Here is a 71,774-nt window from a genome sequence, read left to right on the forward strand (position 1 = left end):
AAATTCATTTACAGGAGTATTTAGTTGAAACTGGACCCCTAAAACTTTATATTTGAGATTTGACGTCTTAACTTACTATAATACCCAGGTTGGTTAAAACTATATATTATTCCATGAGAATATTGATATTTTTATTAAATGAATGTGGCACCGACTGTCGGTTTTGTTTGGTTAGCAGGAAAATGGAAAGGGGAATTTGGGTAACACAGGATGCCTTAACGATAACATGCCTTTTGCTCTGATAAGAGACATGTCCGTATGTATGGCAAATACAATTTATCTGGATCTCAAACTTTGTCTCCTTCAAGAGAATCAGGATGTGTTTCTTATTGTACATTTTTTAAATAATAAATCAGTACAATTATAATGTCAAGATTCAAATGGATTCAACTGAAATTTTTTAAAAACTTATTTGATTTCGAAACTTGTCTAGATCGCTGGTTATCATGCATTCATAGATGTTTGGAAGGTGGGAAAATTCTATTACGGGCAAAATCGAGTAGACAATGTAAATCTTCAAGTTTTAGATGAACATCAGTTGCATAAAATTTTGAGTTGAACTCATATTCGAATCTAAAATGACTTGTCCGAGCTGGTAAATAGTAACACTAAAGAAAGAGATGAATCACTATTGTTAGATTGTGAACCAAGGAAATAAAAAAATTATCATGAAACAAAAAACTTTACTTGGTACTTGACCTAGATCATATGCCGCTTAATTCAATTGAGCCGATTCATATGGCGTTGGGAGAGGAACATTTGAAAACTCAAAATGGATTCTCTATAGGGTATTTGATTCACTGATTGTTGTGATTGATGATGAAATTTGTACCAACAAGAGGTATATTGAATCACTGGGGCCTGGGGGATTTCAATGCAAGGAGACACTTAAAAATAGACAATCGATTTTTAACATGGTTCAATCGAAAATACCAAGAGTCTATGTCCAGAGTAGTAATATTATCTAAGTAACGTAAATATTAAGTTGTATTATAATGCTAGAGTGCTAATTGAATGCTAGAGGTGCCTTTCCCCTAGCCTTTCCACTGTCAATAATTTATATTAGTGGACGCTAGAGTTACATGTATAATTGTACAGATAAATTGTAGAATTATGTCGCTTGATAGGAGTTGACGTGATTCAGATATTGTAGGAGAGTAATTGCACTAGCTTTTCAATTTTCGCTTGAGAAAAGCTTATACAATCCCACATTCAATGTTATAAAAAATTTGATTGATGGGTAGATGTTTGAATAAGTCTCTTTATAATAAAATAAGGACACATTTGAACTAAACTAAACCCAAATAAAGACTGATTCACATTTGACTCAAATCTGTTATTTTCAAGTCAGGTGAATAGTATCATTGGAACATTATTGAAAGAATAAATAATATCTCTAAAAGGATAAATCGTGTCACAAAAAAGATAAATAATGTCATTGGAAGGATGAATATTATCACTGATAGAGTAAATAGTATAATCGGAGAGGTATATAATATCAAACTTAAGTCGAATTATACGTTTGTTCGAATCAAATATGGATTCAAACCCAAACTCAGTTAGTGATTACCTGTGCTACGATTCACAAACACCCATCAATCAATCACAGAGCACTCTCCAAACCAAACCACATTGATGAAAAAATCAAAATTCCTTCAACAAAAACCCCTAGAGATTCGTTTTTGCTTGATAAATCCCACAAAGAAGATCCTTTTCTCTGCAAAGAAATTAAAAAAAAAAAAAAGTAAGATACAGAAGGGCATCAGAAAAAGCAAAGAATAGTAAACAACCACAAAACAAAACCCCATAAAGCAAAAAAGAGAAAAGATTACATCTTTACAAGAACCAAGATCTGAAAGAAGCTGAATTTCAAAAGGGTATTGTTTAATTGCACATAAAACGCTTAAATCATGAAACTGGAGTTGAAAAAGACAGTTTCTCAGAGAATGGAGAGAAAACATGAACAAAAGTGACCACATTTGGGGCAAATAATGGGGTCACAGAAATTTGCGGAACGTGCATTAACGGTTGAGTTTTTGGTTATGGATTTTGGGTTAAAACTTCACAGCCCCACAACAACCAAAAATTATGCATTTCAGCACAGGTCCCCTAGGAAAAAGGGGAGACTAGAAAATCAAAATTCAACCACTGCTCTTGATGTTGGGAGGTTGAAGGTTGTAGTGTAGGATAAGGTATCAGTTGTATGCTAGGATGATAAAATTCAGAGACCTGTTCTTTGTATGGCCGATCTGTGCATCACACATATTTGTGGTGATGAATCGTCCACTGACTTCTGATTAGCCAATAATTCATCTTCTTCCGTGAGATGGAAGGGAGCACTGGTATGGTGGTTGGCCGACCTCGATCGTTAGATAAGCAAAGGAGAAAAAAGCAAACTTTAAGGGAGAAAAGATAAATTTTCAAAATTTAGATAAGAGAAATTGTTAGTTTTTTAAATTATGAGAAAAATGTGAGAAAATTTTAGTTTTTTTTAAATAGTTTTAGTTAAATAACACTTTTACCCTTATCCCTATCAAAAAATTTTAATAAAAATATAGATATTTAAATTTTTAAAACTTTACCAGTGGAAATTTGGGTTTATACTAAACCTTGGTGAGAGTTTGGGTTTATACTGAACCTTAGCTTAGGAATAAGTCTATTGGCCAAAAAAAAGGGACCTTGGGTTCTGAAAATTTACCCTAATTAGAGAGGAAATTACCAAAATTTCCTTAAGAATTGACCTTTTCCTTTACAAATCGGTGGCCTTTTCTCAGCTTTAGGCCGAAAGCCAGCTGGCCCATTTCCAGCTATTGAGCTCACTTTTTGGCCCACAAAAAGTGATTAGAAGCCTTTAAGCCAGTGATTAAAGAGTACTTAAAAGTTAAATCCAATCTAATCTAGGTTAAAACAAAAGCATGTGCTTTGTACTTTAAAAATTTTTCGATGTTACATTTTGGACCACAATTATAATTTTATTTGTAACATGACATTTGATAATATCATATTGTCTAAGGAGACAATGCGAAGTTGATTAATCACAAGACATGTCATTACCTTTATATGTGGAATAATTAATCACAAGTCATCGTATTAGTGTCATGATAAGTCCAATTAACAAGTAAAGCTATTTACACTAAGATGATGACGATTACCTTAAGTGTCCTGATAAGTGCAAGACGTGTCATCACCTTTATATTTGGGAGACAATGACGATTCGTATTCTTCATTTAGAAATAAAGTCATGTCTTTGTCAACCAGTTTTATCGATCATTGATGGTCGGGAATGGAACGACATTGAAAGAGAGATCATGCAGTCGTCACCATCTTCGACCACGACAATGGTGGCTGAAAAAATTCTAGGGGAAAATCTTCATTTTTCAAACTTTGTGTGGGAAAATTGTTAGTTTTTAAACTTAGGGGAGAAAATGTAATAAATTTTTAGTTTTTAAAATATTTTTACTAAATAACAATTTTACCTTTGATGATAACAACAAAATTTAACAAACAGATAAGTATTTAGGTTTTCAAAAATTAACGGGTGTGAGTTTGGGTTTACACTAAACCTTGGGCAAGAATAACTCTTTTGGCCATAAAAATATTTAGATGTTGCTTTTTGGACCACAATTATAATTATATTCATATTATGATACTTGATAATATCATATTGTCCATGGGGATAATAAAAAATTATTAATCACAAGATGTCTTGTCATTACCTTTTTATGTGTAATCGTTAATCACAAGCTGATATATTAGTGCTATGATAGGTCCTATCATTTTTAATAAGTAAAATTATACATACTAATAATAAGTATTAGTTTTTATACTGAAAATGAATAAAGATGTAATTAAGTTCAACTCAGCTGAATAGTATTTGACTTGAGTTCAGTTTGATGATAAAAACGAAGTTTAAGCTCGAATTAAAAAGTTTTTTGATGGAGCTTGAGCTAGAATTTGGCTCGAGCTTTAGATCAAGACATGAATGATTGAATCGAGCTCAACTCAAAAAATTTATTTAAACCCCATAATTTGCAAAAATTGTATTTAAACTTTGTAATTTATATATTTATTAATTATCTCATATGTTTAAAGTCAAAGGGAAAGACTTAAAGAGTTTAGGTGCAAAATTTGAAACTTTTTGGAATTTATTGATAGTTTATTCAAACATGAGCTATGAGCTAGCAAACTCACTTAGTCAATCAAAAGCAAGTTCGAGTTCGAGTTTGACAATATCGAGTTAAGCCCTGATTATTTTATACTTCTAATGATGACATGTTGTTATGTGATTGAAATATTCTGAAATAAAAATTAAAGGTAATACTTAATCACAAGGTTTTTAAAACCGGACCGGGATAAAAACCGTTTTAAGTACTGGTTTCGATCGGACCAGTTGAACCGTTTGGATCGGTCGATTGGACCGTTTGGACCGGTTTTATGTAAAAACTAAAAAAATTATGTTTAATTAGTAATTACATATGTTTTACACAGTAAATTTTATATTGTGTATACTTTTCAATTTTCACAATTAACAAAATATATGTATTATTGAACATAAATATAATAAGTAATAACAATTAACTTTGCATCAAAACAAAACATATACATAAAACAAATCCAATTATACAAACACATGTACTATTAATTATTGAACACTAAAACAAATCAGAAATCTAATATATGGATTAAATAAAATATAAAATCAACCATTTTAAAGTTTTATCAAGAGATTTCTTATTTTAACTAATCAAACTATCCCTTAGAGATTAGTTGCTATTAGCTCAGTTTACCTAGTCAAGATCCAAAAGACTTTTGAATTGCTTTGTAGAATTTAAGCACATTGAGATGCCTTTCGTCGTGGTGGTTGTTAGAAATGGTTTTCAAATAGTGAAACAAAAAGCACTATATTTGGTTTTTGTTTTCAAATAATATTTTATTTATAAATAATTGACATTAATAGAAACAAACAATCACGATTATTTTAAATTAAAAATAAATTAATTAATTTGATTATTGTGATGACATCTCTTTTTATTTTCATCAATGGGGTTTGTTGGATTGAAATGAACAATGAACACTTTGCTCAATTGAAAGATTTTTTTTTTTCAAATGATGGTGAACAATGTCAGATTGAATCGAAACTAGTATTATCAATCAAACAGGTTCTTGTCATGGTCGGTTTTAGTTTTAGTTCCAATTTCTTAACAATTGGTTGGTTTTGATTTTTTTGTGTTTAATAGAGTACCTAAATCTGCTTATCCCTAAATTAAACTGTCTAAACACCCATGAATTACAAATTACATTGCTTTAAAAAGTGCACATGGGAGAAAGTCCTACCAAGGTAAAAACAAAAATTGTCAAACCCACCTTACTCAAACCTTTTTTTTTTTTAATAACTTTGACCAATAAAGTTAAATGCTTGAAAATTAGAAAAGAAAAAAGAGAGGCATGGTCAAGATTAATTTTTCAAAGACCAAATGATGGCACTCATGTGCTCTATAATATACAACACAATTATAGTAATCTAAGTCCATACATATGCCATTCCCTCTAAAAATTTTTAATGTCCTAATGATGTTAGAATCAATGATTTAGAATTTTGAATGAGACTCGAGCTTAGGATTAGGGAGTTATAGGAGTTGTTGGGTCGGAAACATTTATCACTTAATATTATCTAATAAATATATTTAAATTTAAATATATTATATTAACATCATCGGATTGATTGATTAGTCAAACTAATCAACCTACCCTTTGATTAAGTCAAGAAAATTTTTAACATTTAGAAGTGATTTGGATTAACTTTGATTCAAAATTTAAATTTGTTTTAGGCAAATACAAAAATAATAGATAATCTTTATAATAATGTTATCATATCAGGATGGAGCCTTGACTTGATAGGGGCTGATCAGGGTCTTACCTATCTTACCATATTGCTAAATAGATGATAGATTAAATTAATATTTGAACAATATTCAAGCAAGTAGAATTGTGGTAGGGTGGTATATAGTGTAAATTTCTTATTAGACAAACTCATTTGAATCACAACAGTAGAATTGTGGCCTCATGGTATGGTACACACTCTCGACAATTGTTGAGACCTGATTCGAGCCCTAAAAATTGTAAAATTTTATACGTTAACATATGAATATCAGCATAATGGTTTGACCAAATTGACTTGATGGTTGAACGACAACCTACTGTGATTCGCTTGGTTCAACAATCAATCAATTCTCTCCTATGGCTAATATGATTTTAAAAAATTGACTTAGATTAGACTGATTCCCATATCTCAATTGAATTGATTCGATCCGATTTTTAAAATGATGCGTTATTCAACTAGCTTTGAGCTTTACAATGTCAAAACCAAGTGAAAAAATAAATAAATCTCCCTTTATCCAATTTATGTATCTTTCTAAATATATTATTTTGTAGGAACCCACTTTGATAAAGATAGACCACCAAGCCGGTAAAACTCTAGGGAAGCCCAAAAATCAATCGCTAAGTTGTCAAATTTCAACATGAGTTTATAGAAGACACTAGTATATGTATTCAAATTCATTTACAGGAGTATTTAGTTGAAACTGGACCCTTAAACTTTATACTTGAGATTTGACGTCTTAACTTACTATAATACCCAGGTTGGTTAAAACTATATATTATTCCATGAGAATATTGATATTTTTATTAAATGAATGTGGCACCGACTGTCGGTTTTGTCTGGTTAGCAGGAAAATGGAAAGGGGAATTTGGGTAACACAGGATGCCGTAGCGATAACATGCCTTTTGCTCTGATAAGAGACATGTCCGTATGTATGGCAAATACAATTTATCTGGATCTCAAACTTTGTCTCCTTCAAGAGAATCAGGATGTGTTTCTTATTGTACATTTTTTAAATAATAAATCAGTACAATTATAATGTCAAGATTCAAATGGATTCAACTGAAATTTTTTAAAAACTTATTTGATTTCGAAACTTGTCTAGATCGCTGGTTATCATGCATTCATAGATGTTTGGAAGGTGGGAAAATTCTATTACGGGCAAAATCGAGTAGACAATGTAAATCTTCAAGTTTTAGATGAACATCAGTTGCATAAAATTTTGAGTTGAACTCATATTCGAATCTAAAATGACTTGTCCGAGCTGGTAAATAGTAACACTAAAGAAAGAGATGAATCACTATTGTTAGATTGTGAACCAAGGAAATAAAAAAATTATCATGAAACAAAAAACTTTACTTGGTACTTGACCTAGATCATATGCCGCTTAATTCAATTGAGCCGATTCATATGGCGTTGGGAGAGGAACATTTGAAAACTCAAAATGGATTCTCTATAGGGTATTTGATTCACTGATTGTTGTGATTGATGATGAAATTTGTACCAACAAGAGGTATATTGAATCACTGGGGCCTGGGGGATTTCAATGCAAGGAGACACTTAAAAATGGATCTATTTTTAACATGGTTCAATCGAAAATACCAAGAGTCTATGTCCAGAGTAGTAATATTATCTAAGTAATGTAAATATTAAGTTATAGTATAATGCTAGAGTGCTAATTGAATGCCAGAGGTGTCATTCCTCTAGCCTTTCCACTGTCAATAATTTGTATTAGTAGACGCTAGAGTTACATGTATAATTGTACAGATAAATTGTAGAATTATGTCCCTTGATAGGAGTTGACGTGATTGAGATAAATCCCACAAAGAAGATCCTTTTCTCTGCAAAGAAATTTAAAAAAAAAAAAAAAAAAGTAAGATACAGAAGGGCATCAGAAAAAGCAAAGAATAGTAAACAACCACAAAACAAAACCCCATAAAGCAAAAAAGAGAAAAGATTACATCTTTACAAGAACCAAGATCTGAAAGAAGCTGAATTTCAAAGGGGCATTGTTTAATTGCACATAAAACGCTTAAATCATGAGCCTGGAGTTGAAAAAAGACAGTTTCTCAGAGAATAGAGAGAAAACATGAACAAAAGTGACCACATTTGGTGCAAATAATGGGGTCACAGAAATTTGCGGAACGTGCATTAACGGTTGAGTTTTTGGTTATGGATTTCGGGTTAAAACTTCACAGCCCCACAACAACCAAAAATTATGCATTTCAGCAGAGGTCCCCTAGGAAAAAAGGGAGACTAGAAAATCAAAATTCAACAACTGCTCTTAATGTTGGGAGGTTGAAGGTTGTAGTGTAGGATAAGGTATCAGTTGTATGCTAGGATGATAAAATTCAGAGACCTGTTCTTTGTATGGCCGATCTGTGTGTCACACATATTTGTGCTGATGAATTATCCACCGACTTCCGATTAGCCAATAATTCTTCTTCTTCCGTGAGATGGAAGGGAACGCTGGTATGGTGGTTGACTGACTTCGATCGCTAGAGAAGCAGGGGAGAAAAAAGCAAACCCTAAGGGAGAAAAGATAAATTTTCAAAATTTAGGTAAGAGAAATTATTAGTTTTTTAAATTATGAGAGAAATGTGAGAAAATTTTAGTTTTTTTTTAATAATTTTAGCTAAAAAACACTTTTACCATTAACCTTATCAAACAATAGAAAGGTAGATATTTGAATTTTTGAAACCTTATCAATGAAAATTTGGGTTTATACTAAACCTTGGGTGAGAGTTTGAGTTTATACTAAACCTTAGCTTGGGAATAAGTCTTTTGGCCAAAAAAATAAAAAACCTTGGGTTACGAAAATTTACCCTAATTAGAGAGGAAATTACCAAAATTTCCTTAAGAATTGAACTTTTCTTTTACAAATCGGTGGCCTTCTCTCAGCTTTAGGCCGAAAGCCAGCTGGCCCATTTCCAGCTATTGAGCTCACTTTTTGGCCCACAAAAAGTGATTAGAAGCCTTTAAGCCAGTGATTTAAGAGTACTTAAAAGTTAAATCCAGTCTAATCTAGGTTAAAACAAAAGCATGTGCTTTGTACTTCAAAAATTTTTCGATGTCCATGGAGGCAATGCGAAGTTGATTAATTACAAGATGTGTCATTACTTTTATATGTGGAATAATTAATCACAAGCCATCGTATTAGTGTCATGATAAGTCCAATTAACGAGTAAAACCATTTACACTAAGATGATGACAATTACCTTCATCACCTTTATATCTGAGAGACAATGACAATTCGTTCTCTTTGTCTGGAGATAAAGTCATGTCTTTTTTGACCACTTTCATCGGTCGTTAATGGCTAGAAATGGAATGACATTGAGAGATAGGGGTGTGCACGGTCCAATTTGATGCAGTGTGAAAGATTTTTCAAATTAAACTGAAAAAAACAGTTTGAAAATTTTTCAAACCAAACTAAACTGAAAAAATACGATTTGATCTGGTTTGGATTATGGTTTGAACCATAATTATCAGTATCCTATGATATACGATATAATACGATACAAATAGAAAACGATACGTATTATAAGATGTATCAAATTAATATGATATAGTAAATGTATCATATGATACAATACGATACATATTTTTTATATGAATTAATACACTTTTTTAGAGAAAATAAATGCATTAGAGGTGTATATGAAAAATATTAAAATATTAAAGGTGTTTGTGATGTTTTTCAAAATGATAACGTCTCAATTATAATATTTTATTAGTAATTTATTATTTTAATTTTTAAAAAGTGTATTATACAATATGATATACGATATGATAAATTGAGTTTTTGATACATTATATGATACGCAATTCGACTATTATAGTTTAAATATTTTAAAATTATATATATATATTATTTAATAAAATTAGCTGAATTATAGTTTTATAAAATAAAATATATACATGCAAAATAAATATAAAATATATATACAATATACATGTACAGAAAATAACAAAATAAATATGAAAAAAACAAGTTGTACACCTAATTATTTATTAGAAAATTTTGTCAAACATAGTTTTATATATATATATATATATATATATATATATATATATATATATATATATATATATATATATATATATATATATATATATATATATATATATATATATATATATACGATTTACGGTTTGGTTCGATTTGAAAATTTCTCAAACCACAAGCGGAATTGAAAAAAAATGGTTTGGAAAATTTCAACCCAAACCAAACTAAATAATAATTTTTAAGCGGTTTGATTCAATTTTATGGTTTAAACCGAATTATGCACACCTCTATTATTGAGAGAGAGATAATGCGGTTGTCACTATCTCTAGCTACCGACAGTGGTGGCTGGAAAAATCCTAAGGGAAAATCTTCAGTTTTCAAACTTTGAGTGAAAAGAATTTGTTAGTTTTTAAACCTAAGGGAGAAAATATGATAAATTTTTAGTTTTTTTTAAATATTTTTGCTAAATTATAATTTTGCTTTTGATAGTAACAACAAAATTTAACAAACGAGTGAGTATTTAAGTTTTAAAAAATTAACAGCTATGAATTTGGTTTTACACTAAACCTTGGGTGGGAATAACTCTTTTGGCCATAAAAATGTTTAGATGTTGTTTTTGGCCCACAATTATAATTTTATTCATATTATGATATTGGATAATATCATATTATCCATGGAGACTATTAGAAATTATTAATCACAAGACCCCGTGTCATTACCTTTTTAAGTGTAACAGTTAATCACAAAATGCCATATTAGTGTTGTAATAGGTCTTACTATTTTTAATAAATAAAATTATATATATTAATAATAAATATTAATTTTTATACTGAAAATGAATAAGGATGTAATCAAGTTCAACTCAGTTAAATAGTATTTGACTTGAGTTCAGTTTAATGATATAAAACAAAGTCTAAGCTCAAATTAAAAAGTTTTTTTGTTGGAGCTTGAGCTAGAAAGTTTTTGGCTTGAGCTTCAGCTCGAGACATGAATAATTGAATTGAGCTCAACTCAAAAAATTTATTTTAACCCCATAATTTTCAAAAATTTTGTTTAAACTTTGTAATCTTTAAGAGTTTAGGTGCAAGATTTGAAATTTTTTTGAGTTTATTAATATTTTATTCAAACTTGAGCTATGAGCTAGTAAACTCACTTAGTCAATCAAAAGCAAGTTCAAACAAGTTCAAGTTTGAGTTCGACAATATCGAGTTGAGCCTAGATTATTTTATACTTCTAATAATGATATGTTGTTATATGATTGAAAGATTTTGAAATATAAATTAAAGGTAATACTTAATCATATTGTCACAAATCACTTCAACAACTAATATTTAGATGAAAATTTATGAAATTTCAATCTTATATTGAGTAATATTGTGTGTGTACGAATTTGGGTATTATTACTATATGGTTAGTTATTATTTTATTTTTAATTCAAAATCATGAAATCATTTAATGATATATTATCATTAATTAGTATCCAAATTAATACGTTTATTGAAAATGAAATAACTAACATAATTGGTTAAATTGTTGCCCTATTATCTTATCTCGATCAGGGTTAAAATTCGTTTTAACCATCGAGTCAAACCGACCCAATTGTTATGCTGACATTATTCTGGAGTCATGATGATTGGGTGTGTGTGGGGGGGAGGGGGTGAGGGTGGTCAAAGTGTTAAGTTTTACAAATAAATAGAATTGTGTATAATTCAGTTCAAATCATAAAACCAAACTGAACCATTTAAAAAATACGGTTTGATTTGTAGAATGCTCTGATTTAAGTTATAAATTTTTTAAACATTTTTTTTTCAAGTTTGGGTTGCAGTTTGGATGATTTTTAAATTGAACTGAACCGTAAACTGTCTTTTTTTAAAATACATATATATAACTATATTTAACATAATTTTTCAATAAGCAATTAGGTGTACAAACTTGTTTTTTCATATTTATTTTATCATTTTCTTTACATATATATTATTTATATTTCATATCTATTTTAAATATTTATATTATGTTTTAGAAAATTATAATTCAATTAATTTTATTAAATAATATATATTAGAAGTTAAAGATTTTAATTGGTTCAAATTATAATCTAAACTAGATTGAACCGTATTTTTACACTTTGGATTGATTTGGTTTGAAAGCTAAAATGATTTGGCTTGGTTTGGTTTGGTTTGAAAAATTTTCAAATCATTATTTTCAGTTTGATTTGAAAAAAACTCTCAAACTGCACCAAACCAAATCCTACACACCCCTACAAATGAGGGGTGAAAATTATTTCAATTCAAGTCAGCTTGACTCGAATCTACTTTACCAGAAAGTGTTGGCTCAAATAATGTTCATTACAAATCTCATATTCAGTGTTATCAATCTTCATATCTATATCTAGTTGAGGGATCTCAAATAAAACTATATATTTTGTTCACAAAATGAGATAATATTGGTCTTTCCTATTTGTGATTTATCAAAAAGTTGAAGATTAGTGACATTGGCCTTTGGGTGGGTAAATAAGTTTTTCAAAATTAACAGATAATAACTTGAGAAATCAATAATCTTTGGGTAGGAGTAAGTCCTTTGGGCTTAGTAAAATACAAAACTTCCTGTTAAGTGTACTAAAATTGATGCATTGAATTTCATACAAGATGGTTCCAAAATTTGAGAGAAGAATTTGGCTTCTGGAGTTTCCTTCGAATTGTTGCCACATGACAGGATTTAGACATACCATATATATATGTCATGTAGCTTTCACCTTTAACTTTGTGGTCCTTCTGTTACCTCTCTTTAGGTCCTACTAGGTTTCAGTTTTACATTAATATTGTTAGAGTTAGATTCAAATGACATCACCATCTCGAATTTATTTGAATTGGTTAAAGATGTTATCGGAAGATTGTCAAGGAAATAAATAATATCACTAATAGGATAATTAGTATTATCGAAAGTGGATTCACATTCAATTTAAAATTTATTTGATGACACATAAAATATATATATATTTTTTATGCATTCCAAATGAATACGAATAGTTTTATTATCTGTTAAAATAAGGGTGAACAATATCGAGTGAAACCAAAACCATAATCGATCGAATATGTTCCTTTAATGGCCCGTTGTGCTAGACTATAGAACACAATTATAGTAGTCAAGTCCATTCATCTGCCATTCCTTCTAAAATTCTTTAATGTCATGAAGACGTTAGTATCATTTATTTTGAGACTCAAACTAAGGATTTGGAAGGTACAGGTATGAAAATATTTATCGTTTAATATTATCTTATAATTAAATTTAATAAATTTATTTAAAATTTTAATTATGTTATATTGATATCGTCAACCTGCAGTTAAACCTTTTGATAGAGTCAAAAAATTCTATTATTAATAGATGATTTAGGATCAACTTTGGTTCAAAATTTATACTTGTTTAAGGCAATTATAAATGTATTAGAGAATCTTTATAATAATATTTTTATATCAAAGCAAGCCTTGACTCAAAAAAGGCTAATCAGGGTCTTACCTATCCAACCATCGGTTAGATTGGTGAAAAATTAAATCAATATTAAAATAATATTCAATAAAATAGAATTATACTGTACATATTCCTTGTTAGATTTAACTCAATTGAATCCCAATAACACAGTTTGAGTCCTAAAAATTGCAAAAGTTTATATAATAACGTATTGATATCAGTATGACAGTTTGATCAGACTGACTCAATAGTTAAACTTTGACATGACATGAATCGCTTATTTCAATAGTGTATTGATTCATTCCATGGCTAATGAGTTTAAAAATTGACTCGGACCAAACTAACCTCCAAATCTCAGTCGAATTGATTTGATTAATCAATCTGATCTGGTTTTTAAGACACTAATTTATACCACTAGTTTTAAGCTTTACAATTTCAAGACAAAGTAAAAAGAATAAGTCTTCCTTAACATATTATTCTATAGGAACCGCTTTGACAAAGATCAACCACTAAGTTAGTAAAACTCATGCTAGTAGAGATTAGCTCAACAATCAATTGTTAGGTGTTTCATTTTAATACCAGTTTATTAGAAAACGCTAGTATATGCATAAGTCCATTTATAATAAGAGTGTAAAGTCGAAATTGGATCCTTCGACTTCGCATTTGAAATTTCACATCTTGACTAATTGTTCTACCCGTAGTTTGTAAAAACTATCTATCAATCCACAAGAATATTGAGATTTTTTATTATATGAATGTGGCACCGACTCTCAGTTTTGTTTGGTTAGCAGGAAAATGGAAGGGGGAATTCGGTTGACATAGGATGCCTTAACGATAACATGAAGGCTTCCATTCCGATGATAGCCATGTCAGTATGTATGGCAAATGCAAGTTCTGGATCTGAAACTTTGTCTCTTTTAGGAAAATCAGGATGAGTTTCTATTATACATTTTCTAATGATAAACATCTGTACAATAATAATTTCAAATGGATTGTTTTAAAATTATAAAAAAATAATAATGTCAATATTATGTGTATCTATTTTGAGTACACAAATAAATATACTTTTATGTATGTCATCATATAATTGAGTGTTACTTCATCCTTAATTCAAAATCAACCAATCACATGATAACACATTTAAGTGTGTACCTATTTATGTATTCATAGTGGATACAAATAGTTTTATTGGAAACGAGCGATATTATGTATACTATTTTAAGTACACAGATGGACGTACTTTTATGTGTGTCATCACATGATTAGGTGTTACTTCAATTTTAATTCAAAATCAATTAATTATATAATAATTCATTTAAATGTGTATCTATTTATGTATTCAAAATGGATACATATAGTTTTATTGTTTCAAAACTTGTCTAAATGTTTTGTTATCATATCTTCACATACGTTTGGGAGGTGGGAAAAGCTCATTTTCGAGCATAATCAAGTAGATAAATGTAAATCTTCAAGTTTTATATATATGAACATAAATTACCTAAAATTTTATGCCAAGCTTGAGTTGAATCTAGAATGGCCAACTTGATTAATGAATATTAACACCAAACAAGGAGATGAGTCAGCGAAGAAAAATAAGAATGGTTAGAGAAGAAAAAATATATCCGAAAATAATGGTGTTGTTAGAGTACAAACCAATGACATACAATGCTTAATTCAACTTAGGTGATTCGTTTGACACCAGGGGAGGAATATCTAAAGACTCAAATGCATTCTCTACAAGGTATTTGATTCACTAGTTATTGATGATGAGAATTGCACCAACTAGAAGAATACTAAATTGTTGAGGGAATTCAATACAGGGAGAATTAAAGACGGACAATCAAACTTTAACATAGTTTGACCAAAAATACTAGGAGTTTATATCTATTAGGATTAGACTCGAACTGAGCCCGAAACAAGCCTACCCTATACGGGCTCGGTTGAGTTCGAGTTACTCGCCAAATTTTTCAATTAAAAATTTTGATACAAAACAACATCATTTTGACTAATATGTATTAAAACGACGTCGTTTTAATAACGAAAAATGAATCGAACCGAATTTGAGTCGAGTTCGAGCTCAGCTCGAATCAGCCCTAATATCCACAATAATAATATCATCTAAGTAATGTAAGCAGAAAGTAGTATTACAATGCTAGAGTGCTTATTGAATGTTAAAACTACCATTCCCTTAGTTCTTTTGCTGTCAAAGATTTATATTAGTGGATACTAGGGTTACATATATAACGGTTTAGGTAAACTGCAAAAAATATGTGACTTGATGAAAGACATCAAAATCTCGATATAGTGAAAGGGTAATTACACATTGATTGTGAATATAGAAAATGATTATAAGACAATATGAAAATATTTTATATTGTTAGGGTGATTGCAAAAATTGCGGTGGATAATGACTCTTGTTTCCTATTTATAGTTTCTTGATGAGAACATTTCTAATTTGAGTCTTCTTCTTAACTTGGGGACTGATATAGAGTCAGTCTGCTAATTTAATTGACTGAATTAGAGTATTGATTATCTCTTTACTCTACCATGCCATGCACATAATTGAAGTTACATATTTTGATTCTTATTTAGTCACATGTAATTTTTATCAAGGAAGATAAGCTTTTCAGTTATTGTTTGAGACAAGCTTACACAATCTCACATTTGATTTTATAAACGATTATACCGATGGGTAGACTTTTTGGGAGCTAGCCTCTCCACGTTGAACTTTTTGGAAGACCAGTTCGCACTCGGCACAGATACATAATGTTAAGCTTAAACTCAATCTTGCTCAAGTTGGGAGAACAATATCATCAAAAAATTACTAACAAGATAAATAGTATCTCCGAAAGGGTAAACTGTAACATGAGAAAGGTAAACATTATCATTGAAGAGATAGACAGTGTCATCAATAGAGTAAACAGTATCGCCAGAATGATAAACAGTATCAAAATTCAAGCTTAACTAGAGTTTATTCAAACCAAACATGGATTCGAACCCAAAACCGCTTGGCTAGAACCCACCCCTTGAGGGATGAAAACGTCACTTTTTGAAAGTAGTGGGGCTGACTGTAGTCACTGTACTTTTTAGTCTAATCCTAGTGTATTTTTTTGTAAAAATCTTCCCCATCGAAGTTTTATAAGCTACAAATCCCATTCTCGATATACCCTTTACTAAATCATTATACTTTCCTCTACACACCCATTTGAATACAAAATTTATTGAAAAAGACGCAAAATGTCAGTAGATTTGAGGGTTCATATCCCTTGAGAGTTTTGTGCTCCATCCTGTTGAGTTAAATGAAACAGGCGGAGCTTATGTAATTACACCTCACCGTGCCTGTTTAATCCATCAGTATAAAATGAAATGAAACTTCAGATTTCATACATCATAACCCAGTTTCAACCAAAATGTAACACTAGTTATAGCCATAATCCAGTCAAGTTTTTTTCTGAACAGCACCCTAGAATCACCAGTTGCCTCCTTCCGCATCACGAGACGGGTAGAAATCTTTCGGCTGAACAATGTTGACATCTTCAAACTCATTGTCATCTGAAGGAATGAAAGAAAAGTTTTAGAAATAATTATCACAATAGTACAAAATAGAACTAAGAAAAAGGTTTACAAACTATTGATAGCCCATTAGCCATCTTAAACTTTCGGTATTTGGGAACTCTATGATGTATCATGGCCTTAAATGAAAAGTCCAGAAACTTTCCCCAACTGTGTTCTCATATTTGTATGTCTGTGCTAGTTTTGGAGAATGCATAATAATATACCGCATTGAAAGGCAAGCTTAACATGTCAAGAATGAAGAATATACAATTTTCAAACCGGTAAGCATGATGATCCTAGTGCAATTTATTTAACCAAACAAAGACGCAGCTGCAGCTTCTGAACAATTTCAGCAACATGATTTCTAGTTTTTTTCTTGCATAAGACTATGTACACTAAATAAAAATTCTAATTTGTGTACTAACGACACCATATGATTGAGTGTTATTTTATTTTTAATTCAAAATCATCTAATCACATGGTGAAACAACATCATTAATACACAAATTAGCAGTCATTGTTAATGCACATAGTTTTATTGTTCTTTCTTTCTTGCCACTAGTATACTTCTAGCATATCAAATATTAACGTGCATCTAAATTACATGCTAATCAAAAGCAAAGATCATATGGCACAGTGTATACATCAATCCATACAACTCAAAAGGAAAGCTTATGTTGTAATCGCTTGAACTGCGGTTTGTGAAAAAGAGATTTGATAGCTAGGGCTGGATTCGAGCCGAGCCGAGCTCGGCTCGCAGCCAGCTCAGGATCGGCTCGACTTTTTAATGGCTGGCTCAAGTTTGGCTCGAGCTCGACTCGAGCCGAATTCGGCTCGGATCGAGCTCGGCTCGGCTCGTTTTTTATATCAAAACGACACCGTTTTGTATATATATATGGATCAAAACGACATCGTTTTATATAAAAAAAATTTTAAAAAAATATACCGAGCCAGCTCGGGCTCGGCTCGAGCTCGATCGAGCCGAGCTGAGCCTGGCTCGTTTCGGGCTCGAACCGAGCCGAGCTCGAGCTCGAGCTGGCTCGGCTCGAATCCAGCCCTATTGATAGCCTACGACAACACCAATCCACTGGTTAATACAATATTATCGTTGAACAGCAGCTGAAACAACAGAGCATATCTTACAAGAGAGGTACCACATCACTAATATTAAGCAGTCTAGAAGTTTAAAGATACAATGGGATTAGGCTAGAATTGAAACGAAAATTCAAAATTTAGACATATGCAATCAATGACCAAGATCAAGTACTATGGCACTAATCAAAAGGTTGCTGTGCATAGTGAAAACAAGAATCTCAAGCTTAAGAGTGCATATTGAAAGAGAAGTAGAACTTGTAAACACAGCAAGAGAACCATAATCACTACTATGAGAGAATGAGAATAAGAATAAGAATAAGAATAAGAATGGAAGAGGAATGCAGCTCAAAGACGGTCACTTGAAAGCAAAACACTGATCTGGAAGATGATGAAGGATAAACAATAGGGTAGAAACAAATATATGATCTCATGCAAGCTAAGAATATATCAGTTCCAAGCATCCATACAGCATAACCAACCAAATTAATTTAATCCTAAAAAAGTAGGCACATAACAGAGTGGAAAACAAAGAATAATATAAATGACCTTTTCTCAAAGTCAGGGCCACAACAGCGTCGTTCTCGACCTGAAAGCAAAGGGAAATTTTATTTTACTAGTTAAGATAGATTGATATCTCAATTGGATAATAGTAGAATATCTAAAATTTCCACCATAAATTAGAAACAAAAGGCTGCAGCAATGAAGATGAGAGAGCTAATTTTAACCTAAGCACAGAAAATGAAGAACAACTAAGGAACATGCCAATTGTTAAATTGATACCCTCTGATCCGCCAAAGTCTTTGAATCCTCTAATACTTCTCCACTCCCCACCAAAATCAAACACTGATCATTAACTGGCTGGTCTATGAGGGTATGCAATTTCTGCTTAATGTTCAGAATAGTCTCCGTTGGATCGCACTGGATAAAGTAGGTTGTCTTGTTACGTTTAACACGAATATACATAGCCTGCAGAATGACACAAGAATCAAATAGACTGTGAAAAAACAACTTCAGCAGCCATAATCCCACATGACTTGATTACATAATTACACACACCGATGCAACAAAGAAGGTCATATATACTACAATGTTCAATATTACAAATGTGATATTACAGCAAATCTTTCTCCAATTTCCCATTAACACATCTTGTTAGCCAAATAAAACCAACTCTATAAACTGAAAACCCCTGCAAATTTTTGGTCTCAACTCCCATACAAGCAATTCAAGCTTTTTACAAAGCCGCCTTCAACAAGCTAGTTCTGGGCAATGAACACATGACCAAAAGAGAAAGCTACAAAATTATCTTCATGATCCATCACCAAATGCATCAAAATTAACAAATCAGCTCGTTCTCACATTCAGCTAATACTAACACTAAATAAGACATGAATTCAAGTAGTTCCTTCATTCTAACGGCACATTTAACAAATAAAAGGAGGAATATACAAAGGGTATTCAGGGGATTTTGAAATTACCATGTTTGTTAGAAGCCTTGACGTCTTTGAATTGCAGGTGCTCCGTTGGGTTTGCGCGAAGAAGCTGACGGGTTGCTTCTAAAATATGTTGAGGCAATGTTTGGCTGCAGGAATAGCCTATCAACACCAGAAAATAAGTCTTTTTTTTTTTTTAATTTAATAAAAATTTTAATGGCCAATGTATCTTCTTAAATAGAATTTTACAAATACCTAATGGGGATGAATTTTTTATTTTTTTTTATTTTTGGAGAACTACATGTTCCACGTAATTTATGACCCGTTTTTATTTTTATAAATGGAAATATGACATTTTCCACCTCTTGCCAAATATTATTAGAAAAATTAGTTAATTTTTATGATATAAATATTTAAAAAATTAAAATATTTATTTATAATTTTTAATATTTATTAATTTTATCCAACAAACTTTATTACCTATATTATCACCTTTGTTTTATTTAAAAAAAAAAATTTTAATCTAAAATTGTAGACAGTAATTGAAATTACACTAGTTCAATACTATTCCAATTGAAATTATATCGAAATAATAAGATTTTAGTCAGAATTGTATTGTAATATATGATTCAACCGAAATTACTTTAAAATAGTGCAATTCAATCGGAAAAATACTATTCAGATGTAATTCTAATTAAAATTACACTAGAATAATGTAATTTTAATTGCAATTGGAATTACATTAGAATTGTGCAAATCCAACTGTAATCATATCAATGTAGTGTAGTTTCAACAAAATCATATCATTTCAATTAGGGATAAGCAGGTTCGGGTAATCAATTGAAAAAAACAGAAACTAATCGATTCCTAAGATTTAGAAACTGAAACTAGAACTTGTACACGTAGGTTTTTATCTAGAATCTATCCAATCGATTTCAATTCTGATCTCGGGTTTTGGTACTCAACATTGAGTTGCGGTGAATGTCCACTCGTGTGTTTTGATTTTTCTGTAAAGGAAAAAAAAAACCCTCCTAAATTCAAGTGAATTTGATTTAGCTTTGATATTTCAGATCCAGATTTTGTTTCATAGCTGCTGCATGACACGGAAGTTATTAAACATGTTTTCAACACCAAATAAAACATTTGTTTTTATAATTGGAACTGGAACCTACCCAGAGTGGGTCGATTCTAAGTAAGAATTGGGACTGAAAGATGGATAACTGATGATTTCAGTTTTGGTTTGATTCTTTCGCTACCCCGTAATTCTAATGTAGTTTCAATGAAATCTTATCGAAATTGTGTGATTTCGACAAAATCACATACTTCTAGTGTGATTCTAACATAATTACATTGTAATCGATGCAATAACAAATTTCAGACTTGTCAGAGTTAGAATTACAATTTTGATTTTTTTCAATTAAAGATAAAGATCGAAATGATAAAATTTAAAGTAAATATAAAGAGCTAGAGTTTTGATTTTTTTTTTCAATTAAAAATGGAAGTATAAATGATAAATTTTAATAGTTGGCAGGAGTAAATTTTGTTTGTAGTTTATCAGTGCAAGTGAATATATATATATTTTATAAACTAACAAAATACCCTTTGAACATTAAATTATAGCTTTGACGGAATGTGGGAAATATCTTTTTTTTTAACTTTAAACGTAGGATTTAATTCTTTTGTCATAGTTTGGGAGGGAAATAGTGATTTTCGCTAGTAAATATATAAAAATTTATTAAAGGTTTATCAAAAACATTTTTGAAAAATGATTTCTGTCTATCTGCGATGCAGTCTACGATACTACCCTATCAGCTGACAAATCTTATTCTAAATCGGATTAACATAAGCAAGCGTCCAAACAGATCCCTAGAATAAGCATTCCGTACACTGGCATTCAATTCGGCCGGCAAAAACTCAAAGCTTGTTCACCTAACCAGCCGACCTCAGCTGTTTATAGAAGAACAAAAAACTCTCTTCCAAATCCTCACAACTTCCCTACGCCTTAGGGCAGTCGATTCCTTATCCTCCGCCTCCTCATACTCCATCCGGCCGCCACGCAATGGGCAACACCTCTTCGATGCTCACTCAGTACGACATTGAAGAAGTCCAACGCCACTGCAACAACACGTGTAACAATTACTAATCAAATGTTAAACTATTAGTTAATTTAATTCACTTTCTCGTTTCTTTACGAGCCGTCGATTTTGAATTTTGATTTTTTTTTTTTTTTTTGTGATCAGTTTCTCAGCAGGAGATTGTGTCGTTGTACCAGAGGTTTTGCCAGCTGGATCGTAATAACGGCGGCTTTATCTCCGGCGAAGAGTTCCTCTCTGTTCCTGAATTCGCCGTCAATCCTCTCTCTCTTGTATGTACGCTGAAGTTATATTTTAGCGCGTGTTATTATGTTTGTCATTCCAAAATATATGATGAAAAATTTTACTTAATTTTAGGTATTATTGTACATATATTGCTAAATTTCTAGTCTGAAACAGTTTTGCGAATCCTATATTAGATATTACAAGAATTGAGATACAGTTTAGATATTCGATGATCTCTAAATTTTTTGGAAATTATTGTTAGTTCATAGCTCAAACAGATTGGAAAGTGAAAATTAGGGCAGATTTTAAGATTTCTCAGTGTATTTCTGTGTACGTGCAAATACATGTATCACATAAGAGAAATGATGAATTTGAATAATCATAGGTTGTTGAGGATGCTAGATGGAATGGTTTTCAAGGAATTCGTGGCAGTTTTGCCTGCATTCAGTCCACTCATTCTAATAAGTGAAATATGTTTGTACAAGTTTATCTTTTTGTCCTTCAAATATATCTGATAAAAATTTTGTGGTAGCTGTAATATTTGTAAAATTTTAGTTTTCAGATATAATTTTACGTATTACGGTAAAAACAGTGCTTAGCTTTTGAGTCTGAAACAGTTATTGAATATTAAAGTGAATGCATTTTAGATTATAGAAGGACTGAGATACAGTTTAGAGGTTTGATTATATGTTAGTTTTTGGAAATTAGTTTAAGTTCATAAACCAAACAGATAAAAAGAGTATCAAAGCAAGTGAAATTAGAGGGCCTATTTTAGATTTCTCTTCGTGTATGTATGTGTATGTGCAAATGTGTGTATTGTTCATAAAAAATGTTGTTTTTATTAGAAGGCTTATTTTAGATTTCCCTGCATTCAGCCCATTTCTTGTCATTAAGTGAATTATGTTTGTGTGTGTTTATATTTTTGCCCTTCAGAAATATTGAGTAAAAAAATCATGGAGATATCTGTATAAGAAAAAAAATAGTTTCAGATATAATTTTAGGTATTAGCGTACAAATAAGGTCAAAAAACAAGTGAAATTTTAGAGGTTAATTTAAGATTTCTCTTTATGTATTTATGTGCATATGTGAATGTATGAGTTTGTCTGGTTTTATGTTTCTTTATAGCATGTATTAATGTGTGAACATGCATGCTTTGGTTGTATGTGTATGTGTTATATTTTTCTTTTAATGAGAAATGATGTATCTATTGTTAATAAAATGTTAATTGGATTCTCAGAGGTTGTTGAGAAGGCTAGATGGATTGAATTTTAAGGATTTTGTGGCTTTTTTGTCTGCATTCAGTCCACGTGCGAGTTTGCAACATAAAATTGAGTGTAAGGGTTTATTTATGATTAAGTTTTGATTGACATAATTTGGTTTACCATTAATTTCATTTTTTTTTTTTGGCCCAAACATTCATTTTTCTGGTGTTTGCTATTTTTGCAGTTATATTCAAGGTGTATGATTCAGATGGAAATGGTAAAGTTACATTTAACGATATGCTGGATGTTTTGCGTGATTTGACTGGAAATTTCATATCTGAGCAACAAAGAGAGGTAGGTTTTTCTCAATCTTCCTTGCACTTTCAGTTACTGTAGTGTTGATGTTAAAAAGTTGCTGTGATTCTGTAGAATGATATAATTGCATTTTTGTGGAGGTTTTTATTATTTTGATCTTTAATCATAGACAATCATATATTCAAGGTTTTTGTATCTATTTAGGCAATGTCTAACTGATTTATGGACAGCACTATTTTATTCTAAGATATTGAATTCTGCTAGGATGACATTATAAAAGCCTCCCTCTTTTATCTAACTCATGATGACCAAGTTATATGATTGTTGAGAATAAATCAGAGTTATGCCTTAAAGTCGATGTGCATTTGTGTTTTGTGCAGCAAGTTCTGATGCATGTTCTTGAGGAAGCAGGCTACAAAAAGGATTCGTTAATAGTTTTATCGGACTTTGTTAAGGTACTATGACATTCAGTTGTAACTAGTTTGTCATACATGCAGCATGGAAGATTTAATTTTCCCTTATTCTTTTATTAGGATTTATACACAAAATAACACAAATTTAGAATGCTATCATGTGTATCTTTTTTTGGCTTGTTTATGTACTCTTATGGGTCTTATTTTCTTTGCCTGTACACTTTTTTCTTTCAACATAATCCTTTTGTAGGAAGAAACATAATTTTTTTTGGCAAACTCATACAACAATTTCCTTCCATTTTTATTTTTATTTTTATTAATTCTAAGAATGCTTGAGTTGCATATAATGTTTTCCTGCCCTTTGGGTTAGTGTCATGTAAGAGTTTGTCTAGTTATCTCAGTCAAGAATTTTGATGGTAATAAAAAAGCATACGTAATGTTTATCTAAGAGAAAATATGGGTGCCAAAATCTTTAAATAGATTCCGGTTGCATGGTTATTCAGGTTTTGTGATTTTCCAAAACATCCCCTCTTTATATCATGAGTACCACAACGTTACTGTACTTTGAGATTTCTGTCTATGAATTTATGCTTTTTATGTTTTCGCATCTTGCATGTTTTGTTGACCAAAATACATACACCTCAATGAAAAATTGCTCTGCAATGTGTGCAGATACTTGGACACACGGATTTGAAGATGGAAGTTGAGGTTCCAGTGGACTGAAAATAAGACTTGCTCTCACTTAACTATACATGCCAAATGTCTGCTAAATCGGTTGCGTTGTTGAAGCTCGAGGTGTGAATTCTTCTAGGGCGCTATAGAAATCTACTGCTTCATATATCAGTGGCCATGTTTATTGTTTGGTATTTTAACTTCTCAACTAGACTATCACATGTAATTGCTATTTATCATCACTGTCAGTTAATTCCTCAACGTGTTTATTATTTGAAGTTCCTAACAGATCAACAGACCCAAACTACGTGAGTTCATCTGTTTTGCTCGTGTTCTTCGCCTTCCTTTGCCCATTCTAATTTTTAAGGGTTTTCATATCCTTTGCTCTTTCTAATTTTTAAAGGTTTTCATAGTTAATTTTGAGTTTCAAACTGAATTGTTTTCAATTTCACCTTGCCTCATAACATGAAAAGGCATTTGCTGTTATTTTTATGTTATTTTATTTTATTATAATCTTTTTCCCCTGTGTGCTGTTGTTGGTTATAGATTAACAAAGGTCAATAATAGTGTACACGGAAAACATGAAGTCATATGCAAATAAAGGAAGAAGAGCAATAATGGCATACTTGAGGAATAATCCTACTTCCTTACTGGCTTGGTAACATTACCAGGTTAGATCTATCCTCCATTCTATCCTGATCAAATTGACAATGATCAAGATATCGATCCGATAACGTTGATAGATTAGTTTCACTGGCAATGATCAAGACATACATAGAGTTCTGTGGATCATTTGATCATTGTTAAGGTATCTTCGAATGGTACAAAGTACCCTGGCAACGTTATTGGGTCAGTAACTATACAACTCCCTAGAAAAACGACAATAGAACATTGAGTGATATCTAGGGTACCGAATTCCTCAGCATAGAGAATACATAAATGATAAAATGAAAAAATCTATTATTCATATACATTATGAGATGGTGGCATATCGGCTTGCATTGTCACCAAGTATGAGACGTATTTATAATGTGTTTCATGTATCATTGTTGCGAAAATGTCTTGGTGACCCATCCCAGGTGGTTAGACTTGAAGATATTGAGCTAGAGGACAGTTTGGTATATGAGAAGTGTCCCGCACGGATAGTGGATCGACAGATTAAAATACTTAGGCGCCGATAAATCCCTTTGGTCAAGGTCCAATGGCGAAATCAACGGGAAGAAGAGGCTATTTGAGAGATAGAAGAGGACATAAGATAGAAATTTCTTAAATTATTTGAGTGAATTTTGAGACCGAAATTCTTTTAAAGGGGGGAGAGAAATGTAATATTCTCAAATTAATAAAAAGCACAATTTAGTCATTTCGTTATCATTGTCCGATTATTTTGTTAGTATTAAAATTGTGTGTATATGCTTGTATCTAGAAATTATATACATCAAGGGAGAATTCGAAAGAGCATTTCGTTGCTATATTTTAAATATCTTTACTATTTAATTCAGCCCAAGTTTTTATATTAAAATTATGAGAAAAAATATTAAAAATAAGGTAATATTTTTGACAGTAGGAGTGTTTGTGGGTCAGGTCAAGTCTGTAGGATAAGAAAGTTACATTCTTAGAGTGAACCATCGAGATTGAAAAGTCCAAAACTATATAAACACTTCACTAAAAATTTATATTTTTTAATATGAGATTAAGAGTCTTATTTTGTACTTAAGATTGTAACATATCACTACATTTGCAACTTTGGCATCTCTCTAGATTGATTGTGTATTAACTCTCTATTAGTCTATGCACTTTGACACCCTCAATTTTTATGCGAACTGGTTGTATGTTAGCTCCTTTCTTGTTTAAGGCAAAACTTGCGATGTCAATATTACCATTTGAAATTACAATTGGAAGATGTAATGGCAATTTTGATATCAAATAGTACGAGCTTTGGAAAAACAACACCCCTAAAATTCCCGTGATAATCTAATTCTAGAGCATAGTTCACACCAAATTATTTTTCTTTGCATAGGATCTTTCACCCATTCACATTTGCCTTATTGAGAAACCCTGCGAATCGGTCAAAATTTGTATTCGTTATTAGTGTGAAACGTGATATAGACCACAGACTAAAATTAGTAATTTTGGTAATTAATCAACAACCAGGTCTGAATTGGTCCATGAATTCAAGATCCCCTGTTTCCAGCTCCATGTGATTAAAATTCGAAATTATATCCTATTTTTTACTATATTTAACTTTATAATAAAATTATATTTTTTGAAAATAGTGTTTGTCCATCATAGGTAGGGCTAGACTCGAGCCAAACCAACTCGAGCTCAGCTCAGTTGAGCAAGAAACGAGTTGGGCTTGGCCGAGCTCGAATTGGCTCGATAGATTTTTTTTTAATTTTTTATATAAAACGACGTTATTTTGACCAATATATATTAAAAACGATATCATTTTGATAACGAAAAACGAGTTGTGTCAAACTCGAGCCCGAAATAAGCCGGCCTTAGCCGAGCTCGAGCCACCTATATATGAGCATAACCGAGCTCGAGTTTGGCTTAGCTCGACTCGAATCTAGCCCTAATAATAGGCAGGGACGGGGCTGTTGGTAAGGGCATTATGCATCGTAATCGCCAACAAAACTTGTCATTCACGGGCGCAAGCTCTTGTCTATAGTATTGAGTCCATATGAATCAAATTCATGCTTCACTTGTCATATTGGGCTTGAACTTATATTCTTACACATTAAATTCAAGTTTGATTTTTTTTATATCAAATCAAACTTAAATTTAGTTTAAATTCACCCTTATGCTTAGATATCTCTAATTTTTTCAAATTCAAGAGGAAATTATTGAGTGATTAGTGTAAAAATATTATAAATATGAGAGGTCTGGGAGACTATTTGAAAGAGATTAGGGTGTGAAATTGCGAGAATTCATTAAATACAAAATGGACTGCTTCATCTAATAAACTTAAAGCAAAACTACTTCGAGTTGACTCTAAGTTATTTAATAAAATAATATCATTTTGCATTACATAATGTAAAATTGGCACAAAACAATATTATTTTGAATTTAATAGAATGATGTCATTTTCAAATTTGATAACATGATATCTCTTTATTTGCATATGAGCCACTTGCAAATGTATCGAGTTGGGTATCCCTATAGCTTAAGCTGGATAACGTTACATACCTATGATTCAAGTTCAAGCTTGAACTCAAACCCATGGGTGCTTGTTTTAAATTCAAAAGAATCAAGTTGACAATCGAACTTGTGTCAAATCATATCTGAGTATAAATACACCCCAGAGTTTTTAAATTAGTATATACATAAAAAAATTAGTTGTTTTACAATAATACCCTTTTTAATTATATTTTTCTTTTTTAATTTTTATATATTGGTTTTTTTTCAACTATAAATAATATTCATATTTACTAACCAGATTTATAAAATAAATTATAATTAATAAATTTTAGATTTTTATTAAGTCTTTCATTATTTTCAATTTTTATATAGTTAAATACAAGAATTGAAAAGCATATATAATAAGACGAAGACTCTATAGAACATACTAAAAAAGTAATCAATTTTTAGAAATTTATGCTGATGCGTCACGTATCCACCTTTGTTTGAAATCAACTATCTCTATGGAGGACACGTGTCAACGTGTCTTAATCATATGATTTTGCAAGGCATATGGCTGGCCCCCACGAGTGTGGGCCCGTTAAAATAGCCGTTAAAGTAGTTTCAACTCAACAACCTTTTTAATATGAAACGGAATTTGCGGGAAAATTAAAAAAAGAAAAAAGAGGATGCCCCACCCGGTAATAATGAGTCCTTAAATACCATAAGTATCGGACTCAAATTAATGGTGGTTAATGTGTTACCTTGTATGAACTTTGCAAGAGGCTCCTGAGGCCGTTTTGAGATATTCATATGGGAAAAAGGACGAATCTTTCGATCAAGTGCGTGCTTTTTTGTGGGATTTTGGAGTCTATTAAGAGATTTTAATTGTGATTTTTTTTTTTGTTTTGTGTGGTTTTGAGGATCAAATCTGTGGTTTTTCCAGTCAGTATTGGTACGCTTTTCTCTATGTTGCCGGAAAGTCTATTATCAATTTTCTAAGTATAAACTTTATGCGCGTCTTTGTGTTTGTGTTTATGTTTGAATGAATGCATATGCAAAGTATATTGAACTATGATCGGATTTGGGGGGACTTGAGGATTAATGGGTGGAAGAGGGTGATGGGATTTTTGCATTGATGGGTTATTAGTACTGATTTAGAATTTGTCTGCGGTTCTTCTTGGGTTGTGTTTTGAGCTTCTCTCATGCAGCAAGGTGGAGTCTATTTAGAGATTTTAATCGTGAAAAATGGTTTGTTTTGTGTAGTTTTGAGGATCAAAACCGTGGTGTTTCCTGGCAGTGTTGGTAAGCTTTTCTCTATCTCTTCTTGTGTCTGTTGCTCTGTCTCTCTTTGTCTTTTTCTTGTTGCCAGAAAGTCTATTATCAATTTTCTAAGTATAAACTTTATGTGCTCTATGTGTTTCTGTTTGTGTCTGTGAATGAATGTATATGCAAAGTATATTGAACCATGATCATAATTGGGGGGACTTGAGGTTTAATGGGTGGAAGAGGGTGATGGGATTTTTGTATTAATGGGCTATTAGTACCGATTCAGAATTTGCATTGCTTTTGTGGTTAGAGTGTAATTGGTTCTGCTTTGTTTGAAATTATTGGGCTATGGATGAAGGTCATTCGAATTTGAGGATGGCAGAGACTGAAGTTAAAGCTATGAAAGAGACACTGTGTGCTCAGCAACAGCTCCTGCAGAATCTTTCTGCAGAGTTGGATGTGGAAAGGGAGGCTTCTGGTACTGCAGTTAGCGAAGCATTGTCGATGATACTTCGTTTGCAAGAAGAGAAGTCGGCGATTGTGATGGAAGCAAGTCAGTATAAGAGAATGGCAGAGGAAAAGATTAGTCATGCGGAGGAGACTTTAGAGTCTTATGAAGATATTCTGTATCAGAAAGAGATGGAGATTTCTGCTCTTGAGTTCCAAATTCAGGCTTATAAGTGCAGGCTTTTGAGCTTGGGTTGTACTGAGTTGGGTGTCAGTATACCTACCGAGGATCTATATATGCAAAGAAGTGATGTATCTGTTGGAGAAGGTTGTTCTAACAGTGGTGTGAGGAGACTCAGATCTTTGCCTCCTCTTCAACTTGATGATATCTATCAAAGCATTGTAAGGGGAAAATCATTGACCCCAGAACCAGAAATGGTTCCACTAGATGAAAAAACATGTCAGGATTTTACAGAGAATGGCCTGCAGTTAAGGAAGCATCCGAGTAGGTCAATAGGTGGAGACTTGAATTCATATTGGGAACAAATAAAAAAATTAGATGAAAAAGTGAAGGAATTTGCAGATCCTAAAGATACAGATGGAGATAAGTCTGCAAGCTTAAAGCCTGAGTCCAGACCAGTTACTTTGCTATCACAATTGAGCAGTGACATATCCTCTGACTTAAGAAGATGCAAAATCAACACTAACTTGGACATGGTTAAGGAATGTAAAGCTCCAATGGATAGAGAAGAACCTTTAACCTCTTCTAGCTCATCAAGTGTTTGTGACGTATTTGAAGTCCCAAAAGTTATTGAGAGTTCCAAAAGTAGCGAAAAAGATGAGAAGGGAAAGAATAAGTGGATTTGGGATGGAGAGAACAGACTTGGGAAGCCTGATCCTGTTGTGGATGTAACTTTGGATTCTGAAGTTAAGGACAAGGCAGTTTTGCATGGAACAAAGCTGGAGAAGAAACTGTTAAGATCCAAGGAGATAATAGGTGTTGATTCCAAGCGACCTCTTGCTCGCCATAAAATGAGTCATGCTGAAATTCATGCTGACTTTCATCATGAGTTTCAGCAGCTTGGTGAAAGAATTGAGCGGCTCGAGGGAGAGAGACATAGTGCAAGGCATAGTGAAAGAGAAGAGGAATTGAATCTGTTGAAGGAGATTCGTGAGCAACTCAATTCAGTTCAGGCGGAGATGCGAAGTTGGAGGACTAAGGAATCCCATCCAGTTCATAAGCCATCCCTTCTTCCAATACAAGAGGTATGCCTTTACTTGTCTTAATCCTTTCTTGAACAAATTTTTCAATTCTTTCTCTTGCATTTCTTAACTAGAAAAATCTTACGTAGACAAAACACAAGAAAGATGTTAGGTATATATGAGCATCTCATATCACTTGATAATGATAAAAAAATATTGATTAAATAGTTTTTGAGTAGATTGTCAAGACATGTTTGTGAGATGGCTTAGAATTAGATTTGAACCGAATTTGTTTGAGCTTGAAAACAAGCTCAGCTTGAATAAACCCGAAACTAGAGCTTAAGAGTTAAATATTTTCACATTCAAGCTTGAGTTGTAGGGATGTTTGACTTGTCAAACTCGTGAGCCTGAAAAATCTTGATACAAATAAATTAAAACGACGTCATTTTGATCAAAACGATATTGTTTTTGTCATTTTTTGGTTGACTATAATATTGAGTTGAGCTCGAACTCAACTTCACTCAAGTCAAGTTGAACTCAAGGTTAAGCGAGTTCAAACTCATTTTGAATTAAATTTAATCCTAAATCAGACTATTTAACTAGGGTATTACATACCATTTTTATAACTTATGTGGATATATGAACATAATTTTATCATCATCTGCTACGTCAGTGATAAATGATTTATAACGTAAGTGGGTTCTTTTGACAGGCAATGCTACGCTGTGGAATTTAATCAAGCAACTGAATCAGTTCTTCCTCGAGCAATATCCTTGGACATTCGTCTTTTTCATTAAATTATGTGAAAATATATATTAGATATATGACTTGATTTGAAATTTGTTATTCATCTTTGTTGTTTGTAATGTAGACAGTGTATATAAGGGTGAAGTCGATCCAAATGAATCCAAATAAAAGTTGGTTCGAGTTTAAGTCATATCCATAATATCAAGTTCGATTAATCTCGAACTAATATAAAATGTTATTAGAAGGTTGTTAATAGAATGAATACTGCAGTCAGTGGATGAACAGTATAATCAGCTCAAGTTTGGCTAATTCAAACTACACATCGACTCAAACCAAAGTTGGCTCAATTCAAATCCACCTTGAGTGTAGTGGTTGCATATGTGCACTCCTAATTTCATTGAGGAACTGTGTTTTTCAGGAATGTTATTAACTTGTTTTTTTTTTTTTTAAATCTTCAGAAATTGACAGAGTGATTGCAAATAATTTAGAAATGGTAGGGCTTTGTTTTGTGAATCTTATGGCTTGTGAAATATCATGTTTTGTCATGTGCATTATTAAGTCAATGTTGAAACTGAGTGAAGTTGCAAGCTGTTTTTACCATAAATGAACCATATGTTAACTATTTTATAACAAGCAGTGTTATGTGTACTTAATTTTGACTACATAATTAAGTACTTAATTATATGATAATATATTATCTAGTACCTGATTAGGTATTTAAATTGAATATACATTGTTTTATTATTTTTAGTTGATAAATGGAAATTACATATCAGATAATCTTTGTTGAAAAACTTTCGGAACTATAAAATATTCAAGATATGATCTTTGCCATTTTTAGGATTGCAAATGAGTAAAGACAATCGCGAAATTGTGTTGAGTTGAGCTGAAGCTTGTTATTGGATGGTTCGATGAGCTTAGGATTTTGTGGCTTAGTTCAAACAAAATACTAATAAACCCCTAAAAGTTTAAAGTCTTGCACTTATACTTGCAAAATCTTACTTGTTAACTTTGAATATGAAAGATAATTAATAAATTTATTAGTTATGATTTAACTAAATTCTATTGAATTGAGTTTGAGTCAATTGTTTTTATGTTTATCTTGAGCCATCAACTTCTTAATTTGAAGAGCTCGAGTTTCACTTGAATCGAATCAAGCTTAAGCCAAGTAACACTCGACTTGGTTTGGTTCGATTTGTGGCCATAATCACTCGTCATTGATAAAGTTTTTACGTAAAGTTTTATTGTTTACGAATTACTGAAAATCAAGTTTTCATCTCCAACAATTAAACATATTAGAAGCCAAACATTTATGGATGCAGTGAAAATTATGAAACAATTCTCAAATTTATTTATTTATTGAATCAAGGAATTATCCTGTGAAAATGTAGTATAAAAGGTAGAATTAGATTTGATTTGGGTTAAGCCCAAACCCAAACAAATTTTAAATTGAAATCATCTCAATTTCAAAAGAGTAAGTTTGAAATTGACTTAAAATTGATGAGTTGAGATTAACTCAAATTGAACATAATTTAACTTTAAGTTTAATCTTAACCTATATGAATTTAATTTATTTATACAAACGAATCAAATTCTTAATTGAAACTTAGCTTACTTGATTCAAATTAAAATTTAAGTTCGAATCAATTTCAACCGTAATGAGAGAGGACAATTAAAGAAAATTCGGACCGTTAACAGACAGATTACGGTGTAGGCCAAGCAACTCTAATGGGCTGAACCTAGTGGGCGGTTATGTTTAAAATTACCAGCCCAAACATAGGCTGGTTGGGCCCATGCAAAGCAATGTTATTCTTCAGTCATATTTAGAAAAATTAGTTAAATGAAATTGCAAGTATTTCCAAATTTATATTTTGAGTTATAGTTAAATTATAATTTTAATATCTTATGTCTTTCATTATACCAACAATTAGAATATGCATTAACAATGAGTACTTAACGCTGATGTATGATTGAAAATCATCAAATCATATAACGATACATTATTGTTAATATATAAATTAGTATTCATTATTAATATATATATTTTTTGTTGGTTTAAAAGACTTATTCTCACCCAAAGTTTAGTCTATTTCCAACTCTCATCTACAAAATTTTCAAAAACCTAAATATTTATTGTTAAAGTTATTTAATCAATAATATTAAAAAATATAAAAATTTATATCATTTCTCCCATTAATTTGGAAAACTAACAATCTTCTCTCAAAATTAAGTTTTAAAAAGTTGTATTTTCCCCCAAGTGTTTCAATTTTCGGGCAACTAACACCCGTGAACCTTTTCTCTCCCTTTTTTCGAACTCATCTTCATCCAAATGAATCAATGAAGATGAAAAAATCGTCTTCGTCGATTTCAGATGAATCATACCAAGAGAGATCAACTTTCAAGTTGTTAGATAAGGAAAAGTATCGTTAAGAAGGATAAACAACACTAGAGAAGACGGTTGTTCGTCAAAAAATTATCTTTAAAAAATTGAAACCTGAGAGGGGGAATGTAACTTTTTAAAATTTAATTACGTGAAAAATTGTTAGTTTTTAGAGTTTAGGAAAAAAAATGAGATTATTGGTTAAGTGACAATTTTATCCTTAGAACTAACGGATTTTGCTAACTTTAATATTTTATGAATAAATATTTAAGTTTTTTAAATTTTACGGGTTAAAGTTTGGGAGTACACTAACCCCTAGGGTGGGAATAAGTCTTTTGGCCTTTTATTGTGATAAAAAAAGTATGAGTAATGTTACATGTATACATTTTGAATATACAAAATGAGTATAAATATGATATATTATTATATGATTAAATAATTTTTAATTAAAAATAAAATAATATCTAATCATATAATTATATATATATATATATATATATATATATATATATATATATATATATATATATATATATATATATATGTATTCATCATACGTAGACATATTTTTATTGAAATAATATTCCTTTATATCTATACCATTATTTTTCAAGGAAATTTTAGCAATTTCCATAATTTAAGTATTAATAAGTTCTACTAGATTAAATTTTTAATTTATATTATTCAAAAGAATAAAAACTTAAATATAAAAGATTCAATAATATTAATATAAATATAGTTGACAATTGAATCATTTTAAATTAATAAATAAATGATATATACCTATTAAATATGTCAAATATCATGAGTTATTTTATGTAATTCTGTGCAACTTAATTACCAAAAATTTCAATAATTAATTTCTTTAATCTAATTAATATATATAATTTAATTATTTTTTGAATTTATTTAACTTTTTTCTTTTATTTTCAAACTTGTGCACAAAACAAAAAATAATATCAAAATTAAATGGCCCTTAAATTGTCTTTTCCTTTAACAAAAAAATCTTCAAAAAAAAAAAAAAAAAAAAAAAACAATCTCTTCAGTGCTGAGATTTTAGAGAGGTTTTCAAATTTGTATTTTCACCCTTCTTCCCCACTCTTATCTTCATCTAACAAGTTGAAAATGGCTTCCACAGCAGCCCCGCTCTTCTCCTTGAGCCACAGTGCTCAGATACAATGCTCACCAGCATGTGCAACTACCACCACAACCACCAGAAAAACCCTCAATGTTTTTAACTCAAAAACCCATGAACAAAAGCCTCATAAAAACCCTAATTTCTTATCTTCTTCTTGTTGTTATTCTTCTTCTTTTCCGATAACTCTTAGAAGATTTCCTGCGAGCCAACTTCAGTTTCACCCTCTACAACACTCTGTTCATATTGATTTCCTGGAAAATCTTGAAACATCAACGAATTTTATTATCCCCAACGGCGAAACCCACGAGGTTATACTCAAAAGGGAGGAAAAAAATGAAACTTTTGATAATTTAAGCGTGCCCAGAAGTGAAAGTCAGCAGCTTGTGTGTTTTGAGCCTCGTAGGAGAGTTTTTATTCAGGACCCACCTTGGGTTTCCCCTCTGCTTTTGAAAGGTCTTTATAGGAGAATTAGGCAGCAAGAGGGGAAGGTCAAGTTGGAGAAGAGGAGGTATAATTTATTGAGGAGGAGGCAGGTGAAGGAAGAGACGGAAGCTTGGGAGAGAATGGTGGACGAATATAAGGAATTGGAGGCCAAAATGATTGAGAAAAAGTTGGCACCGAATTTGCCTCATATAAAGGGGCTGTTTTTGGGGTGGTTTGAGCCATTGAGAGAGGCAATAGCCAGAGAGCAGAAAGCCCAGAAGACGAAGAAACAGAAGGCGGCTTATGCGCCTCACATTGATTTATTACCGGCTGATAAGATGGCTGTCATTGTGATGCATAAGATGATGGGGTTGATCATGGCTGCTCATGAGGATGGGTGTGTCCAAGTTGTCCAGGCTGCTGTGCACATTGGAATGGCCATTGAGCAGGAGGTGAGTGTGTGAAAAATTAAGATTTTTTTCAGTACATGTGCTTTAGTTTAAAACTAAGAGATATTTGTATGATGAGGGAAGCAGGAAGGAAAAAATTCGAATTTAAATGAAGTTTAGATTGATTCTAGTTGGGTAGTATCTGAATTGTGCTGAGAATTTTGTAATATTTGTACTTAAGTCAGACTGTTTTGTAAAAATTTTAACATTTTTTACTTCACTGTTGTAATTTTAGGTTAGTTTTCTCTTTCTTGATAAAAAAATTACGTGTATATGTTGCATATGACCAAACTAACATAGTTTGACACCGTAGCTGACATTTCCTTATTCATGTGTGGCTCCATGTCTGCATTGAGCTTTATATGCTGCTGCTCATCAACCTTGCATTCTCTTGAAGCAAGGTTGAAACTTGTTCCCATGTCCTGTTTGAACAGTAATCTCCCTTGTTTCCCTGCTTGTTGTCTATTTATTTCAAATTTCTTGTGATGATAAAAATCTCTCTGCACTCTATGCTGATTTAATTCAATTGCGTTGTTGGGTAACTCCATTCTCATGTTTTAAATTGATATAATCTCAGGTTAGGATTCATAGTTTCTTGGAGAAAAGTAAGAGTTACAGGAAAAAGAATATTGTAACCGATTCTAAAGAAGTTCTTAACAAGGAAAAGGAGATGCTGAGGAAACGGGTTAATGGTTTGATTAGAAGGAAAGCGCTTGTTGAGGTGCAGAAGTTACTTAAGAATGAAGAAACTAAACCTTGGGGTCGAGATACTCAAGCTAAGGTTTGTGGCCTTTGACATGTTTCTTTCTGAAATGATTAATGGGCCAGTTTTCCCTTTTCTTTCTCTTTGCTTTTTTTATCTATATTTTATTGAAAATTTTACCATCTTATGGGTTTTGATTCTCCCACCTGTATGTACTTCTACAGCTGGGGAGCTGTCTAATAGAACTATTAATTGGAGCAGCTTTTATACAACATCCTGCTGACCAGGCTGGGGACTTTCCACCTGATGTTCGGCCTGCATTTAGGCACAGAATCAAAACTATTATGAGGAGTCCAGGGTAAGACTTTATTTACTTTCTATATGCATTTCTTCTCCAATCTTTTATATATGCCACTAAATTATGGTCCACCAGACCTTCTAGACAAGATGATCCCAAAGCCTTTTCTTGGTTGTAATTGTCTGAAGTCTTTATTAGCTTTTCTGTTTTTTTTTGGGTAATTAGTCTTTATTAGATTTTGTTACTATGTACCTGCAGTTTATTTGTATTCGAGCAATACCACATCCATAAGCTTGTTAACTTGTTGGCATTTTTGAATTCTGCACTTTATTGAGCAATATTTCAAAGTACACACACTCAGAGAGAGATAGCTACTCAGTATGATTTCTAACTCATTTCTTTTTTTTCCTTTAATTTTTTTGGGATCCACTAGGCAGAAAATCACAAAGCGATATGGGTTTATAGAGTGTGATCCCCTATTGCTTGCAGGACTTGAAAAGTCTGTAAGTTAACTATCTATTTTCTTTGAGATCTTACATTATTCATCCACTTGTATTCAATTTAGGTTGACATTATTTTATTCTGTTCTCATGTTGGAAGTCCATGTAAAATTTAAATTGCCTAAGCTAGTAATATATGATTTCCACGTCTTAATAATTCTTCCTTTTTAATATTATGTTAAACATTGTCCCAATATTATTCTTGTAAAGACTTCACCACCTTTGTATGTTATCAAACAAATTTCATCTGTCCACCAAAATCAGAAAAGTCTTGTAAAAATTTCATTTGTTAAATCTAAATTATTAGTAGACCTGATTGCTGTAGCTTGTGATCAAGGCATTGGATGACCTTTAGAAAAGCAGTTTTAAGTACTATAGAGTACAAGTATTAGATTATTTATGGTGTCTTGACAATTACAATTCAATTAAACTTATGTGTCTTTGTTTTTCTGTAGGCTAAGCATATGCTGATTCCTTATGTGCCGATGTTGGTACCACCCAAAAAATGGAAAGGGTATGATCTATAGTAATAAGTGATGCTAGTGTAACGAGAGTAAATGCAAAAATGTAATCTTCTTAAGTCCCGCTTTTCTCTTGAAAATGGGTATAAAAATGAATAAGTTAAAAAAATAAATCATTGTTTAAATGTGATAAACGATAAACTAATTTTGAAGAAATAGAAATTGCTTTAGGAAAGCTGTCTGGCATACTTTAAATGTCTTTGAAAATTTTCTCTAACTTGATATTGAAATCTTTCTACTACTAGGTATAACAAGGGTGGATACTTGTTTTTACCTTCTTATGTCATGCGTACTCATGGCTCTAGGAAGCAACAAGAAGCACTCAAGAGCGTTCCTTGGGAAAGTATGAAGCAAGTATATGAGGTAAAGATGACCATAAGTTTGCTCATTTTCTTAATATAAATTTTTTTTTTTTGGTTAGGGGTCATGGCCATGCATGCTTTTTGGCCCTGCTGGTAAAATTAAAGGATGCACCTATGTCCTGATTTCAAGCATTTTCCTCAGAATACTTGACTTATTCTCTGCATGCTTATGAAAAAAGGGAAAGTGCTGTACTGGAGATAGAGGTTGAAAAGTGTCTATAGTTTTCTGTTTCCCTCTTCTATTTGTATATGTATCAAAGGTCCCCTCATCCCTGTATCCAGTTAAGAGCATGAATTAGTTTTAGGCTAGAGTTTCTTTAAAGTTAGGTATTCTGTTATTGGGGCCTTCAATAATTTTTTAATAAACTTTATCTTATTATGTAATGTACAAATAAAACTTAGGATGGAATTATGGTTCTTTTATAAAAAAAATTATGACCTTTCTTGGGTAACATACTAGATTTCAGCAACAGTGAGTTTTGAGAAAATTTTCTTTCAAAATATCATAACTGCTTTTTCTATTGCTCTGCCTACTATTTTCTTTCTCTTTTTTGGAAAATTCAATTTTGATATTATTAACATTTGCAATTATTTTAGTTCTTACTGCTGGTGCTATTTGGCCTCCTTGTGTATTTCTTTTGCATCATGAAATTAAGTTTTGACTTCAATTTTCTTTTTGCTACCTAAAATGGCAACCAAGCAGGCCCTGGATACCCTTGGGAGTACTAAATGGAGGGTGAACAGAAAAGTACTTACTGTTTTGGAGACCATTTGGGCTAGTGGTGGCAATACTGCAGGCTTGGTTGATCGAGATGATGTAAGTACACGACTACATGAATAATGTCGTCTGATATATGAATGGCTCATGCTAAATTTTTTTTTTTTTTGTTTTGTTTTGCTTTTCAGGGTACTTTCACTGATAGTGCATTGAAAAACACTTATCCTGTAATGTTCTTATATTGCATGTTCCTGTAACCCAGAAATTCTAAGGCCCTTCTAAACTGTTTCTGTCTGAAAGCACCATTGAATCAATCCAGTAATTTGACATAATTTTCCCCTGAATGCCTTGTGCAAAGAGGATTTTAACCAATAGTTATGTAGGGTTTGGCGATGTTGTGTAAAACTATATGTAAATTGAACTAGGGCTGCAAATGAGCTGAGCTCAAGTTTGAGCCACTTGAGTTTGAATCTCGAGCTTCATGTTGGCTAGCATGGTGAGATTGCGAGCTTATGACTTGGCTCGAGTAAAATATCAAGAAGCTTGTAAAAGTTTCAAAATTTTTGCTTATGCCCTTAAAATCCTATTTATTAGCTTTGAATATAGGGGTGTAATTCATAAATATGTGAGATAGGGGTTTACATGTAATTTTTTAAATATTAAGATGTTTACATTTATTTTTTTGAGCCAAGCTTAGAGAACCATTTTTGTCTCAAGTTCAAGCTGAGATCCTACTGACTTGTTGAGCTCAAGCTCTACACATATGCAATTGAGCCAAGAATGACTTGGCTTGGCTCAGCTTGGTTGCACCCCTACATTGGACCTTCCCCAAGCCGCAACTTCTATTGACTACCAAAGCTAATGCATCATTTCAATAATTTTTGTTGGTTATATTCCTTGTTTGTCAGTTCAAGGCATGCTGTTTTATTTGTCAGTTATTTGCTTGCTTCATCTTACCTGAAGTCTTTCTCGTTTGGCCTTCTAGATTCCCATACCAGAGAAGCCCCCCACCGAGGATTTGATGGAAGTTCAGAAGTGGAAATGGAGTGTGAGAAAGGCAAAGAAAATGAATCGAGAGAAGCATTCTCTACGATGTGATACTGAACTTAAGCTTTCTGTAAGATATCCAACCTTCTGAAACTATGAAAATTCTTCTTGTAATATTCATGTATGGAAATCTATATGACCTCTTATGTGGAAATGAGGTGATAAAAAACCTTTATAAAGTATCTCCACTTTTCTGAAATTGTGAGATGGCTTGTTTATGTATTCTGCAACATATATGACATCTCGTGTAGAAGTTAAGTGATATTAGGACCAGTCTCTAATGTCTTGTGCTGTTCCATCTGTTAAAAATCAATCTCTTCAAAGTCAATTTGACTCTGCTTAGATGTCAGGTCAAAAAAAAATTTGGGTTTGCTTTACTCGAATATGATAAGTTTGGGTTATCAGGAACCCTTGACACAATTTATCTGGGTAACTTAATTAATGACTGGACAGGTGGCTAGGAGAATGAAAGATGAGGAAGGCTTTTATTATCCTCACAATCTTGATTTCAGAGGCCGTGCATACCCAATGCATCCACATCTGAATCATCTAAGCTCCGATCTTTGTAGAGGAGTTCTTGAATTTTCAGAAGGACGTCCATTAGGGAAATCTGGTTTACATTGGCTGAAGATACATCTAGCAAACTTGTTTTCAGGTGGCATTGAAAAGCTTTCACATGATGGACGTCTAGCATTTGTGGATAATCATTTGGATGACATATTTGATTCGGCAGAAAACCCTATTAATGGAAACCGATGGTGGTTAATGGCTGAAGATCCTTTTCAGTGCCTAGCTGCATGTATTAATTTGTCAGAAGCCTTAAAGAGCTCATCACCTCATACTGTCGTCTCACACCTTCCCATTCATCAGGTAAATGTTTTGTTAGCAGCCTTTAAGCAGCAAAGGAAAATATCAACTTTTTACTTAAAATTTCTTTAGCATGCAGATGTTAGTTTTTTATTTCGTTAATTTCATCCTTTGCTTTTTGGAAACTAAATGTTGATTGTCGTTTCCCAAGTGACCTTGACAAAGGGAAACATTTTGTTGCATATTCTATTATTGCATGGAGTCTAGTTCTTTACGACCCTTTTTTGTTTGTCTGATAGAAGCTATAATTTGTTTTCTTTGCTCTTCTTGTGTAAGTAGGATGGTTCTTGCAACGGACTACAACATTATGCAGCCTTGGGAAGAAACAGTGTATGTTTTCTGTATACATATTTGTATTATTTCTTCTGTGCTTATTAATTGATTGATTCAAAATTCTTTTTTCCTTTTTTCTTTACCCTATTACCCTAAATTCTTTGCAAGTTCTTCTTGAAGACTTGCTTTAGTGTTTGCTAGAAGCAGGTTGCTTCATTTATTTGAAATGTGTTAATGTTCTCATGTGTCCGTTTTGGTGGTTTTTATGTTTGTGCTTTCTTAGATGGAAGCAGCTGCAGTTAACTTGATGGCAGGAGAGAAACCAGCTGATGTTTACTCTGAAATAGCTGTGAGGTATTAATTAATATTGTTATGAGCGCATAACCTGATCATTAGTGTCTCATCGTGTTTTTGATTTGAACATGATGATGAACTATCTTTCTTCCTTCTGGGACCATCTTTAATACAACAAGAGAGAGAGAAAATCACTAAGCTAAAAGATGTGATAATATATAATTAAGATTGTTTTAAAATGTTTTAAAACCAGAAATTGGAAAGATATGATAGATTAAATATCATACTTGGTGTGCAATCTTGGCCCCTTTATTCTTGGAGTGTGGATCAACATTTTTATTAATTATAGGTTTTAATATGTTTTGGGTTCCAACGTTTAAATGACTTAAGTTAATCGAACTTGGATACCCATTAAATTATATACCTTTTCATATTTTTTCGTTCCCAATATGAGACTTACATATTCTAAAACTTCCCATCAAGTGCAATTGTGCTACCAATTGATACTTCTCATGCATGTGGTGGCTTATCTAAACTTGGTCCGACTCTTCTTAGTTTAAATTAAAATAGAGGCTAGCTTTTCTTGGCTAGCCTATTGAAACTTGGGTCAAACTCTTCTTAGATCAGCCTGAAACAGGGTTCAGCTCCTGTTGGCTAGCCCATGGGTCCACTAGGGTTTTAACACAAGGGTGTAGCTTCTTTCAACTCAGCCCGCCATGCTCAAATGAGTCTTGTATCAAGAGATTCCAATACCATGTTAGCAATCTTGGGCCCTTTAAACTTGGAAGAGTGTGGATCAACATCTTGATTAATTATGGGCCTTTATATATTTTGGGTTCCAATTGTTGAAGTGACTTAAGCCTTTCTAACTTGGGTACCCATTACATTATATACCTTTTCATTTTTATTTTTCTTAGCAATGTTGGACTTATATATTCCAACAAGATTGTTTCATACATGAGGACTTCATATTATTATGCTGTGTAGACAGACAGTATTTTGCTCTTTGTTAAGGCTACCTTAATATTTAACCTGTCTAATCATTGATTCAATTTCTTGAATTTTATATTTGAACTCCTTATTTGGTCATTGTTTTCTCTATTTTGTTAGTATTTGTATGTATTTAATCTGCTATGAGATCTAAACTGACTTTTATTGGTTAGGGTTCATGATATAATGAAGAGGGACAGCAACAAGGATCCTGCTAGATTTCCTCATGCTTTATTAGCCAAGATTTTAATTAACCAGGTTGGTGTTGCAAAATTCTTAACTGTGGACTTTGTTATGTTTTCTTGAACTGACTGTTTGAATGTTTATCAACTTCAGGTTGATCGGAAATTGGTGAAACAGACTGTGATGACCTCGGTTTATGGTGTCACTTATGTTGGAGCAAGAGAGCAAATAAAACGAAGATTAGAGGAGAAGGGCCTTATTACAGATGATAGACAGCTCTTTGCTGCAGCTTGCTATGCTGCTAATGTAAGCAATTAGCATTCTGATTGTGGCATTAGGTTTGTGTAAGGGCTTATAGTAAGCTGCCCCAAATTCCAACTTTTATTGTAACACCCCTAGACAAATTCTATGTTGACAAAACATATGAGAGATGTTAGATATATGTGGGCATCTCAAAATTGTCAGGGCACATTTTGGGTTGCAAAGCCCAAAAGCAAAATAGTGATGGACTATGTGTTCAAAGCGAACATTAACTTGACAGTGGGTCAAGTTATTGAATCAGAATGTTACATTTATTTAAGAAATAATTTAAAAAAAAAAAAACACTTCCTTGGATTCCTTGTTTAGAAAATTTCAAGGTAGTTGATTATGAGCCTTGAATCTGATTTTCATGAAATTATTTTATTGGATTCCAATTCATTAATTTGTATAGTTGTAGCTAGAGTTGTCGCGTAAACAGTCTGGCTATTCTATATGTGAATTTCATCTCAAGCATAAACTATCTTTCTTCTAGGTGACCTTGACTGCCCTTGGAGAGATCTTTCAAGCTGCAAGAAGTATAATGGCTTGGCTTGGTGATTGTGCAAAGGTATTACTTTCAGTTGCGTATCTTTTATTCTTTTTGTTCACCAGATTGCAACCTTCTTCCAAAATTTTCACATTATGCAAATTGAAAATGCCTACCGGGAATATGTGTTAGGACCTAGGGTTTTGGGGACACATGTCCTAATTCTAGGAGTAGAAGTTGGGGTTGGAAGAAAGTGAAGGAGAAGAAACTAGGGTTTTAGCGGCCTTTGGGATGAAAGGAGGTTTTCAGCGTCTTGAACAGTCAAAACTGCTGGAGACCTCAGCTTCTCAAATTGCCGGTTTATCCATTGTAAATCCCTAAGATCAATAAACATTGCTTCGAATCTCTTCATTTGATTGTGTTTTTCATTGTATTGGTTAAAATATTGGCCAAGATCTATCAATATGCAGGACTGGATTATGTTATGGTCAATTTTCTTATTTTGAAACCTCTACAGGTTATTGCTGCAGAGAATCAAGCTGTGCGGTGGACCACTCCCCTAGGTCTTCCAGTTGTGCAACCCTATTGCAAAAATGAACGGCATCTTGTGAGTGCTGCCTTTGCTATTAGTTTATGATTGACCGGAGTTAGACTGGTTTTCTCAGCATTGATGTGATTAGTCGTCACCTTTGTTAGATAGGGATTACTGTCTTGTGTGCTTTTTTACTCTGAGTATAATATCAATAAACCCCTAAATGTTTAAAATCTTGCATTTACACCTTTAAAACCTTACTTCCAAACTTTGAATATGAAGGTTAATGGATAAATATATAAGTTACAGGCTTTAACTGTAATTTATGAAGCTGACCTCGAGCCAAGCAATATTTGCAACCCTAATCTTGAGTTTGCTTTTCCAAGTTTATATGTGCCTTTCAAAATGAAGTTTCCTATTCCTTCAAAGTAGGTATTTTGATCCTCTCATTGAAAGCTTTTTTCTTGGAGAATGTTAAGAAGTGGAATGCCTTTTTTATTTTTGTGCGCAATTCATTATTTTATATATGAATGATGAAACCTTTGCATGGTGTGGAAACTAAAACCTGAACCAAAGATATGATCTCTTGGCACCAATGTGCTAAAATAATTCTGTGATAACATGGCAACTGAACTCAGTTTCTGGATGCAGATTAGAACATCTCTCCAAGTTTTGGCCTTGCAGCGGGAGGGTACTTCGGTAAGCTTATTTGTGTCTTTTTTCTTTTTGCTGTTCATTTCTTTTTTTTATTTTTTGTCTGTCACTTAAAAATTCATTATCATTTCAATTCTCCAGGTACAGATGAGAAAGCAGAGAACTGCATTTCCTCCAAATTTTGTTCACTCACTGGATGGTTCTCACATGATGATGACTGCTGTTGCCTGCAGAGACTCCGGCTTACATTTTGCAGGTCTGTTTTCCCAGTCTGCTGAAGTTTGCTCATTCTTGTTCTTTGTGATCATTTAAATTCTATAGTCAGTAACCTTCAAACTTTGTTCTTCTATTCTGTATCATACTGATGATGGGGTTTGTTTTTAGTTGATGCTCCAATCATATAAGTGGACAACCTAGCTAAATCACTGTGGTCTTCAGCTTTCATTGAAACGAAACAGGCTTAAAGGATTTGATATTTTAATGTTTTAAGTCGTGTTGTGCAATATTTATTATGGAAAGAGTATTAAAACCTTCCTCGTTTTGTGTGTTAAATATTTCTAGAGTATCTAATCAAGGTTGCAAAAAAGTTGAGCCACTCGTGAGTTACTCATAGCTTGGCTCAATTATTGATGAGCTAAGGTGGAGTTCATTGTTACTCGATTCAAGTATAATATCAATAAACCTATAAATGTTTAAAATCTTGTACTTACACTCTTAAAATCTTTCTCTTTGACTTTGAATATTGGGATAATTGATAAATATTTGAATTATGAAGTTTAATTGTAGTCAACTGTTCTTATATTGAGCTCCAACTCTTGAGCTCAAGCTTTGCATAAATGCAATCAAACTAAGCTTGAGATAAGTAATACTCAGCTTGGTTCAGCTTGATTGCAGCCCTATATCTAATGGTGGTCACAATATGGAGATACTTGACTCTCTCTCTCTCTCTCTCTCTATCTATCTATCCATATATATATATAAAATTTGGTGACGAATAATAATTTTCCTATTTTGGTCTAATAAATATGCTTGCAGGGGTTCATGACTCGTTTTGGACACATGCATGTGATGTTGATCAGATGAACGAGATACTTCGGAAGAAGTTTGTGGAGCTTTACGGCATGCCAATTCTTGAGAATGTAAGTTTATAATGACTGGCTTCACCACATTAGTAAGAAAGCCCATAGAGCACATGTTTTAGGCTTGAAGGCAACTATGAGAAAGGACTTTATCACATTCTGTAGACATGTTTTCTGCCAGGAGAATGTTAAATAAACAAAAGAAAGAACAGCACGTACCTATGCCGCTTCATTATAATGTTTCCCTTTGAAAATGGCTTCATAAAGTATACGCACTCACGGCTTTTCTGTCACGAATTGCAAAGATCACTATAGTTAGAGCATTTTTGAAGTAGGTTCATTAACCGCAATCCAAAAACTAGTTATTAAGATCCAGAGTTCAAAGTTATGTAAACTTTACACTAGAAATTCATACTTTCGGATATGGGATGATAACAACTTATGACTTGCATCTATGATTCAAAACTTAATATATGGATCTTGAACTAGATTTGACTGCTGTAAGATTTCTGTGTTGCCGTTAACCTTACTGTAATTAATTCTGGTTTTCCCAGTTGCTTGAGAGCTTCCAGACATCATATCCAACATTAAAGTTTCCTCCTCTCCCTGAAAGGGGCAACTTTGACTTACACGAGGTTCTTAAATCTCCATACTTCTTCAACTGATCCACGAGCAAGTCGAAGTCATATATGATAAAGGTGCAGAAGAACAGTTCTTATCATCTAGGCCCCAAAAAGGATCATGAAAGCCTAGTGATGCATTCAACTTTAGGAACAAGAGCAGAAGATCACTTTTGTTCACCGCCAATGGCATACAGAAAATCATCATAGGCTCGTTATCGCATAGAGGATGACTCGCTGACTGCCCAGTTTGGCATGGAAACTCATGCATTGATGGGATTTTAATTCAAAATTTCATTACCAGGTTGCTTGTCTGGAAGTTGCGACGATGAAGAGCTTTATCTTGCAGCAAGTTTTTTTTTTTTATTTTGCTGTAGGAGGTGATCATGATAGATCATGATCAATATACTATTCTTTTGAATGATGTAACATGTAGGGTATATCTTTTGTCCGCGGAGCTGACTGTAAACCGTGTCTCAGCGTAGCAAATTGTGTACATCTTTAGCCAAGATAAGGGAAATGTGTACTTCAATCTCACTTTTTCTCACGTTTTCAACTGGAGAGACTATTATATAGCAATATGATTATTAGTATCATACGATACAAGTGTAAAATTATATATATATATATATATATATATATATATATATATATATATATATATATATATATATATATATATATGTGTGTGTGTGTGTGTGTGTGAGAGAGAGATACAATATTTTAAATAAATGATGATATAATAGGGCTGCGTTTAGAAACTTTTAAATTTTTAGAAAGATTTTATCAATGTTTCTAAAACTGGATTGGTAATCGAATCATATATCTCATTGGTTTATGATATATATGATTCTATTGGGAATCGATTAGTTTAACTTATTATCAAATTATAATAAATTTTTAAAATAATATCAGTGTAATCAATAGATTTTATTTAAAAATTTGTAAAAAATAAAATTAATCAAGATACCTAAATCTATAGTGATTAGGACATATCTTTTGAAATGAATAGCAATTATTCACCTGATTTCAATAAAACAATTTGACGAAAAAATGTTTTCATCTCATAATACAGAAAAATAAACATAATTCTGTGAGTCATTGCTTATAGAGGACATTTAAATAGATATGAGATACTTTTTTTTCTTTTTTTTCATTTTATTTTTGAACTTATATTTTTCTTACACATTTAAAAATTTATCCAGTTTAATATAAAATAATTAAATTAATAAAAAGATAATTAAATTTTTCTAAAATTTCTTAAATTTTGGTCAAACCTTGATTCTATTAGTTTTGATCTCGTTTAACTAAGTCAATAAACAAACCATTTTTTAATGTTAATTGGATAAGACTTGGAGCCAGTTTTCGATTTAACAGATTGAATTAGATGGACCGGTGATAATATAATAACAAAATTTTTATTTTTATTACTTTATTTTTCAAAGGATGTAACAATGATGCGTTAAAATATATGGTATGAGAAATTAATTTTTCCACACACGTGTGTGTGTGTGTAAGACAACTGCGAATTTATTAAGAAATTCTGATTGGAAAACGGCTTCATAAGAATTTGTTATTATTTAATTTAATGAACTTTTAAAATATTGCAATTACTCTCTTAAAATTTTACTTTCTGATTTTGATTACGCCTAAATAATAGGTATGCATATTAGATTTAACTATAGTTTCTCAAGTCAAAAATTTGTTTTTTAAACTTGAGTTCAAGTTTTCAACTCTCGAGTTCATTAAGTAGCGTTAGAATCAAGCCAAGTTGGCTAAGTTCAGATCAATTTGAGTTTAGCTCAGTTTAAGAAAGTTAAGCTCAAGCTTTGGATCAAGCTCCAATAAAACAATTCGAGTTTGACTAAGTTTAAGGGAAGTTGAGGACGATTTCAACTCAAGTTCGATTACTGTACCAAGTCGAGCTCAATTCGATATTGTAGTTGAACCAAAACCGATCAAAACAATATTGTTTTGATGCGTACTGGTTAAAACAACATTTTGATGCGTATTGATCAAAACAATGTTTTAGTCTATTCAAATTGAGCTTCCCTAGGCTTGCAAGCTTGGAGCGTCGAACACCTCATAAACTTGAGCTTATAAAAAACCTATTAGACTAAAGCTCATGCTCCCCTAAGTCGAGCTCATTTCAGACTCATTTAAGTCAAGTTGGCAAATAAACTTGAGTCAACATGGTTTGAATCCAACTAGACACGTCAATTGGACAGAGCCAAATAGAAGCCTGACCCAACACTGTAGAGTGTCGGACCGACTTATGGGCCTTTCGGGTTGGGTTATGAGTTTTAATATTACGCTCATGGGTCGGCCCGACCTATTACTATTTTAAAAAATAATAATAAAAAAAAAATTTTGCTTCTGCGGCAAAAGCCTTTGTTGCTGCCACAAAGGCAAAAAGCCTTCAACGACTATTGGCCTGATTAATTTTTTTAATTAATTAATTATTTATTTTTCTCTATAAAAATCAATCAAACTCTCATTTATTTTCAATTTTAATTACAAATCTTTCAATTCTTTCATTATATTTTCAATCTCATTTTCTCTCATCAACTTTCTTTCGAAAACTATTTGAATTTGTAAATAATATTTTTTTGTGTTTATAATTTCATTTTTACTTCAATTTTATCATTATAAAATATTACAAATAGATCAAAGGTCAAATGAATTCAATCCATTTGAATACTATCATGTTGACACTAATGATATTATTGATGATACACAAGGTGGAATAGTTGAAGCATTAACAAGTAAAAATGGTACAAGTACAGGTACAAGTTCACATTATTCGACAAAGAGAAAAAAAAAACAAATATCAATGGTGTGAGAGCACTTCGATCAAATAGAGGAAATGATAGAAGGAAAATTAATTCGTCAAGCAGTATGTAAACATTGTGGTTTTTATTTGACATGTGCAAGTACAAATGACATGAGACATCTTCACCGATATGTTACTGATTACTGTAAAAAAATTTCACATGAGCTTAGAGGATAAAAACAAATTACATTGACCCAATCGTGGTTCGTTGGTCCCGACGCCAGTTCAATAGGAGGTCTAAACGGTTATGAACATATGGGAGAAATGTTAACTTTTATATACGATCAAATAAAGATGCGAAACTACATGGTCAGGTATGTAATTGCTTTTGATCAACCTTTTAGTTATGCAGAAGATGAAACTTTAGAATAGATGATACAAAATAGTGTTCAACCAGTATTTAGAAGAATTCCTAGGTCAACTTTTAGGTCAGACATCCTGAGAAATTATGAATTAATGAAATTAAAAGTTATTAGAGAATTAAATAATTTTAATAATATTATTTCAATAACTTTTGATTTATGGACTGCTACAAATCAAGATATAATGTATCTTTGTGTAACTGCCCATTATATTAATTTTGATTAATAGTTATGCAAAAAAAATTATTGCATTTAGAAATTTAGAATATTCGCATGATGGTCTTACAATTTATCATGCATTAACAAATATTTTTAGGAATATAAAATTAATAATTATATTTTTTCAATTACTTTTGATAATGCCAAAAATAATGATAAAGTTATTGAATATATGTATAAACATTTATCTCCTCCATTTAATGGACAATTATTTCATATTAGGTGTGCATGTCATGTTATTAATTTAATAGCTCAAAAAGACTTGAAATTGGCTAAAAAACATATATAAGTAATTAGACATGTCATTCTATACATTTCATCATCCCCATCACGGGTACAAACATATAATTAATTATGTAAATCAATGGGATAGAGGAGAAAAAAATTAAAAGTAAATACTAAAACTATGTGAAATTCAACATACCTCATGTTGAAAGCGTGCGAAAGGTATGAAGTTCTTATAACACTGTACTTCAATACCCAACTAAAAGATTAGACGAATCATTTTTTTTTTTTGACAGATTAAGATTGGGAGATAGTTATGGCTCTAATGAACATATTAGAGCTATTGAAGACAGCCACAACCATTGTTCAGGTGTGTATTATCCAATAACTTGTTCAATAATATATAATATGGTAGAAATAAATGATATTTTTAAAAAACATAGATCTCATGAGTCTCATCATATTTTCCAAAATATATCTAGAAAAATGGAATAAAAATTTAAAAAACAATGGAGTGAAATTCCTTTACTTTATTCTACAGCTACTGTTTTAGATTCTAAGGCAAAAACTAGTGGACTAAAAAATTTATTTGATATTATTAATGAAAATTTGTCAATTAATAGCAATGTTAATTCTATTAAATATGTTCAAAAATTTTTACTTGATATATATAATATTTATGAACAAAAATATGGAAGGATCGGACAAAATTCTGTACTAGAGATAAATTCCGGTAGTTCAAGCAAAAAAAAGTTGCCCATATGGTCTCTTTTATGTAAAGTAAGCATTCTGCTAGTCAAAGTACAAATTATGGTTAATTTTATAATTATATCAATATTGACCATTATCTAGAAATTGTTCAAAGATATAATGCTAAAAAACTAGATGTTTTGGCATGGTAAAAAGGCAAGGCAAAAACTTTTCCTATGCTTGTTGTTATGGCCCAAGATCTATTAACACCTCTGGTGTTGACTATAGCATCAAAATTCACTTTTAGTGCAAATGGATGCGTACTCGATGATAGACGATTCAATTTACACTCAAACATGGTTAAGAGGATAATATGTATGAAAGATTGGGTCAAAGCTGATTTTAAAATACAAAATCGTCTGATAGAAGATATCTTTGAAGAATTCAAAGATTTGGATGTTAAAACTGAGTAGATAAATGATATAGTATATATATTTTATTTATGTTTGTAATTTATACAATATGTAAATTAATTTATTTATACGATGTTATAAACTTATAATATTTTTCATTATGTAACTACGATATTCTTCCGTCACAAGTAAACAATTACAAATAAAATGTTCGAGGTATTGTCCTTGGTTTTAATAATTGAAAAATAATTTGTTTAAAAATTTTAATTAAATTTAAAAACAAATTATTTAAATAGGCTGGCCATTTAAGGCCCAACCCTATATATAGGGTCAGGCCTTCAAAAATCTATGAGCCTAGGGCCAAGCTGGAGCTAGCCTAGCCCATTGACATGTCTAAATCCAACCCTACTGTTAAACTTAAACATAGCTTAAACCCAACAATATTCGACTTAATTCAACTCAGTCGTAGCCTTAGTCCAGCCAAGATACAATTACCGAAAATATGAATGCAAAAGAACATACATTTTGACCCAACAAAATGTTTTGAATTTCAAATAGACAGGTATTTTATTAGCTGATATGAATGAATTTTACATGTTTTCATCTTTGCTGAAGACAATATACTAAAGATTCAAAGTTAGCAGGAATAAAATCAGTTAACTTGGCAGAAGTAAAATTTTGAGTTGACCCTCAGGAGGAATCGGCAAGCAGCATGAACTCCTTAAAAGGCATATTATCTGCAGTCCACCTACTTGATTGAGTTCCTCTACAAGCTAGCTGCAAATAGAGGTTTCCACTTTTTGAAACTTCTGCTCTGTGTAAAACCTTGGCTAAGATTCATCTTACACCTGATTAAACTTGTGCAATGGGTAGAATCTTTGGGCTTTGTACATAAATTTAGAGAATTCTCAAAATCATTTAGCTGGTAAAGGCAGAATATGTATAAATAAGATTTACTGAACAAGGGGTACATCTATGGAAAGTTCAAATCAAATCAAGGGCATATCAGTTTCAGGTTTTGAAACAGACAAAGAAAGTAGCACATAAAGGCTGTCTATAGAATCATTCAAAAGGAAGATGGACATACTCTGAATGTGCAAGGAAGTCATTTTATAACTGTTATTTTCTCAATGTCAGCAAGCTAATGTTACAACTGACAAGCCACAAGCGAAAATAGCATTAAAAGGGATTTATAATAAACCATGTCTAAAAAGGGGCTTCAAATTAAGGTTGGATTCAAACCAAATTGAGCTCGAGTTTGAACCAACTTAAGTTTGACTCGGCTTGAGGGGAGTTGAGCTCTAACCTAAGCCCAAGCATGCTGAGATCCTCCCAAAGTTTTTCAAGATTAGCTTGCTTGAGAGAAGCCGAGTTCGAGTTTGGCTATAGGGCCAAGCTCTGAGCTTAGTTTAGTACTGTAGCCGAGCTAAAAATAACTAAAACAACGTTGTTTCGATGTGTATTGGTCAAAACGATATTGTTTTAATTAATTCAAATTGAATTTTTTCAAGCTCAAGAATTTGACAAGTCAAACACCCCTCTGGTTTGAGCTCGAGCTTGAGTTTGAGTTCAACCGTGCTTGTTTTTAACTTGAACAAACTCGAATCAAATCTAATCTTATTCATAATTCTTTTAAACAATTGCAGGCATACCTGCTCAGGTGCACATGCAAGACATCACTAAAGAGGAAGTGCAAGAATATCCAAACGAATTAGGGCTACCATATCTTACATCCACAAGGACCACCTGATAGCCTCTAGCCTCTAAAAGCTTATCATTCTTTTGCAATGTGGCAATTTCAACCCAAATTAAAGGTCTTTCACCTGCCCCGACCATAAAAGAAAGGGAATTCTTCGATAGAAATAGGGAAGGAGACAAAAAAAAATCTCCGTAACTAAGCACAGGCCAGGGGTAAGGATACATATGATCCATATGATCCATCCTTGGCTTTTTATATTATTATATTTGCTTAAAATACTAGCATGTCTTTATAATTTTGAATTATTTATGTTTTTCAAATTTATTTATGTTTTTTATTGTGCATATTAAGGTTAGTTAACATATGCTATTTATGACATTTGAAATAGTGGGTTAGTTTTAATTTTAATTAATTTTGTTGTTTATTATATTTATCTTTGTGTTTAAAGGGTATGAAAGGGGATTTTTTTCCACGGGGTACAGGGATGAGGAAGAGATTTTTCTTTGTAGGTAAAGTGATGGGGAGAGGATTTTTCTCCGCGAGTAGGGAACAGGGAAAGGATTTTTCCCACGAGTAGAGGATGGAGAATCCTTATCATTCTTGTAAAGGGGACTGGCCAGGGATGGGGAATCAGGTATTCAATCCCCCCACCCCCCTTATTGCCATCCCTAGTATTGAACTATCACTTTTATGTGTTGAAACTTTATTTTTTTAATTAAAGGAATTGAGCTCTTAGATTTCTTATTGAAAGACCGAACTTTTAGGTTTTCTAATGGAAGAAACTAAACTTTTGGTATTTTTTATTGAATATAGCAAACAAACACAATTCAGATTGTTTGTTTTGTTTTGTTTTGTTTTGGAAGCAAGGTGATTAGTAGGTCTAGATACCAACCAAACCAAACTGAGGTTGAACACTCATTCGCTTGAGTTTAGCTTGAACTAAAAATAGAGCTACTTGAGTTCGTTGAGTCAAAGTTAAAGGTAATTCAAGTTCGTCTCAGTTCCTAAGTTTGAAGTTCGAAGTTCGAAACTCAATTCGAGTTTATGACTTAGACTCATAACTTAAGTTTACAGCTCATTAACAAAACAATAACATTTTACCCAATAATGGACAAAACGATGTTGTTCTAACAATTGCATAACATGACACAAATCGAATCGCAAGTTAAGTTCAAACCGACTTGAGCTATCGGCTCAACTTGCAAGTTAGATTGAGTCTAACTCCCTTCAACTCGAGTTTATCTCAGTTTTAGAACCTAAGTGAATGCAATTTAAATCGAACTGAGCCAAACCAAGCCATCTTTTGAACTTGAGCTAGCTTAGTTTGAGTCCAGCTTTAGTGATAGGTTTAGTACATTCAATAGGGAATAGTGAAAGTTAGTCTATTCAATAGAAAAATTTAAAGATTTGGTTACAAAATTCGATCCTTTGATAGTTTTATACCTTTAGGTGTTGAAATTTCGATTTGTAAATGTTGATATATATATCTTCGGGTTTTTGTTGGATATTTGATGTATTATGTATTCTCATCCTTATTCTTGAATATATATCAAGGACAAAGAGTTTCTAAACTTGGGAGAACCAGCGTTAACAGATCTATGTTATTATGTCAAGCTAGTTTTCTATCTTTACCGCAGTCTGATTGTCCGGGAGGGAGAACCGATTAACGAGATGCTCTTCATGCTGCATGGAAAACTCCGGACTCACAACACCAAAGGCACTGAATATTTGAAGGATGGTGATGGTGGGCTCTTTGGGAAAGAACTTGTCACTTGGTTTAAAAATCAGGTTGAACCCTACTCAGCCACCCTCAGGCATTTACCAATGTGGAAGCCTTTGTACTTGTGACTTGAGAAAATATTCAACAAGTACAATCAGCAGCAAGCAAATTAAACCTGAAATGACTTCAGAAAGGACAATACTTACATGTTGAAGAGTGAGCAGCACAAGTTTCGGTTTACGGGAGACGTTATACATAATTTTACTTGTTTGCAAAACTTATGCCTCTGGTCTTGTTTTATTTTGAATATTATGCTGATGCGAACTGGGTTCTCGAATCTTATTTAATGGAGTTCTAGCAAGCAAAAGTTGTTGCTCTTTCCTCCACATAAGCAAAATTCCTGCAAGCCTTGGCGGCTCCGCCACATTTCTATGACAATATGCTTGCATTTACGGAGAAGCTGTTTTTATTAATCTCTGAACAAATTGAATGAAAATCTGGATTATATTGTTTACATTGTAAAACCTAGTGTTTCTTTTATATATGGGAACTCAAAGTGCAATTTTATTCTGACTAAAACTCTTCTGTCCCTACCCAGTTCCGAGCTCCCAGTGTTGCTTGTTCTGCATGGAATGAGCATGTTCCCCTTCCCAATCTGCTTCCCGCAAATCGTCACATTTGGAACAAGCTCATTATCCCTGAAATGACCCTATTCTTTCTTGGAACAACTCATGCACTTCTGAAACTGGCAACGACAAAATTTTTTGAATAATGATTCCACACTATATAACGCTTGGAAAGATCATTCAACTACAATAGAAAGCCCGCTCCATCAATTCTAGATCTTTAAATGAACTGTTTTCAAATATGAGCCACATTATTAACATCCCAACCCCAAGACATTTAGGGGTAAGCTTCTTCTTGTGTTTAGTTAGGGGGAATAAGAGATTAATTTGATAATCTATTATTGAGCAATGCTATGTGTACCCATTTTTGGTATACAATTCATGTACATTGTGATGTATCATCATGTAATTGGGTAGTTTTAAAATATGTGTCATCATATGATAAAGAAATATCTAATCATATGATAACACTTCATCTATGTACACAAATTGTGTACCAAAAATGGGTGCACATAGTTTTATTGTTTATTATTATTACATTTCATAAAAATTAATAAATATAAATAATTATTATATTTAGTCAGATGTAATAAAAGAATACAAATTAATAAGTTATTATTTTATTTAATATCATTGGTATAATTATTTTAAAATATTATTTATGTTATTTATTATATTAATTGAAAATAAAGTTATTTTTGTCTTAAAAATTAATAAATAATGACATAAATATGAAAAAAATCAAAATTATTTTGATAATCTTCTAATACTTAAAGTAAAGATGATAAACATATTATCCTTATATTACATTCTATATCAATATTGTTAATAGAATATTATTATAATATTTTATTATTAGACAAACTAAACAAAATAATATCAATAAGAAAAGATAGATTATCAAAGTAATATTTAAATACTTAAATCAAACGTCTTTTAATAAATTTTGTTATATTAAAGCAAGTAATAGCAGTATTCTTTTATTCCTATCAATAAAAGAGAATAATTATTTATGCATACCTAGGGCTCTTCCTAGAATGTAAGGCCCTTTTAAATCGCCAGAATGATTGTATGAAATGAACTGCTCGAAGTTTTGCAAATACATCTTGCAAGTCTTCAACAGTGATAGCGAAAGCTTCAACTTTTGTAGCGGCCAGAATAGTTGTGGTTGAGACAGGGAGGGTGGACGAGTATGGGTCAGCAAGCACCCAAGTGACAAGCTCTTTTCCACATATGTCACCATCTTTCAGCAAAATAGTTCTGCAATTGTTGCCAGCAGAGCCTGTTCTTACATCCATGGAGGTGTAGGTTCGAAGCTTGCCTTGCACGATAAATAGCATCTCATCAACTGGATCTCCCTCCTCAACAATGCGAGCTCGCTCATTGAAGCTCACTGGCTTTAAACAACCACACAGGTCCTCTAATGCCGATTCGCTCAACCTTCCGAACTCCTCTACCTTGTTATACAAACAATATAAGAATAAAAATTTATCCAAAATCCAGCAGTTAAAAGTATGAATGAAAAAGGTGTTGAAAAATTTTGAGGCAACCATTAATCTTGTCTTGATTAAATAAAACCTCGGTAAATATTGGGTCTCTTTTCCTAATGCATAGAGGACGATAAAAATACCTCATTCCAAATATAGTTATAGTAACTGCATCTAGGAAAGGAAGATTAGTTTCATCAAATCGACAATCGGTTGGATCAGAAAATGATTTTGTATCAACTATGATGCAATCAAGTTTGCCTAATTCCCTAATCTATTAATTTTACTATTCTATGATCTATGTGTATGCAAATTGAAATTGATGTTGAGGTTAGATTGATTGACTGCATGAATAATTTTGTGAGAAGAACAAAAGTTCCATAATAACTCACTTTCTTCAGCAATTCCAAGCAGAGTTCACACTTTATAATCTTCTGTAGGTCCCTGGGAAGCTTTTTGAGCAAATTTTCAGCATGAACAATTTTGGCTTCTGGATCTTTGTATAGGTATGGCTGAAATTTCTTCACCTCCTGTTGGAGTTTTTCAGAGAGCTTCCAAAAGGACATCCACTGCTCTGTCTTGCGTCCCCGCAATCTCAGCTTCTCTGATCTTATTGTTTCAGATTGCAGGTATGCCTGTTTTGTAAGAAGTATTATCCATATATAAACTAGGTTTTAATATGATTCATTTTAAGCACGGTAAGATAAATTGAATAAGAAAATAATGGCCAAATGACTATTTCCCACTCAAGGTTTATAAAACGACAAATTTTTATCCTTTAAGTTTCAAAAAATTAAATTTTCATATGTCATTTACTTTTGTCATTGAATTTATTAAGTTTTCTAAAAAATGATTGTTGACCCTTTTATTGAAATTATAAAACTGTTATTAGCACTTAATATAAATATCAAATTATTAATGTATTTTTACTTGTTTTAAATTTATCACTAAGACTTATAAAAAATATTAAAACTCTTAACAAATTTTAAAATATTGCATTTCGGTAAGTTCTTTGGGGGTGTAAGTGTTTGTAAGTGTTATTTTTTAAACTAGTGAGAGGTATATTGAAAATTTAAAAATTCAAAAACACCCCTGAACCTTTTTTAAACTTTCAAAAACCACCTAGAAAATTTTAACACCTCTAATATTTTTAAAAATTGTAGGGTGCCCCTTAAACTTTTGAAAAAGGAAAATTGAAAATATGAGAGACAAAGAAAATAAAAAAGAATAAGGGAAAAAGGAGAAAATAGAAAAATATATGCAAAATGACATTCTTGTTCATTCATTTAACGAAAGTGAATGATGGATGAGAATATAGTTTTTTTAAACTTAAAGGGTGAGAATTGTCGTTTGAGCAAACTTTTGGTGGGGAAATTCTTTTGGCAGAAAAAAATATACTAACCTGCATATTTCCAATGAAAAAGGCGAAAACTACCACAGCATATATAGTAATGCATATCACAAGATATTTTCTAGAATAGAGGCACTTGGTTGGAGGTTTTGACCTAAACAACTGCAGAAAATTTTATTCTATATCAGACTCTGAGCTTAAAAGGCGAATAACACTACATTTACTAACTTTTCTTACAAACCTGAGAGTCTGCAGTCCCCACCGTAGACAATATGATAACTTCCTTAGAAAAAACTTAGTTTCCACAATATGAGACTTAATAGCATCATCGAATATTCCGAAATGAAAGTCGGTCGAATCTCGAGTAGTACACAAATCATTTAGAACTTCATAGCATATATCACCACCGTAAAAAAAAACCTGAACCATTAACGTAGTCTGTATCAGCTCCACATGCTTCGATCCAATATTGTATCCCTGTTTGGACTGCAAAAAAGTACCATAACCCTCCGAACACCTATTGAGGACCAGCAAGCCACTTGTTAATCAGAAGATATGCACAATTGAGGAAAAAAAAAAAAATACTACTTAGGCTATGCAAAATGTCAATAACAGTCTGGCCTATTATCGGATTCAATTTATGAAGAATGGTTTATTTTGTTAGGTCGTAACTCCCTGCTGTTGCTGGCATTCTGTCTTTACCTACATGTTAATATAACTTACTAGGGGTGTGTATAATTTGGTTCAAACCGTAAAACCGAACCAAATTACTTAAAAATTATGGTTTGGTTTGGGTTAAAATTTTCTAAACCGTTTTTTCCAGTTCAAGTTATGGTTTGAGCAATTTTCAAATCGAACCAAACCATAAACCGTATTTTTAAATATATATAAAAACTATGTTTGACAAAATTTTCTAATAAGCAACACTATAACAAATATACAATTTAAGGACAAAATACTTAGGGATGATTTTAATTTCGAACTTTGTTATGCACTTACTATTTTAATTCAATCCGTTGAACATCTGGACTTAATTCTATATTTGTATGGAGTTGATTCTGTTTTTTATTTTGTTCTCTCAAGAAAAACTTGGTATAGAAACCTGTTATACTTAATTAGGATGACATTTCTACATTATATAGATAATATGCTTATCTGCTAAGAATACTGAAAATGTTGTTCACTTGGCCATTACTGCACTTAGTTTCATCTTGTTTTTGTTGCTTAAGTTAGAAACTGACACCAAAGAGAAAGCAGTAGTAAGCAATATAGTTTGCTTAATTTTTCTTGTTATAAGGTAAATTTTTTGGTTTAAAGCTCAATTTTTGAAAATAAAAATAAATTCAATTTTTGGTTTAAAGCTCAATTTTTCTCGTTATAAGGTAAAATAAAAATGTTTTTCGTTTTTGAAATACAGTATTTGAAAAGGGAAATTAATTAAAATAGGTAACCGGTTTGCTGCATAAATTTTTTTCGGTAGCAATTCTTATTTTTTATCTTTTTAAGCAAATTATATTTTTCATTTTAAAAATACCCCTCATTTAATTTCTCAGCGTTTACCGTAGTTTTTTGTCGATTAATTGCTTACATTTCAGACAATACATATTAAGATTAAGTTTTCTGTAATAAATAAAATCTACAGATGAAAACCAAATTATAAAATAATTTATTATTATATACTTTTATATTGTTACAAAATGAAAACAGTGCGTTTTCTCAACAAATGGTACGTTTTCTCATATGGATGCTTGAAGGGGTGCAGCAATTTGGAAAGGATGTGTGGGAATTTGGAAAAGGGTGTAGGTGCAGGAATTTGGAAAGAGGTGCAGGTGCGGTAATTTGGAAAAGGGTGCAGGAAGGGGTGTGGGTGTGTTAATTTGGAAAGGGTGCGTGAACGGGTGCGTGAAAGGGTACGACACTTTGAAAGGGTGTGTTATAATCTCAAGGGGTGCGTGAAAACCTTACAAGGTGCGTCATTCTATCCAAGGGCGTGTGCATGCATGCATGCACAATTCATCAGTTGTAATGATAACACTTTCATAACAAAAGCTTTTATATTTTAGAGTATACTGATTAAACTATTTTTCTATAATGAATAAGATTTACAAATGAAAAGTAGATTAATTTAAGATATAATAATTGATATTTATATACTTTTATACCTTTACAAAATGATGAAAACAAAATAGGTGTGTGAAAATGTGAAAGGGTGCATAAAAATACAAACAGATGAGTAAAATATAAAAAAAGGTGTTGGAATTATAAAAGAGGTGCAGAAAAAACATATCTCCCGCACCCCTATATAATATATATTAATATATTAATATATTATATATTAATATATATTATATTATAAATATAATATATTTATAGTATAATATATTTACAAATTTTCGCACCCATTCTCGCACCCACACCCCTTCCCGCACCCTTTTCCAAATTCCCGCACTCTTTCTAAATTGTTGCACCCATTCGGAGAAAAAGCACTGTTTTCATTCTGTAACGGTATAAAAGTATATAAGAATAAATTAATTTATAAAAGATTAATCTGTTTTTCATTTGTAGATTTTATTTATTACAAAAAACTTAATCTTAATACGTATTGTCTGAAATGTAAGCAATTAATCGACGAAAAGCTACTGTAAATGTTGAGAAATTAAATGAGAGGTATTTTTGAAATGAAAAATATAATTTGCTTAAAAAGGTAAAAAGTAAGAATTGTTGCCGAAAAAAGTTTTCACAGTAAACCGGCTGCCTATTTTAATTAATTTCCATTAATTTTTATAATAAATACGAAATATTGTGGTATAATAGACAATCATAATATATGAATTTCATAGTTTTAAAAATCAGACTGGATCAATCAATCTGACTAGTTGAATTTTCAATTACTAACCAAATTGGTCGAAGCATATGTAAAATTGGGTTTGACTCGGTCAATATTAAAAATTGATTTTCTTTTTTAAAAATTCATTATAAAAATTGAACCAAAACTTTATTTATCATATTTAAATATATAAACCATCAAACTAAACTTATTTTAATATTAAATAAGTCAAATTATATAATTAATTATAAGTTATACAAAAAAAATTTTAATATTATTTATGAGTAGTTAACCGATTTAACTATAGATTAATTAATCTAATCATAGATTGGATTAGATTGTCTTCTCCATTAGATCGATATCTAATCTAATTCGAAAAACATTGATAAATATTTTCTATATTTTATGTTTTTAATATCTTGGTTATTTATGAGATTTTTGGTTGTTTTAATTGTATTAGAAAATAAAACTAATGTGAATAAGTATTACATATTTTTACAAAATGAAATAGAATAAAAGCTTTGGGTGAGCAAGAAACAGTAAAGGAATTGAAATCATTTAATACTCAAATTTTAGTTTTGGTTTTTATTTGAAACCAATTAACCTAAGGTAGGTTCTGATTCTAATTTTTGTGGTAAATAATCCAGGAGTTGTTGAAAAACATTTAATTAATATTCCTCATTGACAAGGCCTTGTACTCCAACACTAAAATAGAAATTTTGAGGACTTAAGGTTGTTGTCAACTAAGAAGCACAAAAACAGTAGTAGGGGATGGTTTCTAGGTTTTTGAAAGATTTCAAAAACGAAAACACTCCAACACTTGTACAAAACATATTGGAAATGTTTCAGAAAAATATAAAATTTTGAAGCGTGTTTTTTCAAATTGAAAAAGAAAACTAGAACATTTTTCTTTTCCAATATATATTATCTTTTCTAATCATGCCACACATTTTCCTTTACAATTTCTTGGATTTCCATTTCTTTCAAAATCTTTTCTTTGAATTTCATTGGTATCTTGTTAAACCCTTTTTTACCAACTTTTTAGAAATTTTTGGTTCAAGTACTTAAAATTTTCTCTGGTACTTTATTTTTTATTATTGATATTATTTTTGTTTAATTTATTTAATAATAAAAATGATGTGATGGTTAATATAAAGAATAATTTGATTATTATCTTCATTTGTTATTAAAAAATTACCATGATAATCTAATTTTATTATAATTCTATCCAAATTTATTAATTTTTAGGACAAAAATACTTTAATTTTCACTTAATATAACAATAAACATGAAAAGTATTCTAAAAAAATTATATTCAAGAATATTTAAGTAAAATAATAATTTAGTATTATTTTATTAAGCCAAATAAAACACAATAATTATTTATATATATTTTTATTAAATATAGTAATCATTTATACTTAATAACATTTTAAATAAGCTATTTTTATGATAATATTATTTTTTATATATTAACAAAGTTCCACTGGTTAAATTTTGATCCAAATATCTACCTGAGCTGTTACTATTAGTTTAGGGTTTAAATGATCGATTTACCCTTTTTTTAGTATAATGACTAAAATATCCTCATTAATTAATTTAATTAAAATTATTGATTTCAACTATTTAATTTAGTAATTGAATATAAATAACTAATTCACCCTTAATAATGTAATGTCCAAATTACATAAAGGGACTCAACATTATGTCATTTTCTTAAATTCATTATCCCGAGTGATTTTTCAAATTAGGTGAGCAAAACAACATATGAAATTATTAACCGTAACAGTCTATAAGTGGATATTTAAGTTTTCAAAACTTTGTCAATGCATCAAACCTTGGGTGGGAATAGGGCTGGATTTGAGCCGAGCCAGCTCGGCTCGGTTCGAGCCCGAAACGAGTCAGACTCGGCTCGGTTCAAGCCCGAAACGAGTCAGGTTCTGCTCGGCTCGATCGAGCTCGAGCTGGCTCGGATTAGATCGGTTGATTTTTTTTTAAAATTTTTTAAACAAAACGGCGTCGTTTTGATTTTTATATATATACAAAACGATATCGTTTTGATATGAAAAAAGAGCCGAACCAAGCCGTAAACGAGTCGAGCCGAAAACGAGCCAAACTCGAGCTAAGCCGAGGTCAGCTCGAGTCGAGCTCGAACCGAACTCAAGCCGGCCATAAAAAAACCGAGCCGAGCCCGAGCTGGCTGTGAGTCGAGCTCGGCTCGGCTCGAATCCAGCCCTAGGTGGGAATAAGTCTATCGACCTGTTCTCAACAATAGAAGATTATTTGAACCAACCTCACCCTTAATCTTTAAAAAAATCCTACTTTTAATGAAGTGGTTAGGGTAGAGAGGTGGTGGGGGCATCATAAGATCACAAGCGAGCTCTCTGTTATGAGTAGTTGAGCATTGAAACCATTGAGAATCAAATCATTAAAAATTTTATTTCATATTCTACAGAAACATATTCACTCAGTAGCAACGAAACATATAAACTCACCATTGAACATCTACATAAATATTAATAACAATAAATTTGACATGTGACAAAGAAACACTAATATTAAAAAAAACATAAAAAAAAGAGGAAAGACAAAATCACCTGTTTTTTGCTTTCTTGAAAACTCTTACTGTGGTAAGAAAACGAGACCCAAATTCTCTTTTCAAGTAAGTTCTTTTGTTATTTAAAAAAAAAAAGATTTCAAATAAGTTTTTTTATACAAAACCCAAACCCAAATGTTATTTTTGTACATTTCTGAGAATAAATTTGGGACAAGCCTTTTGCACCTATTCTGGGCCATATGTTTTTTATTCCAAGCCCAAGTGAAGGTGGACTTTATAAACATTAAAAAAGTTCTTAGATAGATTTACATATGGACTTTTTTTAAAAATTTTAGAGTAGGTTGTGCCTCACATAAGTTCAGGTCCCCTCCTGTCTCCATATCTTCTTGCATATATCTACATATTCAGGCAAATGTAAACCTCTCCAGGAAAATGAATGTCTGATTTTATTAAAAATTTAAATTCTCTATTGTTTCAGTTATAACAATATATATGTCCTTTTGTAAAAGCAAAGAAACCAAGATAAGAGAGAAAACAAGAAATAATATAATACCAAAAACAAGAAATATCCAAAATAGTTATGATACCATTTGTTGGTTTTTTTAAATATCAATATATTCAGAGTCCAATAATTATAACACACAAAAAATTATTAAAAGCATAAAGAAATAATGCACAAAGGATATTTACTCAGTTTGAATTTTCAAATGAAGTCCTATATCCAAGATATGGGAGATCTTCCAATTGAATCTAATAGAAAACAAACTATTACAACTTACAATATGAGAAAACATAAAATTTTCTCATAATATGACAAACCCTAGTAGAGAAGTAAATAATTGGTAGAATTCTATCTTGTTGAAATTTTAGTGCAAGATTTTCCGAATTGAACAACATTACCAAGATAACAACAAGAATCAAAACACAACAGTATTTACTTGGTTCAGATTTCGTAAATGAAATCCTACATCCAAGACAGAGATAGTCTTTTAGTCAATCCACTAATATAATGTCTAAATACAAAGTTTTATACAATAGTTTGTCCAAATCGACAAAATTAATAAACCATTAATCCTAACAAAGAAGGAACTAGTAAAGAGAGCCAGAAACTTCTCACTAGACAAACAAGAATTGACAAACCGAGAAACCAAACAAAACCTTGACAATACTCAAAGAGACTAAACTCAAAAGAGAAGAACTTATCGAATGCGCAAAAAGCAAAACAACCAAGGTAAAACGCTACCTTTTTATGTTTGGTTAAAAATATCACAACCAAGAATGCCCATGACTTATTCACAGTATTGCAAGACTGCTATTAAAGCCAAAAAGGCTCATGTATCCTCGAACTATTTAAGACGATACGCTCAACACATTGAATTCTACTGACTCAAATAACTCTGGTTTTTTTTATACATAAAAAAATATCTAAACCATGAAATGACTATTTTTGACCCTTACCAGGAAATGAAATATCAACCCTGCTTTAATGAATTGCAATTATGCCTTTCAAGTAAAAGTTTAAGACACACCTTCACACATGTGTTGGATAGTGGAATTAAGATCACCCTTCCAAATATGTTCTGCATCAATATTCTTTGTTAGTTCTACCTTCTTTAGTTTTGGTGTGCTTAAACCTCCAGGAGAAAAAATCTTAAAATTGGGGCATTGACTCACAATTACTTGTTCTAAGCATGGGAATCGGAAAGCGTAATTGGCTGAGCAAAAGCATGTAAGGCTTTTCAAACAATGAAACTCCAACGTTTCCAATTGGTTGAAAACAATCTCCTCTTCTGTTGTCTCTATTTCATACTCAGTTGTTATAACCTCTGTTACCAACTTGCATTTTTTGATTTTGATTGTTTTGATTTGGACAAGAGTTCTCACTACTGAGCATGCTAATATTTTTACCAATCCATTACAACTATAGACTTCCAAATGCTTTATGTTCTTGAACCAAATGTGTGAGGATGGCATCAAATATCTCAAATGATGACAATTCCATATTCTCAGAGTTTGAAGATTTTGGAGAAATGTTTCGATCTGGGAGTTTTGTTTGCTTGTACATCCTTCATATGGGAGTAGTTCTTGGAATGTACAATAATATAGACCAAGTTCTTCCAAATTGTGCAATTTTTGAAGGAGACCAAACTGAAATCCTATTGAATAATCATCAAAGCTTTGCAGTCCAAGAATTTTAAGTTTCCCAAAGCCCCTAGTTGGAATACGGTCAAGACATGAGGATGTTAAGTTATAGGCTTTTAAACCCAATATTTCCAAATTGGGTATGACCTGAAAATCGATGAACAAGTAAATACAATTAACCAAGTAGCAGCAATAGGCTTCATTAGTTACTTTATATGAAATCATAAGCCACTGAAATTAACAATTTGAAAAACTATGAAATGAAAAAATGGAGGCATAATATTCTTTCTACTTTTAAAGAAGAAAGGTGACACTTTTAACCATTTATCTTTTTCCAATTAATCATATATATGTTTTTTAATAAATATAATTTTGCAATTTGACTGTAAATATGATAAATTACAACTCCATTATTAATTAACAAAAATTATTTTTCATTGAGACATGACAAATTTCTACTAGACTGATTTAAAGAGAGAAAAAACTTAAACAAATTAAACGTAATGACTATGCTGTAGTTTTTAGTGTCGATTAGAGAAGTCATACCTTTTCAAACGAAAATAGGGCAGGTTGGCTCTCTCCATCTAAAGCATATACTTTTATCTTCCAACATTTGTACACAAGCAATTCCTTAAGCATTGGCCACTCTGCTGTATAGGACCCCATGTAGAAATGTTTGAGCTCTGGTAAATTGTCAAGTCTGAGCCTCGTTAATTGAGGAAACAAAAATTTTGGAGTCCCATTTACTTTCTGCTTGGCAACAATTATCTCCAAACCACAAGAGAATAGCTCAAGTTTTTTGAGTTGCAAAAGACTAGCAGCCATGGAAACTGGAAACAGACTTTTTAAATTCCAACAGTTCTTAACAGTTAATGTTTCTAGATTCTGAAAGGTAAGAAGTCCTTGAGTACTATTAGATGGAACCATAGTCATCAAATTTTCACAGAATTCAACTCTCACTTCTTTTAATTTGCAAAAAGAATCTCCAAGGAGTTGGTTGTGCCATATCAACTGCAACTTACCCAGGTGTAAGAGTATCATCTCCTCCAATCTTGGAAAAGCAACCTACAAATTAACATAAATTAAAATTAAAAAAAAAAACATATCACTTTCAACTATGCATACATAACAAGTGAATTTCTAATTAGCGAAGATAACAGCAATAATATAGTAAATACAAAGGAAACCTTATCACAGAACAGAGGTGCAATATGGTTTGATTGGAGATTCATATCAGCGAAAACAAATGTCTCAATCTCTGGACATCTGGCCACTCTAATACTTTTCAAGGATGGACAAGCCAAACCATTAATTCCTGAACAGAATCTTGTCAAGTTTGGCAATGACTCAAGACTAATGGAGTTGAGTTGTGGGATAAAAATTTTATCAATCTCAGAATCATTTTCTCCCTCTTTCCTGATGATTTCTTCTATCAAAGCACAATTTTTTACTTCTATATCTTGGAGTTGAACAAGGCCTAGGATAATGGACGGTGTAAATATATATCTCAATCCATTACAATTGTGCACTTTAAGAGACTTCAAATTCTTCAAGTTTAAAACATCTTGATGACTTCTCTTTGAAGTATGTCCATCAACATTTAGCGGACTTTCTGTATCAAACACCTGTGTCAACAAATCACAACTTCTTACTTCGAGTATTTCAAGATTTTTTAAGTTGCTTAACACACGAGATGGAATTGCACTTGATGATTCCAAAAATGCGTCCAATACCAGTGACTTTAAGTTATAAAATAAGCCGTCCGAAACTTCAGATTTCCAAATTTTTTCTTCTAATTCAGGGAATTCAGAGAGTTTTAGATTCTCTATGTTGCTGAAACCAAGCTACCAAACACAAAATAATGGGTTAGCACGTGTCACAAGATACCAAAGTGTAAAAGAAAAAAATATTTTAAGTGTAAAGATATGAATGAATATAAAGGTTCCTGAAATTTTAAATATCTGTAAAAAAGAATTTGTGAATAAATACCATATTTGTAAACATGTGTTGGATAGTGGAATTAAGGTCATCCTTCCAAAAAGACTCTGCATTGATTGTCTCTGTTAGTTGCACCTTCTTTAATTTTGGTGTGCTTAAGCCTCCTCCTTGAGAAAAAGTCTTCATATTGGGGCATTGACTCACAATTACTTGTTCTAAGCATGGGAATCGGAATGTGTAATTGGTGTAGTAGAAGCATGTAAGACTTTTTAAACAATGAAGCTTCAACATTTTCAACTGGCTAAAAACAATCTCCTCTTCTGTTGTATCTACCGCAGTCTCTATAACCTTTGTCATTGACTCACATTGTATTACTGAGATTGTTGTGAGATGGACAAGAGTTGTTGCCGTTGAGAATGACAATATATTTTCCAACCCCTTACAACCATAGACTTCCAAATTCTTAATCCTTTTGAAGCAGATGACCGAGGATGACATTAAATATGTCAAACAATGACACCTATATATTCTAAGAGTTTGCAGATTTTGGAGAAATGTTTCCATTTGCGAACTTTGTTTCCCTGCATATCCTTCATATGGGAGTAGTTCTCGGAATGTACAATCATATAGACCGAGTTCTTCTAAATTGTGCAATTTTTGAAGGAGACCAAATTGAAACCCGACTGAATAATCATCAAAGCTATCTAGTCCAAGAATTTTAAGTTTCCCAAAGCTCCTAGCTGGAATACGGTTGAGACATGAGGATGTTAAGTTATCAGCTCTTAAACCCAATATTTCCAAATTGGGTATGACCTGAAAATCGATGAACAAGTAAATACAAGTGACCAAGTAGTAACAGTAGGTTTCATTAGTTACTTTATATGAAATCATAAGCCACTGACATTAACAATTTGAAAAACTATGAAATGAAAAAATGGAGGCACGATATCCTATCTACTTTTAAAGAAGAAAGGTGACACTTTTACCCACTTATCTTTTTCCAATTAATTATATATATGTTTTTTAATAAATATAATTTTATAATTTGACTGTAAATATGACAAATTACAACTCCATTATTAATTAACAAAAAATATTTTTCATTGAGACAAGACAAATCTCCACCGGACTGATTTAAAGAGAAAGAAAAAACTTAAACAAATTAAACGTAATGACTATGCTGCAGTTTTTAGTGTCAATCGGAGAAGTCATACCTTTTCAAACGAAAATAGGGCAGGTTGGCTCTGTCCATCTAAAGCATATACTTTTATCTTCCTACATTTGTACACAAGCAATTCCTTAAGCTTTGGCCACTTCACTGTATAGGACCCCATGTAGAAATGTTTGAGCTTTGGTAAATTATCAAGTTTGAGCCTCGTTAATTGAGGAAACAAAAATTTTGGAGTCCCATCTACTTCCTGCTCGGCAACAATTTCCTCCAAACCACAGGAGAAGAGCTCAAGTTTTTTGAGTTGTAAAAGACTAGTGGCTATAGAAACTGGAAACAGACTTTTTATATACCAACAGTTCTTAGCAGTTAATGTTTCTAGATTCTGAAAGGTAATTAGTCCTTGAGGACCATCAGATGGAACAATAGTCATCAATTTTTTACAAAACTCGAATCTCACTTCTTTTAATTTGCAAAAGGAGTCTCCACGGAGTTGATTGTGCCAGATCAGCTGCAAGTTATCCAAGTGTAAGAGTATTAGCTTCTCCAAGCCTGGCAAATCAGCCTACAAAAAAAGCAACGAATCTAATAATAATTATACTGATAACAATAATTATAATTATAGTTTTAAGACAATTATTGGTAATTAAATGCATATAATGGCCACAATAATAGCTTTAAAGAATGTTAAAAGTTTGATGCTGACAGGCCACGAAAATTTCAACAAGAAATTAGTTCACCTTGTCATCAAACAGGGGCTCTATATTAGTAGAAAGACTGTTCTCCAAGCTCACGTCTACACTAGAAGAATTGGGAAAGAATGTCTTTAAACTAGAGCAACTCTCAACGTGAAGTTCATTAAGGGAAGGGAATTGAACTAGATTTCCAATGCCAAATCTTGTGAGTTTTGGAAGCCCTTGTAGCTTCAAGTAGAATAGTTTAGGAAAATTCATTTGAATTATCTTATTTGCTCCTTCTAATTCTCTTGACTCAAATATCACTGCTTCCATTGACTTGCAGTTGCATATCACAAGCTTTTGGAGTTGCACAAAACTTTTGACCATAGAAGATGAAAACAGAAACTTCAAACCGTTACACTCTTCCACTGTTAAGCTTTTTAAGCACTGAATATAGGAAGGCGTTGGTTGGAGTAGATTAACCCATATGTTCTCAATCTTAATTGAGGACAGTTTCAAGTTCTCCAATCTTGGTAACACAACCTGTAATATTATTCCTCCATAAACAACTTATATATTAAAAGAAAATAAATGGAAAAAAAAAGGCAAAGAGATACATACCTCCAAGCCAAAACATATGAACTGCGGTAGGACTTGTAGTACTACAGAGTGCAATTGTTTAAACTCAATCTTACAAACCTTTCTGTTTTCATCAGCATGGTCTTCACTTTCTCCACCAAAAATCTCCTCCAGCGTCTTGCAATTAGTTACATTGATTTCTTCAAGCAGCAGTATGTTTTTGGCCATGGAGGATGAGAAGAGATACCTCAACTTGTCACAATCAGCTACTTTTATTATTCTTAATTGGCTGAAAGACTTTGCATTATCTAGGCCGCAACATATCTTCTCCATATCACTTAGATTAATAAGAAACATTGACTCTAAGATTGGAAAGGCATCATTAGGATGAGTGTACTCCATTGAGTTGACAATATACAAAATTTCAGAACTATTTTGTACCGAGAGATGCTTTAATTCTGGGAAACCTTCTCTGTCAAGTTCCCAAGGCATATCCTTAACACCATCCAGCTGATCTAGATAGAGGTATTTAGCTTTCTCCATCAAAATTTCGATCCCATGCCTTATATGAGGGATTCCATTGAACTTCAGTTTCAATGTTCTCGAGGTTTCATATGCATAAGACCAGTCCCATACATCTCCAATATGTACTTCATACTTTTCTAAGTTCGCTGGAATAAAGTCTTGTTGTATCATCTGCACATTCGGGATATGTATCCATAAAGTGTTCAATTGAGGCAATGCCTTCAACTCTGCAAGACTAGCGTTATTTTGTCCTTCAACTTCCCATCGATCAAAGCTATTATTTATATATAGCTCTTCTAATTGAGACAAGCTGGCTATGACATTTGATGGGATTACTTTAAGCTTTGGACAATCGCTCAATTGTAATAACTTAAGTCCCGTCAGTTGTTTAAATCTTTCAGGCAACTGCTCAAAATCACAACTTAGAAATTCAAGAGTCTCTAATTTCCTTAGCTCTCCCATCATTGTTATATCCCCCAAAGAGCACTTGCAGAAACACAATCCTTTAAGGTTTGTTAAGGAAACAAATGATGGTGGTGGAGGTAATAAATGAACTCCTTCCAATTCTAGTGCTTTGAGTTCTTTCATTCCTTCGAAAAAGTGGTCTGGGATTTGTAAACAAAGATCTTTGACAGTATAATAACCAAATAACTTTAGTTTTGGAAACTCTACCCTTTCAGGAAGCTCATGAGTGTCTGTATAAGACAGAGAAATTGCAATCGAGTCTTTGTACATTCTCTCCATCAACACATCTTTAATGCCCTTGACATCTCTAATATCAAACATACATTTCTCTTTGGCAATTGATACAACAACAGTATGAATAACATCATGCATTTTGACTATCTCGTTATCGTTACCTCTCAACAACAAACACGAATCTCGGAGATAATCAATCAGTGAATTTATTCTATTGCTTCCATCATTAATTGAGTAAACATTTTCAAACAAACCCAACCCCATACTTCTTGAAAAGAAGTGAGAGACATGCGCATCATTATATAGAGCACAAAGTAGAAGTAATGATTTGGCTTCTTCACTGTTCAACAATTTGTAACTCAATTCAATAGTTGAGTATAAAGTGTTATCCATTTCTGGAACACATCTATGATTATAACTTTTTAACTGATGTAGGGCATCCTTCCAGACATAATCACTTTTTCCTTTCAAAGCATTTGCAATTGTTGTAATTGCAAGTGGTGACCCTGCACATTTTTCTACTATTTCCGCTGCTATACCGTGTTTTTCTGATAAATCACCAACAATTTTCCCAAACAAACTCCTTGCATCATTAGTAGCTAGAGGCTCAACCGATATATTCTTTTGAGTTTTCATTTGATTTAGGACAGCTAACATTCTAGCTGTTAACAATATTGTGCACCGCTCTGGCTCATCATTGCTTTCTTTCCTGTGTTCCGTGATGCTACCTTTATTATCATAGCTTAAAGGAATTCCAACATCCTTCAGGTCAAGCTTCTTCCAGATGTTATCTACTATTACAAGGATTCTCTTGGACTTCTTCAACCTGTGATGTAATTGATCAGCTCTTCCAAACAGACTCTCCTGGTCCCTAAATACCATGCCCAATTGACCAGCAATGTCGGCTTGAATTTTTTTAACATCTGGAGTTTGTGTTACCTCAGCAATCACCACCTCATCAAATAACTTATCTTCCTTGGCCTTCCAAGCAACCTTTTTGATCAGTGTGGTTTTACCCACACCACCCATCCCGTGCACTCCAATCATATTAACAGTAGAATCTTTCAATGCATCCATAATTTCC

The 71,774-nt window shown here is 32.0% G+C and overlaps 6 protein-coding genes and 1 long non-coding RNA gene across 15 annotated transcripts in view; 3 read left to right on the forward strand and 4 right to left on the reverse strand.

The window, feature by feature from the left end:
* Positions 1-1,347: 1,347 nt before the first annotated feature.
* Positions 1,348-2,334, reverse strand: LOC123199928. Its single transcript, XR_006498467.1, has 2 exons — positions 2,230-2,334; positions 1,348-1,717 (listed from the first exon to the last, which is right to left on the reverse strand). It is a non-coding gene; the product is annotated as an uncharacterized LOC123199928 (long non-coding RNA).
* Positions 2,335-16,553: 14,219 nt separating this feature from the next.
* On the reverse strand, positions 16,554-19,634 carry LOC123200063. Of its 2 annotated transcripts, none has more exons than XM_044615161.1 (4): positions 19,478-19,633; positions 18,780-18,965; positions 18,546-18,585; positions 16,554-16,901 (listed from the first exon to the last, which is right to left on the reverse strand). In XM_044615161.1, the coding sequence occupies exons 1-4, from the start codon at positions 19,478-19,480 to the stop codon at positions 16,819-16,821; spliced, it is 312 nt and encodes a 103-aa protein (XP_044471096.1). In that variant the 5' UTR covers positions 19,481-19,633; the 3' UTR covers positions 16,554-16,818. The 2 variants fall into 2 exon arrangements, 1 of the variants encoding a protein (XP_044471096.1); XR_006498497.1 differs by having other exon boundaries at positions 16,707-16,901; positions 18,725-18,965; positions 19,478-19,634.
* Positions 19,635-21,255: 1,621 nt separating this feature from the next.
* LOC123200028 (calcineurin subunit B-like) lies at positions 21,256-24,682 on the forward strand. The gene is made up of 6 exons (XM_044615110.1): positions 21,256-21,561; positions 21,673-21,797; positions 22,988-23,084; positions 23,197-23,306; positions 23,648-23,722; positions 24,353-24,682. The coding sequence occupies exons 1-6, from the start codon at positions 21,492-21,494 to the stop codon at positions 24,401-24,403; spliced, it is 528 nt and encodes a 175-aa protein (XP_044471045.1). The 5' UTR covers positions 21,256-21,491; the 3' UTR covers positions 24,404-24,682.
* A 3,454-nt stretch (positions 24,683-28,136) lies between these two features.
* On the forward strand, positions 28,137-31,325 carry LOC123200004. Of its 5 annotated transcripts, none has more exons than XM_044615076.1 (4): positions 28,137-28,424; positions 28,736-28,774; positions 29,097-30,451; positions 31,101-31,325. In XM_044615076.1, exons 3-4 carry the CDS (start codon positions 29,114-29,116, stop codon positions 31,122-31,124), a joined length of 1,362 nt encoding a protein of 453 aa, XP_044471011.1. In that variant the 5' UTR covers positions 28,137-28,424; positions 28,736-28,774; positions 29,097-29,113; the 3' UTR covers positions 31,125-31,325. The 5 variants fall into 5 exon arrangements, with proteins under 5 accessions (XP_044471011.1, XP_044471010.1, XP_044471009.1 ...); XM_044615075.1 differs by having other exon boundaries at positions 28,137-28,311; XM_044615074.1 differs by having other exon boundaries at positions 28,137-28,774.
* A 3,215-nt stretch (positions 31,326-34,540) lies between these two features.
* On the forward strand, positions 34,541-46,549 carry LOC123200694 (DNA-directed RNA polymerase 3, chloroplastic). Its single transcript, XM_044616027.1, has 19 exons — positions 34,541-35,528; positions 36,103-36,306; positions 36,453-36,586; positions 36,960-37,029; positions 37,482-37,540; positions 37,793-37,910; positions 38,613-38,726; positions 39,613-39,744; positions 40,128-40,544; positions 40,821-40,871; positions 41,098-41,168; positions 42,272-42,356; positions 42,435-42,587; positions 43,075-43,149; positions 43,586-43,675; positions 44,252-44,299; positions 44,396-44,510; positions 45,290-45,393; positions 45,888-46,549. Exons 1-19 carry the CDS (start codon positions 34,641-34,643, stop codon positions 45,996-45,998), a joined length of 3,039 nt encoding a protein of 1,012 aa, XP_044471962.1. The 5' UTR covers positions 34,541-34,640; the 3' UTR covers positions 45,999-46,549.
* Positions 46,550-55,716: 9,167 nt separating this feature from the next.
* Positions 55,717-57,650, reverse strand: LOC123201033 (cyclic nucleotide-gated ion channel 1-like). Its single transcript, XM_044616479.1, has 3 exons — positions 57,630-57,650; positions 56,620-56,862; positions 55,717-56,197 (listed from the first exon to the last, which is right to left on the reverse strand). Exons 1-3 carry the CDS (start codon positions 57,633-57,635, stop codon positions 55,751-55,753), a joined length of 696 nt encoding a protein of 231 aa, XP_044472414.1. The 5' UTR covers positions 57,636-57,650; the 3' UTR covers positions 55,717-55,750.
* A 6,229-nt stretch (positions 57,651-63,879) lies between these two features.
* LOC123200443 overlaps positions 63,880-71,774 on the reverse strand; it is a 9,230-nt gene continuing 1,335 nt past the window's right edge. The window contains exons 1-8 of one of the 4 annotated variants that reach the window (XM_044615636.1): positions 71,174-71,774; positions 69,509-71,059; positions 68,951-69,430; positions 68,257-68,775; positions 67,094-67,855; positions 66,292-66,948; positions 65,651-66,169; positions 63,880-65,251 (exon numbers count right to left, since the gene is read on the reverse strand). The exon at positions 71,174-71,774 is cut by the window's right edge and continues 1,335 nt beyond it. In XM_044615636.1, coding sequence (XP_044471571.1) covers positions 64,481-65,251; positions 65,651-66,169; positions 66,292-66,948; positions 67,094-67,855; positions 68,257-68,775; positions 68,951-69,430; positions 69,509-71,059; positions 71,174-71,774 — 5,860 coding nt within the window. In that variant the 3' untranslated portion in view covers positions 63,880-64,480. Of the gene's footprint in view, positions 65,252-65,650; positions 66,170-66,291; positions 66,949-67,093; positions 67,856-68,256; positions 68,776-68,950; positions 69,431-69,508 lie in introns of all 4 variants that reach the window. The other 3 variants (XM_044615634.1, XM_044615635.1, XM_044615637.1) reach the window with 3 other exon arrangements.

The sequence above is a fragment of the Mangifera indica genome, chromosome 17, assembly GCF_011075055.1.
Source record: "Mangifera indica cultivar Alphonso chromosome 17, CATAS_Mindica_2.1, whole genome shotgun sequence".
Taxonomy (NCBI): Eukaryota; Viridiplantae; Streptophyta; class Magnoliopsida; order Sapindales; family Anacardiaceae; genus Mangifera; species Mangifera indica.

Coding starts and splice junctions, on each gene's coding strand:
- LOC123200063 (XM_044615161.1), bottom strand. Junction 18,586..18,779: donor AGACTTTGGCGGATCAGAGG/GTATCAATTTAA, acceptor CTTTGCTTTCAG/GTCGAGAACGACGCTGTTGT. Junction 16,902..18,545: donor GGCCCTGACTTTGAGAAAAG/GTCATTTATATT, acceptor TCATTCCTTCAG/ATGACAATGAGTTTGAAGAT.
- LOC123200028 (XM_044615110.1), top strand. CDS start 21,492: ATGGGCAACACCTCTTCGATGCTCACTCAGTACGACATTGAAGAAGTC. Junction 21,562..21,672: donor ACGCCACTGCAACAACACGT/GTAACAATTACT, acceptor TTTTGTGATCAG/TTTCTCAGCAGGAGATTGTG. Junction 23,723..24,352: donor TTTTATCGGACTTTGTTAAG/GTACTATGACAT, acceptor CAATGTGTGCAG/ATACTTGGACACACGGATTT.
- LOC123200004 (XM_044615074.1), top strand. CDS start 28,675: ATGCAGCAAGGTGGAGTCTATTTAGAGATTTTAATCGTGAAAAATGGT. Junction 28,775..29,096: donor GGTGTTTCCTGGCAGTGTTG/GTAAGCTTTTCT, acceptor CTATGGATGAAG/GTCATTCGAATTTGAGGATG. Junction 30,452..31,100: donor CCCTTCTTCCAATACAAGAG/GTATGCCTTTAC, acceptor TTCTTTTGACAG/GCAATGCTACGCTGTGGAAT.
- LOC123200694 (XM_044616027.1), top strand. CDS start 34,641: ATGGCTTCCACAGCAGCCCCGCTCTTCTCCTTGAGCCACAGTGCTCAG. Junction 42,357..42,434: donor CCAAGATTTTAATTAACCAG/GTTGGTGTTGCA, acceptor TATCAACTTCAG/GTTGATCGGAAATTGGTGAA. Junction 42,588..43,074: donor CAGCTTGCTATGCTGCTAAT/GTAAGCAATTAG, acceptor TCTTTCTTCTAG/GTGACCTTGACTGCCCTTGG.
- LOC123201033 (XM_044616479.1), bottom strand. Junction 56,198..56,619: donor GCTTGGAATTGCTGAAGAAA/GTGAGTTATTAT, acceptor TTGTATAACAAG/GTAGAGGAGTTCGGAAGGTT.